We start from the raw sequence: 72,089 nt of genomic DNA, 5'->3' as shown, positions 1-72,089 counted from the left end.
CGCACGGCACAGCGGACACACCAGGAACCGCCGTGTTGGCCGTCGAATGGCGCTAGCTGCGCAGCATTTGTGCACCGCCGCCGTCAGTGTCAGCCAGTTTGCCGTGGCATACGGAGCTCCATTGCAGTCTTTAACACTGGTAGCATGCCGTGACAGCGTGGACGTGAACCGTATGCGCAGTTGACGGACTTTGAGCGAGGGCGTATAGTGGGCATGTGGGAGGCCGGGTGGACGTACCGCCGAATTGCTCAACACGTGGGACGTGAGGTCTCCACAGTACATCGATGTTGTCGCCAGAGGTCGGCGGAAGGTGCACGTGCCCGTCGACCTGTGACTGGACCGCAGCGACGCACGGATGCACGCCAAGACCGTAGGATCCTACGCAGTGCCGTAGGGGACCGCACCGCCACTTCCCAGCAAATTAGGGACACTGTTGCTCCTGGGGTATCGGCGAGGACCATTCGCAACCGTCTCCATGAAGCTGGGCAACGGTCCCGCACACCGTTAGGCCGTCTTCAGCTCACGCCCAAACATCGTGTAGCCCGCCTCCAGTGGTGTCGCGACAGGCGTGAATGGAGGGACGAATGGAGACGTGTCGTCTTCAGCGATGAGAGTCGCTTCTGCCTTAGTGCCAATGATGGTCGTATGCGTGTTTGGCCCCGTGCAGGTGAGCGCCACAATCAGGACTACATACGACCGAGGCACACAGGGCCAACACCCGGCATCATGGTGTGGGGGGCGATCTCCTACACTGGCCGTACACCTCTGGTGATCGTCGAGGGGACACTGAATAGTGCACGTACATCCAAACCGTCATCGAACCCATCGTTCTACCATTCCTAGACCGGCAAGGGAACTTGCTGTTCCAACAGGACAATGCACGTCCGAATGTATCCCGTGCCACCCAACGTGCTCTAGAAGGTGTAAGTCAACTACCCTGGCCAGCAAGATCTCCGGATCTGTCCCTCATTGAGCATGTTTGGGACTGGATGAAGCGTCGTCTCACGCGATCTGCACGTCCAGCACGAACGCTGGTCCAACTGAGGCGCCAGGTGGAAATGGCATGGCAAGCCGTTCCACAGGACTACATCCAGCATCTCTACGATCGTCTCCATGGGAGAATTAGAAGCCTGCATTGCTGCGAAAGGTGGATATACACTGTACTAGTGCCGACATTGTGCATGCTCTGTTGCCTGTGTCTATGTGCCTGTGGTTCTGTCAGTGTGATCATGTGATGTATCTGACCCCAGGAATGTGTCAATAAAGTTTCCCCTTCCTGGGACAATGAATTCACGGTGTTCTTATTTCAATTTCCAGGAGTGTATATTGGTTGCACCCTAGTCGACCGCAAAACTGTAGCTTGGGCAGATGGGTCCCGATTTCAGTTGGTAAGAGCTGACGACTGGGTCGAGTGTGGCGCAGACTCCTCAAAGTCATGAACCCAAGCTGTCAACAAGGCACCGTGCAAGCTGGTGCTGGCTCCCAGTAGTGTAGCTCGTATTCACATGGGATGGACTGGGTCCTCTGGTTCAACCGAACCGATCGTATACTGGGAATCGTGTTCGGCCACGTGTCCGCAAACAATGATGGATGTTTTGTGGACAATGCGCCATGTCAGTGTGCCACTGTTATCCGCAGTATATTTGAAGAACGTTGTTGATAGTTCGGGTGGAGCATTTGGCGACCCATATGGCCCTACACGAATCCCATTCTCCATCTACATCTAAGTAATTACTCTGCTATGCACAATAAAGTGTCTGGCAGAGGGTTCAATGAACCACCTTTATGCTATCTCTCTACCGTTCCACATTCTAACGGTGCGCGGGAAAAAGGAGCACTAAAATTTTTCCGTGCGAGCCCTGATTTCTCTTATTTTATCTTGATGATCATTTCTCCCTTTGTAGGTGGGTGTCGTAAGAATGTTTTCGCAATCGGAGGAGAAAACTGGCGATTGAAATTTCATGAGAAGGTCCCTTGCAACGAAAAACGCCTCTGTTTCAATTATTGCCACTCCAATTCACGTATCATGTCTTTGACACTATCTCATCTATTTCGCGATAGTACAAAACAGGCTGCCCCTCTTCGCACTTTTTCGATGTCATCCGTCAGTCCCACCTGATGCTGATCCCACACCGCACAGCAGTACTCCAGAATAGGGCGGACAAGCGTAGTGTAAGCAGTCTGTTTGGTAGACCTCTTGCACATTCTAAGTGTTCTGCCAATGAATCGCAGTCTTTGGTTTGCTCTACCCAGAATATTATATATGTGAACGTTCCAATTTAGGTTATTTGTAATTGTAATCGCTAAGTATTTAGTTGAAGAATTGATATTGTGATCAAAGACTGGAATAAAAAACATTTAACTAACTAACTAACTAACTAACTCACCCACTCACTCACTCACTCACTCTATGGGTTTGTCATGGAGTGCATGCCATGACTCACCCATGAGGGCTGTAGTTTGTCCTAAACGTTACTAGTTAGGTGTCTGCAAGTTGTCTGCTTGTGAGTATATAGCTTGTATGCCTCCAATTATTCTCAGATTTGTGTGATTTATCGCGTAATATAAATTTAGCTGATTTCTTTTAGTACTCATATGAATAACTTCGCATTCAATTGCCACATTTCGCACCTTTATTTATTCACAGTAAATTGCCACTTTTCGCACCTTTAAGCGTATAAGAAACATGATCGAGAGGTCAATTCGTGCACAAAATCCTGTACCACAACACTCGCAATTTTGGACGGCTATAGAGACAGCAGGGCTCAGTGTTGCTGCAATGGACTTCCAACGACTTACTCACTCCATGATACGCCGAGCTGCTGCAGCACGCCTGGGAAAAGGAGGGCGAAATTATATTAGAAGATATCCCACGAGTGTTGGCACATCTGTGTATTCAGTACCGTTGTAACTTAAGAGCCTCGTTAGTAATGACGGCATTAGTAGTCTTGAAGGTTAACATAGCGGTTTTGGCGTAGATTACCTGTTCTCGGTATAGGGCAGTTGGAACAAAGGATAGAGACAGACGAAGGACAAGAAAGAGGGTAGTAGTGACATGGTGGCAGTAGAGTCTGACGGGGCACTGTGCAAGGTGTATGGAACATTGCACGCTGTATAGAAAAAAGATGAAAAATTAGAATCGAGGAAAAAAGAGGTAGAGAGAGAGAGAGAGGAAGAGCCAGGGACAGACAGCGAAAGAAATAAAACGAGGCCGGCGGCGAAACGAAACAAGAGGCGAGATTTACGGCAGCCGGCAGTAAACACGCTCAATCATTTTTATATGGCGCTTCCGGCGGCGCGGCCGTATTCACGGAGACACTGCCAACCGTGCCGCGCCGCCGGCCCGACGAGAGGGGAATTCGTTCCATTAAAGTTGGCAGCACTCCACTCGAGACGCGGCCACATATTTCACGGCGGCTCCCTCGGGAGCGCGCGCCGGGCTCCGAAGAAGGGGTTGCAGCGGCAGCGGCGGCGGCGACTCCTCTGCTCGGCAAGAGAGATCGCTCTTATTTACATCGGCAGCCAGCGCAGCGCAGCACAGCACAATGCCTGAGCTGGCCGGGGCGCGGCTGCAGCGATCCAGCGGACGCGCTCTTCCCGACGTGTCTGGCGGTTGTCAGCAGTGGAGTAGTCGTTCTAGAATGCTCCAGCAATTCAAGAATAACTGGTGGCGTATAAGTAATATACTCACAAGCAGATGACTTACATACACCTAACTAGTAACGCTTAGGACAAACTGTAGCCCTCATGGGTGAGTTGTGGCATGCACTCCACGAGGCACTAAAAGCCGACAAACCCATAGAGTCAGTGAGTGAGTGACTGAGTTAGGTAGTTAAACGGTTTTTTAATCCAGTCTTTGATCACAATATCAATTTTCTAGACGATGACCGGTTTCAGTCCGTAATGACCATCCTCAGATATTTTCTACATCATGTCCTAAAGTGATAAGACCATAATGACATCGTCAAAACATATAAATATAATCGGCACAGCATCGCCACGTAGATCTCAAACAAGGTGTAGAATAGCCCACATCGTCCACCCCGTAATTATTGCAATAATGAGTGGGTGGACGATGTGGCGTGTTCTACGCCTGATTTGAGATCTACGTGACGATGCTGCGGAATTCTGAGAAGTTTGCATTTTTAATTTTGTTTTGCAAAACCATTGTCTTCCTGGAAAATTATGGGGGAAGTTCCATCGCCATTTTTCCTGTGGTATTTGTGAATGACGTATCTGGCCTTTTTGAATACATAGCTTAAATGAACTTAGATTTCTCTTGATTTTGGTTAGTCATTGCTCCATTCCTGATCTTCTATTCCGCAAGAACCATGTATGGCATGTAATGAACATGTACTCATTTATTTGTACTTTCAGAATGAAACATCCCGCATTTGGATAAGGCATTCCTGTTTTGGATGTTTGTTAAACTATAACGATTTGATGGCATTCTTGTTCATCACCTTGTGTCGTTGTTAAACTATCGAGTATGTGGTTGAATACAGCATAATAGCGTAGGTAGTAGCAGTATCTCCAATAGTCACAAAGCGTCTAAGTACATATTCACATTTCAATGTCATATTAAAATTCCGTTCCCTTTATTCATTCAGAAGGTCAGATGCGTATTAATTTACTATCACTGGTGCATTTCCATTTGTCTCATTTGGCCAAACATTAGTTTACACTCAATTTCCCACTCTCCTCTTACTGCATATTTCGACAGGCGGTTCCCTTCATGACTGCAAATCTGGACGCGACGATCGACATGGTGTAACAAAACAAGTGATTCATCAGTCCATGTGACACGTTTCCATACATCAACGATTCGGTTCCGATGACCCTGTGCCCATTGGAATCGTAATTGACCATGTCGTTTGCTCAACCTGGGAACGCACATACGCTGTCTACTGAAGAGCCCCAGTTTCAACAAAATCCTCTGAAAGATATACTCCGAAATAGTTGTGATTGCACCAGTAATATACTGTGTCATCGCATCTTTCACAGGTCGCTGCCTCCCCTGCTTCAAGACGCGGGCAAACCTCCGACCTCCACGTTCGGCGATGAGGGATGGACGTCCAATACCTCGTCATCTACCCGTGGTTTCCGCCTCCTACCATTTATCATAGATGCAAACTAGCGCGCAAATTGCCGGACAGGTTCACCTGAAAGAAGTAGGAGAAATCAACTTTCGCGACACTATAGTTGAGATTAAGCACTAATAATATGAAAACGTGAGCTATTCACAGGTTACTTTGCCTCAAGATGGATGCGGCGGCGATCTATGGCGATACAGCTTAGCCGTATGATGCGATCGTGGCTCTTGAAGTAACGTGCTTTCAATGTTTCTTCTTGGAGTGGGAAATGCACCTATGAGAGATAGCTGACACGATGCAGCGGCTAACAGGAAATCAGATCCGACACATATTTCATCCATTTTGCCAGAAATCCTTGCCTCAGTGACAGCTCTGGATGTTTGCTCTTCAGAGGTTGGCCGCCTTCCCATGCAAAGACATGGCGCGCTAGCTCAAGCCTGTAGACTTTTATGTTCGCACGTCTTTCCGTTACGGAAAGACTTAGCTCCATCTGTTCTATTGCAGGCAATACTACACTTGCTAGGAGCGAACCAGTTACATACGTTACAGTTTAGAAGATACAGGGTGACAATTATCGGACTATATGAAATCAAGTCGCCATAACTCCTGAACGGTTTGTGTTAGACACTTCAAACTGCACGATTGGCCGCGAGACATGATCGGAATTATATGGCCATGCATGGCTTGGTTTTGCGACGAAGTCCACTTTCATTTGGATGGGTTCATCAATAAGCAAAATCGGATCATTTGGGGGACTGAGAATGCCAAGCTGGCCGCGGTAGCCGTGAGGTTCTAGGCGCTTCAGTCCGGACCCAGGTTCGAATCCTGTCTCGGTCATAGATGTGTGTGATGTCCTTAGGTTAGTTAGGTTTAAGTAGTTCTAGGTCTTGGGGACTGATGACCTCAGATGTTAAGTCCCATAGTGCTCAGCGCCATTTGAACCATATTTTGAGAATCCGCATTTCACGATGTAGAAGTCTCTTCACCCTCAACGGGTGACTGCGTGGTGTGCAATGTCCAAGCACGGAATAATGGGTGAGATATTCCTTGATGGCCAGTGACTACCGAACGGTACGTAAGGGGTTTGGAAGATGATTTCATCCTCATTATCCAAAGTGACCCTGATTTCGACAAGATGTGGGTCACGCAAGACGGAGCTCGACCCCATCGAAGCAGAAGAGTGTTTGATGTCCTGGAGGAGCACTTTAGGGACCTCATTCTGGCTCTGGACTACCCAAAGGCCACTGGCGTGGGCCTCGATTGGCCGCCATATTCTCCGGATCTGAACACATGCGACTATTTTTTGTGAGACTGCATTATAGATAAGGTGTACAGCAATAACACCAAAACCATTGCTGAACTGAAAGTAGCCATTCAGGAACTTATCGATAGTATCGATGTTCTGACAATTCAGAGGGTTATGCAGAATTTTGGCAAATCGTCTGCGCTGCATCATCGCCAATGATGGCAGACATATCGAACATGTCATAATCTAAATCTGAATATCTGTAGTGACGTTTACATGTTAAATAAAGTGTGTGCACGTCGTACTTTATAACTAGCTCACGTCTTTTTTTTCATATACTTCAAATCTCGAGTGTAGTTACGTGTTACACATGTTACAGCATCGATAGTCGAGATAAATATTAGTATTCTTACTACACCAATCTTTCGTCCAAATTTCGTCGAGACCGAATCTCTGGCCCACAATTTTGCTAGCTAATCTGAGTGGGGGATGTGTGGAGAGGAGTCTTTTGATTCGGACATCAGGTATGTATTCATGAAGTAGCAGCTGCAGCTTGTGGCAGATTTTCTATATTCGCTCAGAAAAATAGTCTTTACTTTCAGGTTTGGTCGTGGCTTCTGACTCAGATTTCGTAGTAAGAATAATAGAGTGGGCGTAATTTTTCAGGTAACAATGCTCATTGTTTGATTTAATTGCACATCTAGGAGCTTCGTGTAGCTGTTGTTAATCAAGATTAGGCTGCCCCTGAGTAGACAAGGCCTCATAATTTTGGCAGAATACTATATCTTGACGTCAGTTTAACTGCAGTCTTTGTTAGGTGCTGTTTAAATTTAAATGACAGTGCTCTGTCAAGTGTAACGCCGAGGTACCGTGGATATTTGTTTATAGCCCAGACGATTATCCTCAAAACATACATTCTGTTCACGGTTAGCTGATTTGTTACTTACAGGAAAATATGTAGATTTAGTGTCATTAGAGTTCTTTTGAAGTCCCCATTTACGAAAATTTTGCCCCATTACATTAGGTCTTTTGTTTGTGTTGCGTTGCTATCACCGAGTGATCAGCATAAACTATTTGGACATATTGGATGGCATATCTGCAATATCGAAGTAAACAGTAGCGGAGCTAGAATTGAGACTTAAGGTAGTCAGTTGCTGTGGATCTTCTGGTCAGTACTGGCATTGCCTCTGATTACCTGAAAGGATCCGTCCGTCAATATGTTCTTCAGAAGTTGTCCTATTTTCTACAGAGTATGACACGGAGTAACTGTTAGAAAATACTCTGCCTTCACACTATATTATAAGCTGCAGACAGAGGAATAAATACAGAAGAAATGTTTAGTTATTGGAGGACCTAGTTTCTATATAATCGACTGCAATGACATACAGTACGAAAGTCACCAAACGCACTACCACGCAAGTGCAGCGAAGCCTGCGAGTCGCCTACCGTCTCAAGATAATCCACAAGGACGTTGGCTGAAAATGGTCAATGCACTGTCACAGGTCTGTTTTGCAAGGTAGTATCAACACGTCGACGTCACAGCAGCATGTGGGAGGCAAGAGCTAAACAGAAGAGCCTGCCGACCATGTGCCCTTGTTAACCGAACGTCCAACCAAACTTATGTATTGGCTCAGTCCCATCAAAACTGTGTCGACTCGCTGAGACATTTCTCTCAATTACCACTCAAGGTGCACCACCCCAGCGGACAAATGACTGACCTCAGAGCTCTGAGACAGACAAGTGCCTATCCATAGAGGGCCGCTACACAGTAAGTAGGGCGTCAGACAACAGACGCCTTTCAGTGTTGCGCAACTCCAACAAGGTAAACCAGGGGTGGTAAGACGGGGGGATTCGGTCGGTGGTTCTCCTGAATACGACTGCTATGTCTTCAGCACAGTGCCGAGTAGCTCCATTTGAAAATTGTTACAAACTACTTCGAAGCTTAAGAAACTGTGTAATATGTAGTAAATTTGTCACGTTTGGATAGTGCTGTCCATTTCCCCTCCCCCCCCCTTCCCACACACGTACAAACGCAACCACTTCGATATAACCTGTGAATCTGAGAGCCCTTTGTGCGGACTCCATTAGCGATGTTGATGTACTCCCTTCGCGGCAGTTATTCTTTAGAAGAAAACACTCAAGACAATTGCTATTCTTTCGGTGACAATGAGTAATGCGGGCAATGGATCTCCCGCCGCACATTACCTCCAGTGCAGTATTTCACAAGGTATTGCCCCCCCCCCCCCCCTTCCAGCACCGCTCCAGCAGCCTCCGCTGCTGCGCCCATTTCTCCTGTGCATCCATTCCTCCACCACCCCTCTGCCCTCACCCACGACGGCATACCGTGCGGGCGCCCTCTTCTGCTGCGCACACAATTTACGACTTAATCAGTGAGCGCGATCGGCAAAAACAAGGCAGTTTCCGAAAACGAAACGTAACGAAGGGGAGACATAGCGAGCGAGAGAGTTACATATATATTGGAGACATAGAGTGAGTGAGGATTCCACAAGTCTCTCGGGAATCTAATCCCAGGAGCCAATCAGTCGTGGCGGGAACGAATGACTCCGTAGCGAACTCATCATAGCCTGGATGATGAAATGAGCGGATCGTCAAGTGGAGGAACGAAAGGAGTACCGGCATCTGTGAGGTGGACTTATTATGCTTCAGCTGGGCAGTTTGCTCTTCTTTTTTACTTCCACCTTCCTTTTTTGCTCTCGAGTAGTTGGTAGGACCGGCGGCTAGCTCTCGCGCAGTAAGTCAACGGCGAGTAATTGCGTCGGAGACTCCCAGGACGGCGAGGGCGCAGAATAAAGAATATAAGGAGCGGAGAGCAAGGAGGTGGGTACGTGGGAAGCGAGGCAGCGGTGGCAGAAGAAGCAGTTGCTGGCAGCGGCCAGCCCGAGTGTGAAATTGAAACGGTCCCGGTGACGGCAGCGCCGGCGCGAGACGTCGTCTTCATCCAGCGCCACTGGAGCTGGAGGAGAGCGTTGTCTTAGCCGCCAGGGCCACGCTGAAACTCGTCACCAGAAGAAATTCGTTACTACGGCCGAGTTTGGCAGTACTGGAACACACGTGTGATGGACTCGGAATATAGGCTACGAGCAGTAAGTGGCATAAGATGATAGAGATACAGTTTTACGTAGCAAAAAGAAATAAAGTTAGGGTTTAACGTCTCGTCAACCACGGGATCATTAAAGATGGAAAACTGAAAAATGAAATTTATGGTAAGTTCCTATGGGACCAAGCTTCTGAGGTAATCGGTACCTAGGCTTACACACTACTTAATGTAACTTAAATTAACTTATGCTAAGGACAACACACACACACACACACACACACACACACACACACATACACACACACACACACACACACACACACACACACACACACACGTACGTCCGACGGAGCGACCCGAGCGAACCGTGGCAAGGCGCCCTGGACTGTGTGGCTACCCCGCATGGCATTAGAGGTGGAGCACAATATTAGGTTGGGTAGGAATGGGGGATGAATTTAGCCTTTATCTCTCTTTCCAAAGAAACCATCACAGCATTGTCTCAACCATTCTCTGGAAATCACGGAACCTTAATCTGGAAATGTGGATGGTCCAACGAGGACTTGAATAGCCGTCTCCCGAATACGAGTAAAGTAGTAAAGGGGACGGTCAACGACAGTGTTATGGCGCAGTCAATGGTACGCTTTACATATTGCTGGTTCTCTGGAGCACAAATTTCTCCTTTTCTGGCAGGGGGCTAAAAAAATGGTTCTGAGCACTGTGGGACTTAACTTCTTAGGTCATCAGTCCCCTAGAACTTAGAACTACGTAAACCTAACTAACCTAAGGACATGACACACACCCACGCCCGATGCAGGATTCGAACCTGCGACCGTAGCGGTCGCTCGGTTCCAGACTGTAGCGCCTAGAAACGCACGGCCTCTCCGGCCGGCGCTCAATTAGCACCACCCAGGAGGCACGTTTAGGGCATTTTAAGGTTAAACCTACGGACGTGAGCAACGCTACCCTCCCGCAGTCACAGGCTGGATCAGGCAGCTTCTTCCACTTACAGAGAGCATCCCTGCATCGGCTATGGCCGGCCGGCAGATCGCTTTGTGTAGCAATACACCTGTCTTGGTCACCAATAATTTTTTTTTAAATTTGTCATCTCATTATCTTTTTTAGGATATCTTTTCGTCATATATGTGGTATAAAGCATACAACATAATACATGTGGTGTTATGAAATGTAGTACGAGGCGAAAAGGTATCTTTTATCGATTTTGACAGCTACGTTTTGCAGCTTCAGAGAGTTGCTGCAAGATATCCCTTTCGCTGTCTTGTCTTGTACTGTATGTTTCATGCCACATATGTAACTGTGGTTATCCCGCTACGCGTAATGGGTTGATAAAGAAAAAAGTACATCGGTGGCCAAGAGAAGTGCATTACTATTCAATGCTAAATACGGTCGCAAATCTCTTGAAAGACTTCTCGTATAAAGTGATAAAAATGAGGCGTTTTGTTCAGGTTTCGGAACGGCAACAGTCGTATGCAGTCGAGTCACGCCAATAATATACGTACAGTGTGCAGATGTTGATAAAATACAAGTCTGCAAGTTTTCCATAGAACAGTAAGACAATAGTAAGCTAGCAATCACTTTATTCGCAGCAGGTGCGCGTATTCTTACGTGAAACCAATGAACAAAACAGTATCGTCATTCTTAGTCAGCAACATCCGTGGGGGTGGGGGCGACGGCAATATTATTACTTCAGCAATTATAAAGGTTACTGTCACAGAGTGACAGTATAATTTAAAAAGCAATACACCACTGGCAAATTTCAGTGTAGAATGAAGCCTGACATAACTGCTAGTATGAACATAGTTGGTTCTAACCACTGTAAGTGTGTCAGTTACGGACTCAGTAAACAAAGCATAAGATATCCTCGTTATTTCCAGCTAACCTTTTTCAATTAAAATTGAGGAATTTCAGAAATCATAAAAAGATACACTTTTAATTGTTATTCCATTCTGTGGCTTGATGATAATCCTTAATAGCAAACGCGAATTCATTTGATGTGTTTCGTAACGGCTGTGGTCGCCGGAGTGACTGTTCCTTTGGACATGCATAGATGTCCTAAGGAACTTTGCAACATAGTCGGACAAACGCAGACACTGCAATCTTGTATTTGTGGAATTAATTAGATGGGTTAAGAAGCCTCTTTATTCATAGTCTGCTGTAGTAGGTGTCTATAGACTTCGTCGGAAAGCTTTTTCATGATCTACAGACGCCATGTGTGTCCCTCGGTTAAAGACTTTCCTTTTCTCTAACAACTGTTTTACACTAAAAATGCAATCACAACAGGATCGTCCTTTTAGAAAACTTGTTTGTTCTCCAGAGATACAGCATGGTCCGTTATTTAACGTAGTGCTGTAGACTTTATTGCCTGTTTCAACGGGACTTATTTCTGTACAGCTGTTCAAGTCGCTTTGTTGAGTATGAATAAAGTGTTAATCAAATACCACTCCTCAGGTAACTTACCTGCAGTCCAACATAGGTTAATGAAATGTAGCATACGTTCCTTAACTGGAAGACCTCTATATATGAATAATTCCGCGTGTAATCTGTCTGTCTCTGTTGCCTTCCTGTTCTTCAACTTTTGCAATGCTTCAGCTGATTTATTTAGTTCGATGAGCTCTATGTTTCCATTGATCGGGCAATCTTTACAGTATAATTTACACTCATCGGCCAAAGAAACTGGTATAGGCATACGTAATCAAATAGAGATGTATGTAAACAGACAGAATACGGCACTGTAGTCGGCATCGCCTGTATAGGACAACAAGTGTCTGACGCAGTTGTTAGATCGGTTACTTCTAATACAATGGCAGGTTATCAAGATTTAAGTGAGTTTGAACGTGGTGTTATAGTTGACGCACGAGCAATGGGACACAGCATCTTCGAGGCAGCGATGAAGTGGGGACTCTCCCGTACGACCATTTCACGAGTGTACCGTGAATATCAGGTATCCGGTAAAACCTCAAATCTCTGACATCGCTGCTGCTGGAAAAAGATCCTGCAAGAACGGGACTAACGACGACTGAAGAGAACCGTTCAATGTGACAGAAGTGCAACCCTTCCGCGAATCGCTGCAGATTTCAGTGCTGGGCCATTCAACGAAACGTTATCGATATTGGCTTTCGGAGCCGAAAGCCCACTCGTTTACCCTCGCCGCGCGGGATTAGCCGAGCGGTCTTGGGCGTTGCAGTCATCGATTGTGCGGCTGGTTCCGGCGGAGCTTTGAGTCCTCCCTCGGGCATGGGTGTGTGTGTTTGTCCTTCGGATAAGTTAGGTTAAGTAGTGTGTAAGCTTAGGGACTGATGACCTTAGCGGTTAAGTCCCATAAGATTACACACACATTTGAACATTTTTTTTTTGTTTACCTTCGATGACTGCATGACACAAAGCTTTACGCCTCACCTGGCCCCATCATCACCGACATTCGACTGTTGTTGATGACTGGAAACATGTTGACTGGTGGGACGAGTCTCGTTTGGAACTGTATCGACCGGATGGACGTGTACGGGTATGGAGACACCCTCGTGAATCCATGGACCCTGCATGTCAGCAGGTGACCGATCAAGCTGGTGGAGGCTCTGTAATGGTGTGGGGCGTGTGCAACTGAAGTGAGATGGGTCCTTTGACACGTCGATATACGACTCTCACAGGTGAAACGTATGTAAGTATCCTGTCTGATAACGTGCATCCATTCATGTCCATTGTGCATTCCGATGGACTTGGGCAATTCCGCCCAGACAATGCGACACCACACACGTCCTGAATTGCTACAGAGTGGCTCCGGGAACACTTTTCTGAGTTTAAACCCTTCCGTTGGCCACCAAAGTCTCCATACATGAACGTTATTGATCATATATGGAATGCCTTGCAACGTGCTGTTGAGAAGAGATCTCCACCCACTCGTACTCTTACGGCTTTATGGACTGCACTGCAGTGTTCATAGTGTCAATTCCCTCCAGCACTACTTTAGATATTATTCGTGTCCATGCCACGTCGTGTTGCGGCACTTTTGCGTGCTCGCGGCGGCTCTACACGATATTAGACAGGTGCACCAGTTTCCTTGCAACCTCTGTGTATATTCGTTGTATGTTTCTCTTTCTGATTCATATTTGTATTCGGTAAATATTTAGTGTGTAATCCGTGACCTGTCAGTTTTACACCAACCTAGCTAAGTGGGGAGCAACCAGGGGAAATGCAAATGTGAGAACAAGTGCTAGTGTGCTTCGCCAGCGTCCAAGGACAGAATGTCAGCAAGTCGTCGGGCTGTTACACATCACGTGGTTTTGACGCGCACACAGCGAACACGTGAATCGAAACCAGTGGGTACAAGAGAGTTCTTGAGAGCTGTCAGTGGTCGCCGGACGACGCTGTATTAGTGCCGCACAGAGATACCGCCGTCTCGGCGTCATGGCGGTACCGGAGCGATCAGTCCCGTCTACAATGTTCATTCCATGCTGTAGCACTGCAAAACAGGTGTACGACACACTGGATCGGATGAGGTGACATGTGCACGCGTTGTTTTGCCTAAAAGTGCGGAAAGGACAGCAGTGACAATTAGCGGTCGGAATGGGAGGAAGCTCACACAGAGAAGGTGGGGGGGGGGGGGGGTGAATGGAGTGCGGGGCGGGTTATTGATGACGGTCGCAGCTGGAGAGAGCCAGGTGGCGCCGGCCATATTAATTAGAAACAACCCCCGCCGGACCAGCGGTCTCCTGGCCGGTGTAAGGGGTGGATAACTCCTGCGAAGGGGTGTCGTCCGGGTGCATACTCCCTGTAATACCGAGAGGCGTGCCTGATCGCCCTCTGGCCCCGACCTTCAGTGTCGAGATTCGAGACGCCTGTCAGGGTAGACGTTCTGCTCCGTATGGATCGCAGCACTTCTTAACGCTAAGCAAGGTGAGAGTTCGTTACACTCTGTGCAACACACTGCACTGGAGGCACTGCCAACCATGGATGAAGAACAACAGTCACATATCGTATTTCTACATTTCTGAAACGCATTTGAGACGGTGCACCACTGTGGGCCGTTAATGAAGGTTCGAGCGTATGGAATAGGTTCTCAGATGTATGAGTACATGGAAGACTTGATAAGTAACAGAAACCAGAACACTGTCCTCTATGCCAAGTGTTTATCAGAAACAAGGATATTGATAGTCGTGACCCAGGGAGGTGTGATGACAGCTTTCACTCTCTCTCTCTCTCTCTCTCTCTCTCTCTCTCTCTCTCTCTCTCCCCTGCCCCCTTCTCCCTCCCCCTCCCTCCCTCTCTCTCCTTCTCTCTCCCTCTCTCTCCCTCCCCCTCTCTCCCCCTCTCTCCCTCTCTCTCCCTCCCCCTCCCTCCCCCTCTCCCAGTGCGATCTAATCTTGAGTACTGCTCCAGTGCCTGAGATCCGCATCAGGCCGGATTAAAGAAAGACATCGAAGCAATTCTTAGCCGGGCTGCTATATTTGTTGCCGAAAGGTACAAATAATGCGGAACTGTTACGGGGATGCTTCGGGAACTCATAGGCGATCCCCTGCAGGAAAAGTGACGTTCTTTTCGAGAAACACTATTGAGAAATGACCGTATGGCATTGTTGACGAGGAGGCCCCATTGCAATTCCTTTTTAGTTGACGCCACTTGAAAGTCAATGATGATAAGGCATCCAACGCCCAGTCCCCTGCCGGGAATCGAACCCGCCCCCCCTCCCCCCCCCCCCCCCCCCGCGTGGAAGGAGGTAACGCTACCTCTACGCTACGCTACACCAAATAAAATTGCTTTGCACATTGTTAAAACATCTGAAGGGATAAACTACCTAGAGACAGCAATAAGCATTAAACGTGAACTTAGAAAGCTAAATGCAAAAGCCAGTGTCGACACTAAACATTCATGCGGCATCAATCCCGAAGAGATCTCGGCAGCAAGAGGGGCACAAAACCAGGTAAAACCCCTGGCTCAGATGACATCCTCCCAGAGTTTCTTATCAAGTCTGGCAAATATACGAAAATATGGTTAGCAAAGTTCTTCATATCACTACTGCAGACAGGAAAGATACCCCAAGAACGTAAACGTGCCAAGATAATCGCCCTACTAAAGCCAGGTGAACCGGGAAATCTTCCGCAAAACTACCGGCCCATAGCACCGCTAGCATCGTGTACAAACATCTGGAACGAGTACTACTTAACAGGATCGGTCAGACAATACTCGCGGCCATTCCAGTAGAACTAGCCGGCTTTCGTCCCAACAGAAGCTATGCAGACCAAGTCCTGGCCCTTGCAACACATATTGAAGCGGGATTCGAAAAGAAATTAGAAACATCTGTGGCCTTGATTGACTTGTCAGCAGCCTATGATACGGTCTGGAGACAAGGCCTACTCTGTAAACTGATGGAAACAATTCCCTGTTAAAAAGTGACAAAGCTTATTGGTAACATGATTGGTACCAGAGGATTCCAGGTCGTCATGGGAAACAAAGTCAGTAGCCAGAAATTCCTTCAAAATGGCTTACCTCAAGGCTCGGTATTAGCCCCTCTGCTTCTCAGCCTATACATTGCTGACATGCAGGAAACAGATTGTACGAAATTTGGCTATGCTGATGACTGGCCTATTGCAACAAGGTACACCGATTTTGATACAATGGAAGAAACCTTGTCATCCGATCTGTCTGCCCTGGTAGCATCCTTCCGTAAATAGAGACTTAGGTCTAAGGTCACGAAGACAGAAGTAACTTGCTTCCGCGTTAATAACAGAGAAGCCGAAAGAGCTCTGAAAGTATACCCTGACGATGCGCGTCTCAACCACAACAAGGATCTAAGGTACCTAGGGGTCACGTTAGACACAACCTTGTCATTTAAATCACACCTTACAAAAGCAGCTGGCTAGGTGAAAACAAGAAACCACCTCATCCATAAACTCTGTGGAACTCGACGGCAACAACTCTGAGGACGTCTGCGCTGAGCGTGATATGCTCTGCGACGGAGTACTGTGCACCAGTATGGCTAAACAGTAGCCATGAGAAAAAAATCGATGTCGTGCTTAACAGCACCATGCGCATTATTTCAGGAACCGTTATGTCTTCCCTTGACATATGACTACCTGCCCTGCGTCATATACTACCCCCAAAAATGCGACGAGAAGCAGCCTTGGTCAGGGAATACAACAAGATCGAAGCAAACCCTGAACTACCGGTACACCTCGATATACCTGATCTGAGTACCAAGAGGCTTCGTTCAAGACACCCTCCTGTTGCTCTCGACAGCCTCACTGGGTCTGACATCAACTCTTGGTGAAGAGAATGGATCCAGAACGCCCCAACAACTTGCCACCTAATGCCTTGTATTACTGAAGCAGTTCTTGAGTTTGATCAGCCCCGCAAGATCTGGTCAACTCTGAACCGATTAAGAATAGGGCATGGGAGATGTGCTGACTCGCTCTTCGAATGGGGACTGCTGTCTTCGCCAGCATGTGACTGCAGCGTGCCTAACTAGACCATCCAACACATCAGAGAAGTATGTAGTGCTAGAGCGTTCAGTGGGGACTTTGAAGAATTCCTTGTGGCATCCCAAAGATCCATCGAATGTATACAAGGACTAGATGTTTGAGAATATATGAAATTGTATGTAATGTAGAGTAACGTGATGCAGTACTGAAATGTACTTAAATGCCATACGATAAATAAATAAAAACTATTGAGAAAAATAGGAGAACCTGCATTTGAAGCTGACGGCAGAACGGTTTTACTGCCATCAGCATACATTTCACGTAACGAGTACCATGATAATACTAGAAATCTGGGCTCAGGCGGAGACTCACAGACAGTCGCTGTTCCCTCGCTCTGTCTGCGAGTGGAACCGGAGGGTAAACGATTAGAAGTGCTGGCTTCCGCAGTATGTATCTAATACAGATACAGATAGTGAAAATTTTGACCGTACTAGAAAAGAGCGATCTCCATTCGGTCTTCTTAGGTTTGTATTAGCTAGCTTTCCATTGGTTCTCGGTATTTTAGCGAACTAAGGAAGGAAGTTCGCGTTCTCTTCGCCACGGCGTGTGCAGTATAGAAAGCTACCGTCTTTTATTTTGTCCCATTTTGTTTTTGAATATAACGTTGATGATAGAAGAATATGTTGGAGCTACAATAATATAGATATCATAGGTGCAGTGTAGATATAGTAGATACTTTTAGATTCGGGAGATTCTCAGCAAAAAAGCTAAGGGAAAATAAATATGATTAGTAAAATATTGACGAAGCACTGAAAGATGTAAATGGGTACGTGAGGAAGACGATAATTTCAGTACAAGGGAACGGAGTGAATAAGCATATACCTTGACTTCCTTTTATTGAAAACAAAACGCGCGGTAAATTCCCCTGAAAGTGAAAAAGTTCATATATGTAACGCAGCATGTCATTCTCAATGGAGAGAGGTCTTCCGAAGTGAGAGTGATTTCAGGTGTGCCGCAGGGGAGTGTCGTAGGACCGTCGCTATTCACGATACACATAAATGACCTTGTGGATAACATCAGAAGTTCACTGAGGCTTTTTGCGGATGATGCTGTAGTATATCGAGAGGTTGTAACAATGGAAAATTGTACTGAAATGCAGGAGGATCTGCAGCTAATTGACGCATGGTGCAGGGAATGGCAATTGAATTTCAATGTAGACAAACAAGTGTGATGTGCTGAGACTACATAGAAAGAAAGATCCCTTATCATTTAGCTACAATATAGCAGGTCAACAAGCAGTTAATTTCGTAAATTATGTGGGAGTAGAGATTAGGAGTGATTTAAAATGGAATGATCATATAAAGTTGATCGTCGGTAAAGCAGATGCCAGACTGGGATTCATTGTAAGAATCCTAAGGAAATGCAGTCCGAAAACAAAGGAAGTAGGTTACAGTACACTGGTTCGGCCACTGCTTGAGTACTGCTCACCGGTGTGGGATCCGTGCCAGATAGGGTTGATAGAAGAGATAGAGAAGATCCAACGGAGAGCACCGCGCTTCGTTACAGAATCACTTAGTAGTCGCGAAAGCGTTACAGAGATGATAGACAAACTCCAGTGGAAGACTCTGCAAGAGAGACGCTCATTAGCTCGGTACGGGCTTTTGTTGAAGCTTCGAGAACATACCTTCACCGAGGAATCAAGCAGTATATTGCTCCCTCCTACGTATATCTCACGAAGAGACCAGGAGAGAGATTAGAGCCCACCCTGAGGCATACCAACAATCTTTCTTTCTACTAACAATACGAGACTGGAATAGAAGGGAGAACTGATAGAGGTACTCAATGTACCGTCCACCACTGCTTGCGGAGTATAGATGTAGTTGTAGATGTAGAGAATGTAACTGGTATTACATATATTCCCCATTTTATGAATCATATTTTACTGTCATTGTGTTCCTTACAAGTTCTTGAATAAAAACCTTTAAAGTAGTCCGTGTATGCAACGACAGTCATTGGAAACTATGTGAGATACAGCAGCTAGTTAAATACGTACGCCCAAGGGCTTTCGGCCGACCGCCGTGTCATCATCTAGCATGCGGCGTCCTGCCGATGCGCTTTGGAGCACACGGCTCTACCGGCTGTTTCACGGACCTTCCAGACTACGGAGCGGCTGTTTGTGATTCAGGATATCCTCAGTTGTCATCACAAGGCTGAGGGCAGTCAGTACCAGACGTGCCGCAGCTGAAAAATCCTTGGCAGTAACAGCAACAGAACGTGGTTCTTCGCACTGCAGCCATTAGCGCTCAATACTCTGCTAGCGAGGTTGACGAAGCGATTACTACAGCAACGCAGATGCCTCAGGTTGATAACAACCAAAACGTAAACGCTAGCTTATACTCAGATTATGTTGGGGGTCTGTAATTAGTCTTACGCCATTTAATTTGTTCCTCAGTTGTAGTGAAAAGCTAGCGAAAACCATCAACCGACGTATGTGGCAAGTTTTGGAATAACGCGAAAGAAAGCTGGAGCTGAAGTGCAGTGTTTAATGTACTACATGCATTTTCCGCTCACGTACAAATCCAGACCTCCAAGTCCATCACCGAGCGAGGTGGCGCTGTGGCTACCACACTGGTCTCGCATTCGGGGGAACGACGGCTGAAACCCGCGTCCGGCAATCCTGATTTAGGCTTTCCGCGATTTCAGTAATTCGCTTCTGCCAAATGCCGGGATGTTTTCCTAAACCGATGAGACCCGTGATCTGGCTGTTTGGTCCCATTCCCCAAATCAACTAACCAACCAAATTCATCTTACCTTATGCTTCGTCAAAAGCGGTGCGCTCGCCAATTAAGATAGGTCTCTTTGCACATCAGAGTTTTTTCTATGTTGTATAGTGTGTGCCGATTATTAGTGCCAAAAAACAGTAACGCAGCCGCAAAGACAGTGCTCGTTATCTCGTGACCCCTTCCGTCCTCTCTGGTGCAGACGCTTGTTCACAGATACAGGCGAACGGTAGCGAACACTGCCGAATCGTCAGCGGAGACTCGTTAGTTTGTGCTGCCTCCAATTCGCTTCCATGTAAACCAGGACTTGTACGGTCAAAATCACGCTTGCTATTGCGCTTATATACACTACTGGCCATTAAAATTGTTACACCAAGCATAAATGCAGATTCATTCGAAAAAATGACGTATTGCCATTCGTGCACCCAGGTTCGTTGTTGAGTACAGTATCGCAGGCGCTCCTGTCTGTGATGCAGCGTCAAGGGTAACCGCAGCCATATCTCTGAGCTGATAGTCCGTGCTGTTGGAAACGTCGTCGAACTGTTCGTGCAGATGGTTGTTGCCTTGCAAACGTCCCCATCTGTTGACTCAGGGATCGAGATGTGGCTGCACTATACGTTACAACCATGCGGATAAGATGCCTGTCATCTCGACTGCTAGTGATACGAGGCTGTTGGGATCCAGCACGGCGTTCCGTGTTACCCTCCTGAACCCACCGATTCCATATTCTGCTAACAGTCATTGGATCTCAGCGAGCAGCAATGTCGCGATACGATAGACCGCAATCGCGATAGACTACAATCCGACCTTTATCAAAGTCGGAAACGTGATGGTACACATTTCTCCTCCTTACACGAGGTATCACAACAACGTTTCACCAGGCAACGCCGGTCAACTGCTGTTTGTGTATGAGAAATCATTTGGAAACGTTCCTCATGTCAGCACGTTGTAAGTGTCGCCACCGGCGCCAGCCTTGTGTTAATGATCTGAAAAGCTAATCATTTGCACATCACAGCATCTTCTTCCTGTCGGTTAAAATTTCGCGTCTGTTGGACGTCTTCTTCGTGGTGTAGCAATTGTAATGGCCAGTAGTGTACGTACATACAGGACAGCCCACCGTAAGGCGCTTCACACACACCACTTGAAGACAGTGAACTTGCGGTTGGAGGACATTACATGTCCGTTGTTCATTCCATGGACTGTAACCTCACTGCTAAAGAAACGATACTGCTGGTATTAAAAAGGAACTATTTTGTATGTAGGTCATCCGCAACTTACAGACATGATAATTAATTTTGAGAGATCCACTTCAAATGCACTACTTTCACATTCAAAACAAAGCGCAGCTGAAGCGCATATCTCTAAATTAATTATAAAGGAGCTAGTTACAAGTGCGATGTTGTTTTCATACTATGAACTGTGGTTTTAAAGCTGTGGTGGTTAGGTACAATTACTATCGGCGTAGTCAGGGCACTAAAAGAGCAGTCTTCTCGCCGTCGCAAAGTCACTGAAATCATTAGCATTTAAGTCTAAAGGAGGACAAGCTCCTCTGATGATATCGTGAAACTATGGTCGCCGGATCTCTCCCCAACTGACAACGTTCAGAGTATTATGGGTGCAGGCCGCTGTGGACGAGCGGTTCTAGGTGCTTCAGTCCTGAACCACGATGCTGCTGTGGTCGCAGGTTCGAATCGTGCCTCGGGCATGGGTGTGTGCGATGTCCTTAGGTTAGTTAGGTTTAAATAGTTCTAAGTTCTAGGGGACTGATGACCTCAGATGTTAAGAGCCGTAGTAGTTAGAGTCATTTGAACCCTTTTTAGGATTATGCGTACGGCCCCCAAACAAGAGCGGGATTTTGATGATCTAAAGCGCCAGTTGGGCAGAAGTTGGCACGATACCCCTCAGGAGGACACCATCAACTGTATAAGTCAGTGGTAAGCCTAATAACTGCTTGCATCAGGATCAGAGGAGGACCAACGCGTTATTGACTTACTGAAGTCGTGAAGCACTTTCTCCCGAATAAATCATCCAGTTTCTCTGAAATTGTAATCATTTGTATGTTTGCACATGTACGTTACACCTACCGACTTCTGTCCGAGTCTAGTAATTCTTTTTTTTTATTGTATTTACATAACCTGTCTTCCGCTGGTGTATCCACGGCTGCGAAGCAAGCACACGATGTTCTCCCAAGTTAATAGACCACAGTCCTAGTAGTGGTCGGCTGTAGGGGCTTTGTTGTGTTTCCCCAATCGCAGGTTGCGAGACAACGGAAATAAGGTAGTATATGTTGGAAGGCCTTCACCAGAATGCTACATTTAGTCGCTCCGAAGAGGACCGCATCAGAGACGATCGAAACGTCGTTTTTAGTGTTTCACAACGACGCGGTGTAGTGCCCAAAATGATATTACTCAGATCATCAATATCTTCAGCGCTTCAAAAAGTATCTAAGTGATATAGAAGCTTCCGCCAGTAGGTTATGTGGTATTCGAGGAATCGACCTTACCCAGAGCCCATATGATCGAAAGTTCCTCTCGGCCTGTTCGCCGGCCATTGTGAACGGGCGGTTCTAGGCGCTTCAGTGCGGAACCGCGCTGCTGCTACGGTAGCAGGTTCGAATCGTACCTCGGGCATGGATGTGTGTGATGTCCTTAGGTTAGTTAGGTTTAAGTAGTTCTACGTTCTAGGGGACTGATGACCTCATATGTTAAGTACCATAGTGCTCAGAGCCATTTGAACCATTCCTCTCTACCTGTTCAACCGGAAGAGCTCTGGCGCTCGGATTGAAGCAGAGAGAGAAAGCGTCGCATTCGGAAAAATTACTCTGCGGCCAGTACCAGTCTACGTTTATACCCCGCAATCCGCATTATTTTATACGACAGAAGGCAAGTTTCAACACCTCTGTCACTGCGCCTTTGTTTTTCACACTATCCAAACGTGAATGGTGCGTGGGAAATTTTCATTGTATTCCGTCGTTCCTCTTCTCAATCAAATGTGGGAATCGTGAAGAAAGATGTTCCTTGTAAACGCTCGTTCGAGTGATCTTTACCACAGTACACTTGTCTAGAAGGCAAAACGAAGACACACCGTAATGGAGCGCGCTGTGACTGCGCTATTGAGCTCCCAGCGTTGTCCAGCTCTGTAAGTGCCGGCCTCAAGTGGCGGGCGAGACGGACACTGACCAGGAGAGGTGCCTTATCCTGATCCTGAATGCCTGCCTTGTCCGTGAGACACACGCACCGCCGAGAGCACAGTGCATGCTGCACGAAAGCCGTACATTCCGCCGGTAACCACGTATTAAGATACAGATGCTGCGCGCGAGATGTTCTACGTCATTCCACTCGTCTAAAACCTTCCGGATGTTCTGACGAGTTTCCATCGTCTGCACAATGTTTCGGCTAACGACCCAGTGTCATCAGGTGCCGCGAGTTTTGCTGCGATGCGTACTCGTTGCCTGGGCTTCAGTCCGACTGTGGGCTATAGTTCGATACTCACTACGCCCTTTGATGCTCTTATGTTATTCAGAGCCCGCACTGATATTCCGTGAAACACAAAACAAAATCTCTATATTTCCCAGCTATGGTGGGTATGATGGACGTTAGGATCTTAACAAATCGAGTCCTCGATCCTAACCCTTGTGTAAATTGGAAAGTCCGTTCCTGTTTATAAGGTCTGCGGACATTTCTATTTCGATAAATATATCAGTTATGCAATCCCAGAAACTTAGTGTTTGTACCTCGACAGTGGTTTGATTACATTTTATGATTGTATTCGAGACAGTGCTCTGTGACAGCTGATTTTTCAAAAAATATTGAAATGTGTGTAAAATCTTATGAGACGTAACTGCTAAGGTCATAAGTGCCTAAGCTTACACACTATTTGACCTAAATTATCCTAAGGACAAACACACACGCTCATGCCCGAGGCAGGACTCGAACCCCCGCCCGAACCAGCCTCACAGTCCATGACTGCAGCGCCCAAGACTGCTCGGCTAATCCCGCGCGGCAGCTGGTTTTTCTTCGTTGTTTTAGTCCGAAGTGTCGCTGATGTTCGTGTGCAAATCACCCTCTCGACTGTTCTGGCAGTCTGCCCCGTTAACATGGAATTCCATACTCACCTGGCTTTCGGATATCTATATCGTTTTTAACGTTAAAGTGAAGACTTTGCATCTAGGCCGACGAGAGTGAAATGTACTTGATGCCATGTTATCGTATGAGTCTGGAGATCTTTTCTGATTTTCGTCCGGCATAAGGCATACTCTCGATTCTCTTTCTCTGAGTGTCAGCCTCTCAGAGCTTCTTGATTTTCGCTGCAACGCCCTTTGAATTTGACTATCTGAGAACTCATTCCGTCGCAGCCATTTTCAGAGGCTCTTACCTGATTTTCACATGGCATTACTCCGGTTCGTAATAGGGTATGTAATTTTGTATTTTAATTTGCGTACAACCCTCTGTTTGTACATTAAATTTTCATTATTGTTCTCTTCTGCATTTTATGTTATTGTTCTACTGGCTTTAATGTACATGCCATAGGGGGTATTGTATTTATCATTTTGGGTTTTTCTTTTACTTTAAGTATGTCTGTTTGTATGATGCATATGTTAAGCCCCATAGTGCTCAGAGCCAGATCGTCCTCCCGTACTCCCAAAGTGAGAAATTACACAATTATACAATTGCGTGTTAAAGTAACTTAGTTTTCGGTAAATGGATGTACAGGAGCATGTTAAATGCGAAACAGAGAAATTTCGTTATTTTTAACATTTAGCGAAAGTCCTAATGATAGCCACTGCAAGAACTTGAGGTATGTGTGTGTCATCCACCGGTCGCTGGAGGAAGCACATACCTAAAAGCGAACTTGATACACGCGCTGCCTGTGTGTAGCCACGAGGACTGGACCAACAAACGGGCGAATTAGCGAGACTTTATTACTACCGTTACGCGGTTTGCTTTCGTCTGCACAGGCAGGTTGTGAATGGAGGCAACAGTACACAAACGGCGAATTGTGAATGGTGCAAGCAGCAGTACGTAACCTCCAAAGTCACTACAGCCATCCACCAAAAAGTGATCGATCGATGTTTTTCGACTAGCCAGTGGCTGGATTAACGATGGTTACACGAAGCGGAAAATATTCTTAGAGCCTTCTGGTGATGAGCTCCAAGATACAGCCTACCGAACGACGTTTGTTGCCCACAATTACTGCAGTAGAAGCTCGCACAACGTATACACTGAACAGTCAACTACAGAATGCCGTAGCTCTTCATAAGCTATGCTTAGATAAACCTATAGGCATTGCCGCTTTCATCTTCAATCGATAAAGAAAGATACAGTTAACACTCTTTTAATGTTTGTGAGACAGATCAAGACAACACAATACGACTCTTTACCAACTCGTTTCCTCCTGCTTGTGTACCAATAACGTCGTATGGTGACTTGTACTGCAGGGAGTTTTTTGGGTTGTACCTCACTCAGACGCACTGAAGATCGCTATTTATAACTGAAATATAGATATGGAAGACTAATGAAAACCAATGTGATTGCGTGTGACTGTTATATTCCTAACCTTCCTTATAACAGGACTTGGAACGAGACGACACAACACAACACAACACAACACGACACTGACGCGTAGCTCGGAACTCGTCAAGAGACTGCAAAAGATTCTACTGGTGACTACTACGCTAAGTTGTATAACAACTCAGGAGTCAATCCAAGTGTGCTGTTAGTCAAATTAAGGTTATTCAGAAAATTGACAAAGAAACAGTATTCTCCCATCTCACTCAGTCATATACAGTGTCCACGTTATTTTCGCAATTTTACTATTGCAATTTTAACATAATTGAAAACCTAATCAATGAATAACTAACCAGGTTCCATCTAGTAATTACATGACACAAACAGAATACCACACACAATAATACGCTGAGTTTTTGTTCAGACCGTCCATCTGTTATACAACCAAAAAATATTTTCTGAACTTAAACGCAATGAGATACATATGAAGATGGTATTTGTTCTTTCGGACATGAGGATCTCACGGGAGGCGTGCCAAAATAAGTCCCTGCAGTCGCACTGTCCCGTGTGTCCTCGGTGGCTCAGACGGATAGCCGGCACGGTAGCTCAGCGTGTTCGGTCAGAGAACTGGTTGGCCTCTGTAATAAAAAACTGAGTGGAAGGATCAACCACCGAACTTGAACAGGATGTCTTGCGACGTCCCCAACGACCAAATACAACGATCATTAATGAACAACACGCAAAAAAAAGATGGATAGAACGACTGCCATGTAAGTAGGAGGTCCCGGGTTCGAGTCCCGGTCGGAGCACATATTTTGAACTGTCCCCGTTGACGTATATCAATGCCTGTATGCCGCTAGGGGTATTCATTTCATTGTAATTTCGTAATGAGATACCTCGAACACAAAGAACCGCCAACCAGAATCGATACCAGAGTGAAAAAAACTCGGGTTTTCTAATCACATGATGTGCTGAAAGCCATGGATCGATGTAGTCATTTAGATATAGTATTTCTTTACTCGCGAAAAACATTTGATTCACTACCACACCTACACTAATATCGCATGGTGCACAAAGTGAACCTGGGGATATCTTGAGAGGGTAGTAGCAGCCTGTTATCTTGGACGGATAGTCATCGATAGTAACTTCGGGAGCGCCCCAGGGATGTGAGTTGGGACCCCTACTGCTCATGTTGTACGTTGTCTTTTAAATAATATTAAAAACACCCTCGGACTTTTTGCAGATGATACAGTTATTTATAATTAAATATTGTCCTGAAGAAGCTACAGAAATGGTGAGGCAGGTGTTGACGAGGTTTGAAGGTGGTGCAAATACTGGAAGTTTCCTTTAAATGTCCACAGTGTATCGAACCACAAACTCGAATCGGAAGACTAATACGAATACCTGGCTGTAATAGTTTCTAGGGATATGAAATAGAATGAATAGCTAGACCGCGAATCTGTGGTAAAATTCTAAGTAAATGCAATCAGTCTCCAAACAAGCTAGTTTACAGTACATTAGTGTTAACCATCATAGAATATTCTTTAAGCATTTTGGTTCGCACCAAATAGGATTAATTGGGCACATATACAAATAAGGACGCCACGAGCACTCGCACATTTGTCCAGTCAATGGAGGGTCTTCACGTAAACGCTGAAACAACGGAGCTGGTAGTCCGTAGCAGGTACACACGTACTCTTCTGTTAAAGTCTACTTACAACGTTTTAAGAACCAGCTTTAGGTGATGAAACTAATAGTATACTACAACCCCTATGTATCACTCCCGTAGTCATCGTGAAGACGACATTAGCCTAATTGCAGCGCTCACTGAGACGCTGGCTCTGAGCACTATGGGACTCAACTGCCGTGGTCATCAGTGCCCTAGAACTCAGAACTACTTAATCCTAACTAACCTAAGGACATCACACACACCCAGGCCCGAGGCAGGATTCGAACCTGCGACCGTAGCAGCAGCGCGGCTCCGGACTGGAGCGCCTAGAACCGCGCGACCACCGCGGCCGGCCTGAGACGCTGAAGCAAGAATTTTTATCACACTCTGCACGTCAAAGGAACGGGAAGAAACCCCACTGAAGTACACTCCACCAAGCACTTCACACTGGTTTGCAGAGTGTAGATGTAGCTAATAACAGTTGCGAATGAGAATCATCAGTGTCAAAAACCTCCTCGAGATTTCATTGGGTCTGTTTGAAATTTACTCCTGTTTCCATAGAATTAAAATACTTGCTTTGTAAGTCTGTCCGGATTCATTCTTTTCATGTGTCCATAGAATTTTAAACTGCGTTTTCTAATGTCACAGTGAATATTGGAGTGTTGTTCGATTTTCTGTTTGCCTCTGAGCCGATACTGTTCATTTAATAGTTTTGGCCTAATTTCTTTTCTTGGATTTTCCTTTCTTTTTTCTAAATGTTTCCAATGCCTGTTTTATTGTTTAAAATTAGTGTCTCTTCTCCATATAGGCATTCTGGTTTTATGACGGTATTCTAATGTTGTAGTTTTGTGTGCTTGGAGACATATTTTTCACTGTAGGTATTTTGAGTCGATAAGCAGTGTCCATCTTTTGGCATCTGACTTCGTTGCCTTTCGTTTCCATACCATTTTCCTCAATCGTATCACCGAGATATTTAAATTGTGTGACTCGTTTGATTTTGCCATATTTTTTCTCCACGAATTTTGGTGTTTGTTTATTGCAAGTCATGTATTCTGTCATTTCAAAAGATGCTTGCAGGCCGATTTTTTCCACAGTTTCCTTCAGGAGTTCAATCTGTTTTTTGGCTGTTGAAACATCGAGAGTTAGTATGGCTAGATTGTCTGCAAATGCTAAGCAATCTACTGTAAATTTTCCTCTGCCGAGAGTAATTGGTTGGTCAATCTTGAGGACTGATGTCAGTATGAGCCGTTCTTATATCACCTTTTCAAGGACACAGTGGAGAGAGTCCATCTCCTTGTCTTACTCCTGTTTTTATCTGAAAAGGTTCAGAGATTTCCCCTATAAATTTGACTTTAGATTTTTTGTCTATCAATGTCTGTTGTATGATTGCAAGTGTTTTCAGATCTAAACTCTGTTCATTTAATATTTGAGATAACGATTGACGATCAACTGAATCGTAGGCTTTTTTAGAGTCAATAAATGTGCAAACTACATCTTTGCCACTTTTTCTCTGCTGTCTTAAGGTTAGTTTTAAGTTCAGAATTTGCTCTGAACATGAACGGCCTGGTCTGAATCCTACCTGATATTCTCCAATTTTTGGTTCTAGTTGCTGTTGTGGTCTATCGAGAAAGTATTTGGATAGAATTTTGTAAGCTATATCATTGGGTTTCCACTATAGTTGTCTACATCCGGCTTCAGTTTATTATTATTGTTAGTAGTATTATTATTACTGTTTCTTTCCTTTCTCAGACGTTATGTCTGGTTAAAAATGGAAAGTGACGCGGACCTTGATCAAGCTCGACTTCCTCTTAACTGTAGTGTATATGTTACACTGCATTTAGGAACTTTCGGGTAATTTAACATGTATCAATAATTACAATTTTCTGTAGTTGTATATATACGTTTGGACGTAGCTGTATTGCGTTTATGTACTGGTGGATATTGTGTGGTATGACTCCTGTAGTTATTATTATTATTATTATTATTATTATTATTATTATCGTCAATTCCCTATTAGGAGAGAGTTGATACACAATCAAATTTCATGGCAGTTTTTTTGTCTCTTTTCTCTTCCCACAAACCCACTGTGTTTCTTCTTCCTCTCTTCTGTCCACTTCTTTCCCGGTTCCTTCTCTTTTGGTGCTTCCTCGAATTTCTGTTTCTTGATTTTTTTTTCTCTGTATTTTTCTCTGTTCGTTATTTCTTGTGTGGAGATATTTAGTTTCTTGAGATCTTCCATCGTTTCCTTTGCCCAGTTAGTTTTTATCGTATTACTTATCACTATGTCCAAAAACCTTCTTAATCAACCTATTTTCGTCATCCGATAAATGTGCCCATAGAATTTAGCCCTTCTTTTCCTGATGTGGTATGTAATTGTCTCTGTCTGTTTGTACAGTTCTTTTGCCGGTCTTTTTATCCACATCCCCTGTCTCTGAACTGGCCCATAGATTTTTCTCAGAATTTTCGTCTCTTGCTTTTCCATTACCTTGATTTTCGCTCTTCCCCTGATTACTGTTGTTTCTGAGGCATACAAGGCTTCTAGTGTTCTGTAAAGTCTTAAATTGGCATTAACGGAAATACTTCCTTTGCTGTAATGGTTCCATGTGAGTCTGTAAGTTTTTTGCGGCTTTGCAACTCTTTCTTCATTGGCTGTCGAGTTTTGTCCTGTTTTCTGTATTACCTCTCCCAGGTATTTGAAACTTTCTACTTGTGCTCTCTTTCCATACTTTGTTACCAATGAGTTTCTGTCTGTGGATTTTGTGTCCATGTACTGGTTTTTTTCATATGAAATTTGTAATCCTGTTATGGCTGCGATTTCATGTAGTGTCTCTAGGGCTTCTTTTCTGTTATTTCGTAAAGTCCAGACATTTCATGCTGATAGTTCTATTTTTGTGTCTCACCATCTTTACCCCAGTGACTCCTTTGTCCCATGTCCTGAACGTTTTCTCTAAAACTGCGTTAAATAAAGTTGGTTACAGGCCATCTCCTTGCCTCCCCTCTTAATTTCGAACGGTTCCGAGATCTCTCAGATGAACTTCACTTTGGATTTTTGTTAATGTTTCCTGGATTAGTTTTCTGGTCTTGTTGTCTACCTTCATTTCTTCCAGTGTATTGAAAAGTGTTTCTTTGTACATGGAATCGTAGACCTTCTTTAAATCAACAATTGTTATTCTGGTGTTTCTGGACTTTTTCGAGGTCAGTTTATTTATTTATTTATTTTCTTTTATATACCCGCACACACTCTGAAACACCGTCTTGGAGAGTTGATCAAAGGCGCAAAGTCAGTAATGCGAAAACTAACCACTATAAACTACTCGTATGTTCAAAATATAATTCAGTCAGGTTGGGCTCCATTGGGAACTGTTGTGTCCAGCGTCTCTGAAACTGTGTAATCAGGGATGGACACAACAGTCAGTTGCACATAAATCTGTATTTCATTAAAGACCTAGCTAGATTTCAGCTACAGTATACCCATCATCAGTCCGCTTAGTAGCCAGTTATGTAGACCCAGAAAGCTAGTACCTGCACATGATGTTAAAAAGACTGTAACATGTCAATGCTATGGCGCGGTCAAAACGTCAGTCACAGCGCAGAGAAATTATGTGGAGCAAGGTCGGAAAAGACAAGTACACTAGTGTTGCTCTTGCAGTGGTTGACGTCACAACAGTGGAAGTTGTCCCTCGGGTAACGAACACAGGATCACCGGTGGAGGAGTCCCACGCAGCAGCATAGCTGCCTTTGTCAACATCGCTAAACAAAGCAATTTATCTCCAGCGAGGCAGCACGACAGAGGCGCGCCGAATAATGATTTACAAATGTTCTGCTCGGGGGGGGGGGGGGGGGGGGGATATTTAGCGCCGTAGATCAAAATGTGTCCAACTCTGCCCTGAAACGGGAACGCAAGTGCAGCGGCCTACACACACATACACACACATACACACACATACACACACACACACACACACACAGAGAGAGAGAGAGAGAGAGAGAGAGAGAGAGAGAGAGAGAGAGAGATTAGAAACTGAACAATACTCACCCTTTGGAGCAAAGTATCCCGTACAGCCTGTCACTAAGTTACCCTGTCGTTGTCAATCAACAGACGGGGAAAAGGATTAAAGGAAGAGTACAAAATTAAAGAGTTTACCAGATTCGAAGATACTGTAGCTCCTGCCACACAACAAGGTGACCCACGAAAGAGGAAAGGTATTCCTGTCCTAGCTGTCAAGATTTACATTTTGTGTACCTTATAGCAGCCGATCTTGGTGATGCTGGGATAGACCGAATCGTGGCCTAATACTTCCAAGTTATGCACTTTCCAAATTTCTCTAAGATTTTCTTTACTGTCTGCCCAATGTACAGTTTGAACAACATGGAGTTTTGGCTACAAGCCTGTTCCACTCACTACTCAGTCATTACCTTCCATGTACTTCCAGTCTTACACTTACAGTCTGGTTTGTCTACAAGTCGTAGATAACCTTTCACTCCCTGTTTTATATGCCTATTACTTTCAGAATTTCCGATAGTGTCTTCCAGTCAGTACCGTCAAAAGCTTTCTTTAAATGCATTAATGTATATCCTCATTCTGTCATTGTAAATAATAGCCTGAATACTGGAGAGGAATTCCGCCTTGTGAAAGACACCTTTGTAATTTTGTTTTCACCCAGACATATTTCAGCATATTTTCTGCTATCTAGAGTGTGATTATTTCTCTATTTTCCGTCTCACATGATGCTTTTGCGGGTTTATGCCAGTAGCTTTAGTTCTAGTATGCAGTCTATAGCGTGTCATAGTGTTTCATATTATGGCGTTTTTACTTTGTTTTGTGTCGAGGTAACACGCTTATTCTTTTCTCTTTTGTCTTTACACAAACATTTTCTGCGATTTGTTCACCAGGCAGAGTTTTCGCCGCCATTATGAATCGTTGTAAGCAACAGACTCTGTGCTTGGCGAACAAATCGTAGGAAATGCACGTATAATGACAAAAACGAAATAAGTAAGCATGTTGCCTCGACACAAACAAAGTAAAAACGCCATAACATAAAAAACTATGAAAATCTGTTGCGTAGTCGATCTAAACCTACTAGCATAAACATCCAATACCTTCATGTGAGACGTAAAATAAACCAATAAAACCAATGAAGATAGACCAAAAAGTGCTGAAACATGTCTGAGGGAAAACAAAACTACAAAGATATGTTGCATAAGGCGGAATTCTTCTCCATTTTTTCATAGCAAGCACTTAGAAAAGAAGAACTAAAACATTCACAAGATGATTATATTATCAGTATTGTTTCTCGGGTTCTTACACTGCGGGTCCAAAACGAGTCGCGAGACTGGTTTTATTTCTGGCGTATAAGCAACGTCAGCATAGTATCTATCGTGACAGTTTGAAGTGACTGACACCTGTAAGGCCAGGCACTGTGACCGAGCGGTTCTAGGCGCTTCAGTCTGGAACCGCGTGACCGCTACGGTCGCAGGTTCGAATGTGTGTGATGTCCTTAGGTTAGTTAGGTTTAAGTAGTTCTAAGTCCTAGGGGGCTGAAGATCTCAGAAGTTAAGTCCCAACAAAAAATACTTAGAATCGCGCTCCCATGTTTCGTTCTCAGATTGTTACTATCGATATCTGAGTGCTTACACAATGCAAATAATACCGTTAAGTTGGATATATTGTTTTATTTAATGGAGAGTTCTGACACTTTCCTTGCAATGTTCTGTCCAGGGAGTCCCGAACGTGTGCTGTGGTGCACCATCCTACTGTGAGATCACATTTGACCGAAGGGAAAGAAGATGAAAAACAGCAAATTGTTCAACATGACCACATAAACGATTCCTGTTTGCGTGACGAAAAAAAAAGGTCATGCTGTTCTATCTTTCATGAGTGCACATCACATATTCACCTTTTTCTCTGACATGTTTCAGCAAACTGTGGGATCTGCGAACTCAAGATGTGAGTTTTGTGCTGAGTACCTTTCCCGCATTGATGGAAGGTTTTCCAACATCGCAGTAGCTAGTTCGTGGCGAAACTGTGAGTCGTTTCGCTTCAGTGCTTGCACAAACTGAGCTCTGTACGAGTGCATGCGAAATATTTCATGTACCTCTTTGTGAACAGCTGAGCGAGAGATGTTTACCTCTAGTTATGCTCGGCGAACTGACGTTGAGAGGCTTCTTTGGGAGGTTTCTGACAGATCCTGGACACTTCCTGTCCCAGTGCATAAAAACTTTTCATATGAAGCCTGAATTGCGATACTAGCCCCCTTCGACATTCACTTCGGAAATTTCTTTGGGCAGCAGCAATGTGTTGTTTCTTTTCCATATAGCACACCACGCACTGGGCTGTCTTTGACGGTGCAGTCATGTCTGTCGAGTAATTGTCTCCTGAAACAAAAGAAAAGAAACCGTTTAGAAGCATCAACACAAATATTTTGAGTTCCTATACATGGCGCCGCGGTCCGCAAATATCTATGTGATATAGTTTTTTTTTTTTTTTTTTTTTTGTCTGGAAATCAAGGAGATTTCTTGCGGATACCTGTAGACTTGAAAAGCTTTGTTGTACTACCATGTCCTGTTTATATCACGTGTAAATCACATCTGGTACTGCAACTGTCATGAAGGATATTGTAAAATTTTCGTGTGCCCCCGTTGGTTGTGTAAAATTTGCGGCCCGTTTACACTGAGATACTTTGATTTACCTTCCATAAACATAAGGAGAAGAGACGAAACAAAACTGCGTTCGTTAAAACAATTTCGCGGGCAAACTATATGCTACTAACGAATTTAAAGCATTTATCAACGAATATGTCAACAGTTGCAGTACTTATATATGGCGAACAGTTTTAAATCTTAAAGTTTAGCCGGCCGGTGTGGCCGAGCGGTTCTAGGCACTTCAGTACGGAACCGCCCTGCTGCTACGGTCGCAGGTTCGAATCCTGCCTCGGGCATGGATGTGTGTGATATCCTTAGGTTAGTTAGGTTTAAGTAGTTCTAAGTTCTAGGGGACTGATGACCTCAGAAGTTAAGTCCCATAGTGCTCAGAGCCATTTGAACCATTTCTTACAGTTTAATTTTCAAGCATGGTCTATAGAATCTGCACTGAAAGTGCCTGATCTTAATTATTAACAAGAAGCAGCAACACATACTTCGTAAAATGTTTGCAGAATGAATGTAGCAATCATCACGTATCTCTTAGTACATTTTACTTGCTACGACTCATGTGTCGATTGTGACATACATTCTACAAACATTTCGTAAAGCGTATTTTGCCACTTCATGTTCATTATTAAGATCAGGTGTTTTCAGGGTAGCAGTCGTAGGCCAGAGTTGAAAATAATCGGTAAGGTTCGAAACTGGTCACCAACTGTAAGTACTGCAACTGTTGACAGACTCATTAATAAAATCTTTAGAAACTGAATAATGTTGCTGGTTGTTGTCTGTCAAAAAATAATGAAACTGAAAAAAAGTTGTAGTTAAACTTTCCTTGAGACATTTGAGTCTCATCTGCAATGGGACCTCAAGAAATTGAAATTTATGTTGGAGAGGGCACTGGACTTCAATAGTCCATGCAGCAATGTTAGCCATAGTGCTGCAGTTGTATAATAGCTGGCATTCCTACCTAGTAGGCAAGGAGACCTGGGTGCAGGTCCTGTCTGTGGCACAAATTTTCTGCATCTACATGGATACTCTGCATATTACATTTAAGTGCGTGGCAGAGGGTTCATCGAACCATCTTCACAATTCTCTATTATTCCAATCTCGTATAGCGCGCGGTAAGAATGAACACCTATATCTTTCCGTACGAGCTCTGATTTCCCTTATTTGATCGTGGTGATCGTCCATCCCTATGTAAGTCTGTGTCAACAAAATATTTTCGCATTCGGAGGAGAAAGTTGGTGATTGGAATATCGTGAGAAGATTCCGTCGCAACGTCCAGCCCAAATCCTGTATCATTTCTGCGACACTCTTTCCCATATTTCGCGATAATACAAAACGTGCTGCCCTTCTTTGAACTTTATCGGGGTACTCCGTCAGTCCTATCTGGTAAGGATCCCACACCGCTCAACGGCATTCTAAAAGAGGACGGAAAAGCGTAGTGTAGGCAGTCTCCTTAGTAGGTCTGTTACATTTTCTAAGTGGCCTGCCAATAAAACGCAGTCTTTGGTTAGCCTTCCGCAGAGCAAAATTTCAATTTAACTCTTCAGATTGTATCATTATCGCTGTTATAAATCATTCTGATACTGTAGTGAACCCATTTGGGGACGCGTCAAATGGCCTGAAAGTGATTATGGTCCGAAAGAGTGTATGGTTACGTTCCCTGTCGATGGTCATTAAGCCGGCCGGAGTGCCCGTGCGGTTCTAGGCGCTACAGTCTGGAGCCGAGGGACTACTACTGTCGCAGGTTCGAATTCTGCCTCGGGCATGGATGTGTGTGATGTCCTTAGGTTAGTTAGGTTTAATTAGTTCTAAGTTCTAGGCGACTGAGACCTCAGAAGTTAAGTCGCATAGTGCTCAGAGCCATTTGAACCATTTGATGGTCATTAAAAGGAATTAGAGCACAAATAGTGTATTATCGATAGTCGTTCTACCCACGCAGCATTCGTCAATGGAACACGGAATCTGGAGGCTTAGATGTAGATCTAAAGATTAAGAAATTCTTGGTCCTGCGTTAAACAGTTTTGTGACCATCATATAAGGTAATTACTCATTGAGTGTCGACTACATTCATACCTAGTCTGCAAACCGTATCTCCCCCCATAAATCGGTCATTTCCCCAGTACGCGCCGTCAGAGGCAGAAGATACATGTGTAGCGACAGCCTGAGATCAGTGCCTAGTGTGTGTGTGTGTGTGTGTGTGTGTGTGTGTGTGTGTGTGTGTGTGTAGCTGTTGCCTGTGCCTTATTGATACGAATGGCCCCTGTTAGTCCCGTACGCTGTTTTTGACAAATGTGCTAAACACACACACACACACACACACTCGAGTTTCGGCACATAGGGCGCCTTCAGAGCCGCAACGAGTGCCTATATGCGGCAAATACAGCCAACCACGGCTGATGGTATAGGAAGGGGTTCCTGCGTGTTGTGTGTGGTGGTCGCAGCGGCAACGGAGCACACATGTACGTACCCATATAAAGTGGACAGCGGACAGCGGCAGGCTGTGCGTCAAAATTAAGGCTCGGCTATATTCGCCAAGTTCAGATTTTGCCGCGTTTGTTTTCTTTTCGCTGAGGTTTTTGTTCTATTTGGCGCGTGACGCATAACGCGAGCGTGGACGGATTTAGGTGCAGATATGATGAAGGATGGAGCGTCGAAATTACGGTGGCTTGATGCATTGCACTGGCTGGGGGTGGCCGATGCTCAGTAATAAACTGACGCGGATATACCGTACTCTACTGCGTGGTAGGACTGCGCTAATTCACACTCACGTCAGTAACGGCGCCGAAACAAAGGCGCGTACTTGTCAGCCTTGTCCTTCTAGAAAATATTCAACCCTTTTTTATTTCCTGTTACTTCCTTCATTTTCGACGTCATAGGAATGCATAACGCATCTTTAGTGGGCACGGCGTACATTTGCCGGCACTTCTAATTCGGAGCGTACTGCAATGAACGCCCCTCTGTCGGCTAGAGTGTTAACTCACTGCTTATTTAAGCAACTGCTCTCTCGTTCTGACGGCCAATGGACCTCATTGCAGCTGGCTCAATCACTAAAAATCTAAACCGGTTACTGGAAATCGAAGTCGGGACCTCGGCTCCAGTAGCTAGCAAACGCTAGTAGGCAGATCACGGACGCTGTTCTCTGAGGAATCATTAAAACATCTGCTATTTCACTCATTATGTTTTAGTGTTCGAGTAATCGAATGAAATAGGGGAAGAAAGAAACTTATTGCATAACTTATCTAAAAGAAGCGATTGACTGGCAAGGTACATCGGTAGGCAACGAGGAGTAATCACTTTGGTCATGGAGAAACTTGTGGAAGCAGCTTTGTATTAGCTTATACCACTAGAAAAACTTTGTTTCATTCCTAGAAGCCTCATTAAAAGCAATATTTCAAGTTTCTAAAGCTTTCTACATTTTACTCCATCCTGTTAACAAAATTTAAAGCAAATTCTGATCTGTTTACATTAAAAATAGACAATCGGTGATACTACGAAGACACATGTAAACACTTTGACAGCAGATTGGTTGGTTTGTTTGGGGGAGGGGACCAGACATCGAGGTCATCGGTCTCATCGGATTAGCGAAGGACGGGGAAGGAAGTCGGCCATACCCTTTCAAAGGAATCATCCCGGCATTTGCCTGCTGCGATTTAGGGAAATCACGGGATACCTAAATCAGGAAGGCCGGACGCGGGATTGAACCGTCGTCCTCCAGAATGCGAGTCCAGTGTGCTAGCCACTGCACCACCTCGCTCGGTTTTGACAGCTGACAACAGACTAAATTTCTGGTAGGACTAGTACTGTACAGATACTTTTTCGCCCTGTTTACCAACACAAAAACGAAATAATGACGTGAATCGGGCTACTACAAAACGCGAAATTGAAAAATGTCTCTTACGTTTTGATCACAGCTCGTAAACACTTAGCCGCTAAGTATTGTCAGCGGGTTGTGCTGTAAATATTTGTCTGTACAACCTACGAATAATAAAAATGAAATATAAATAATTTCCTTGTGTGTTAGAATTCAAATTATTTTTGAAAAACTCGCAGGAAGATGTAGGATCATAAATATAACTACACGAAAAATCAATGAATGAGCGTTCAGAGTATCGATTGGTTTCAGGGCCAGATACATACACAATATTGTGCTATACTAGCACACTTCGAAAGGTGACTGGCAAACAGGAAACTGAATATACACTGATCAACCGGGACATTATGACCACCGACCTGCTATCGATATAAACCCGACCAGGGGATACCGGCGTCACTTGAGGAGGAATGACTGCCAGTCAGACACACGCTCGGTGCATTTGGTATCAGTGAGCGTGCTGTCCGTCTTTAGAGTGGGGACGGAGCTATCTATTTGAGTTTGACTGGAGCACATTGTGATGACCCGGAGGCTCGGCACGAGCATTTCGGCTACTGCATGATTTGTTGGGTATTCGAGGAGTGCTCTGGTGAACTGTCTTCAACACGTGGAAAAAACAAGGTGATACCACGTCCAGACGTCAAAGGGTCGGTGGCCACCCTCATTACAGATGCCGGACGCCGTGGTCTGAGCAGATTGCTAAAACCGGACAGGCGGTGAACCGTGGCGGAACTTTCGTCAGACTCTAATGCTGAGCAGAGCAAAAGTGCGTCTGAACACACAGTGCACTGAACACTCCTAACAGTGGGTCTCCGAAACCGACGACCCGTGCATTTGCCAGTGTTAACACCACGACATCGGCAACTGCGACTGAAATGGACACGTAGTCAGCGGCACTGGACGTTGGCGCAGCGGCAGAGCGTTGAATGGTCTGATGAGTCCGATACTTTCCTCATCATGCCGATGGGAGGCCGCAAATCCGACTTCTTCCGGGGGGACAGCTCCTTGACACGGGACGGAGACAACCTGGTGGAGGCTCCAAAATGGTTCAAATGGCTCTGAGCACTATGGGACTCAACTTCTGAGGTCATTAGTCCCTTAGAACTTAGAACTAGTTAAACCTAACTAACCCAAGGACATCACACACATCCATGCCTGAAGCAGGATTCGAACCTGCGACCGGAGCGGTTCCAGACTGCAGCGCCTAGAATCGCACGTCCACTACGGCCGGCCAGTGGAGCCTCCATGGAAAACTTTCAGGTTGGCATCCACGGTTCCAGCGGAGACACCATGACGGCCAAGGTGTATCGTACGCAGGATACATACAACGTACACTCCTTCATGACGCTTTTGTTTACCGACGGAAGTGGCACTTTTCAGGAAGATAATGAGCCATGCCACGACGCTCTGAGAGCGATGAAGTGGTTCGAGAAAGACAGTGGCGAGTTCTAATTCATGTGCTGCTCCCCAGCTCGCTATATCTGTACCCGATAGAACGCAGTTGGGAAGTGATTGAACAATATGGAATCAGGGCATTAAGTGATGTGTGTGGGTAGATGTGGTACCAAGTACATCCACTGACGTACCAAGGTCCCATTGCTGCCATGCCGTGCCACGACGCGTCGCCGCTGCTATTAATGCCAAAAATGCACATATTGGCTATTAGGTCGGGGGTCATAATGTTCTAGCTGGTGTATATATACACTACTGGCCATTAAAATTGATACACCACGAAGATGACGTGCTACAGATGCGAAATTTAACCGACAGCAGGAAGATGCTGTGATATTCAAATGATTAGGTTTTCAGAGCATTCTGACAACGTTGGCGCCGGTGGCGACACCTACAACGTGCTGACATGAGGAAAGTCTCCAACCGATTTCTTATACACAAACATCTGCTGACTGGCGTTGCCTCGTGAAACGTTGTTGTGATGCCTCGTGTAAGGAGGAGAAATGCGTACCATCACGTTTCCGACTTTGATAAAGGTCTGATTGTAGCATATCGTGATTGCGGTTTATCGTATCGCGACATTGCTGCTCGCGTTGGTCGAGATCCAATGACTGTTAGCAGAATATGGACTTGATGGGTTCAGGAGGGCAATACGGAACGCCGTGCTGGATCCCAACGGCCTCGTATCACTAGCAGTCGAGATGACAGGCATCTTATTCGCATGGCTGTAAGGCATCGTGCAGCCACGTCTCCATCCCGGAGTCAACAGATGGGGACGTTTTCAAGACAACCACCATCTGCACGAACATTTCGACGACGTTTGCAGCAGCATGGACTATCAGCTCGGGCACCGTGGCTGCGGTTACCCTTGACGCTGCATCACAGACAGGAGCGCCTGCGATGGTGAACTCAACGACGAACCTGGGTGTACAAATGGCAAAACGTCATTTCTTCGGACGAATCCAGGTTCTGTTTACAGCATCATGATGGTCGCATCAGTGTTTGGCGACATATAGGAATCGTGTATTCGTCATTGCCATACTGGCGTATCACCCGGCGTGATGGTATGGGGAGCCATTGGTTACACGTCTCGGACACCTCATGTTCGCATTGACGGCAATCTGAACGGTGGACGTTACATTTCAGATGTGTTATGTATGACCCGTGGCTCTACCCTTCATTCGATGCCTGCGGAACCATACGTTTCAGCAGAAAAGTGCACGACCGCATGTTGCAGGTCCTGTACGGGCCTTTCTGGATACAGAGAATGTTCGACTGCTGCCCTGGCCAGCACATTCTCCAGATCGCTCACCAATTGAAAACGTCTGGTCAATGGTGCCCGAGCAACCGGCTCGTCACAATACGCCAGTCACTACTCTCGATGAACAAAGGTATCGTGTTGAAGCTGCATGGGCAGCTGTACCTGAACACGCCGTCGAAGTTCTGTTTGACTCAATGCCCAGGCGTATCAAGGCCGTTATTACGGCCAGAGGTGGTTGTTGTGGGTACTGATTTCTCAGGATGCATGCGTCCAAATTGCGTGAAAATGTAATCACGTGCCAGTTCTAGTACAATATAGTTGTCCAATGAATACCCGTTTATTATCTGCATTTCTTCTTGGTGTCGCTATTTTAATGGCCAGTAGTGTACATTAATATACATGTGATGTCCGTTCTTCCGGACATAATATGGTTAAGGCGAAGACAGCGAACGATCCCTTCAGTGCAGATGCACACTAAGCTCCAGCTCCTACGGGAGTCGGTGAGGTCTCGCGAGTAATGTGTGGTATACGCTGAGAGTGTGTGTCTGACTGGAGGTGAGAGGGGTGCGGTTCTCGTGACCGCTGTGTCCAGATGGCGTAGTGCTCAGCAAATCTGCCTAGTAAGCAGGAGACCTGGGTTCGAATCCCCACTCGTATAAATCAATATTCACTCACAGCGATTCTCTTTAATTCCTTTGTGTCTTCATATACATTAATATTGGCTGAATTGCGTCAGTGGAATAATTATCTAGCAAACCGACCAAGACGAGTAATTTACTGCTGCAACGCACCAATCGCATAAATATCTATTTTCTTTCAACCTCGAAGAAAAAATGGTGGTTTTTCTCAGATAAGCTTGCTTTTCTATTTTTCGTAAGGGAGCCAGGATTAAGAGAAGACTGACGAAAATTCAAATCATGCGTGCATAGCGTATTTCGATTATTACGGTCGTTGCAGCAGGAATTATTACTGTCGCAAGTCTTCGAGATTGACCGTTAGTGGTATTTCAGGGTGCTACGGCATTTTCCGATGGGCCACAGAATAGAAAGGAGGAAGCTTATTTTCCTGGCATACGATGCAAAACTTATGATATCCTTTGGTGAATCCGCATTTTGATAATATCCGATCTCATAATGCCCAAACTCTGCGTGGGTCTCATCGCTATCGAGACGCGGGAAGACGTAATGGATCCCTTTTAAGGACGACGGGCTCATAACCACCGATGGCTGGAGAGTGGATGTGTCCTCAACAGTGGCCGAGAAGTTTCTTGCAGCGGTTAAGAGGCCACTCTCGCGAGTGCTTCGTCCACAACACATCTCTCGGCCGCTAGCAAGCCGGGGGACTCGTGTGTAAACACGCAAGACGTATCGCCGCCACGGTGTCTGCCACCGAGCGGTGACCGACGATGCTGTTGTCTGGAAAGGAAGATCCGCACAAGGACGCGAAAATAAACAAATGTACATGAAGGTATGCAGGCGGGCGAAGAGGGCTGAAGCGGTGAGGAATAAAGAATGAGACAAAGTGAGGAAGCGAGGACAGTATGCACGGGAGGTGAGACACGTCACGAGTGAGAGTGACATAAATCCGGGCGGCAACTGGCGCTGAAAATGTTTGACATATTTTTCTGCTCTGTCTCTCTCTCTTTCCTGCGCGTCCGGCGAGCTCGAGGCGCGAAGAGACGCGCCATATTTCACGAATTTTATGTAGCATAACGAAAATCTCCTACATAAAGCTACTACCTACAATTTGTCAGCTCGGGCCGCCTGACCTGATGAATAATACCCCACACCTCCCCTTCCCCCTACCACCACTTATATTTCACATTTTATCCGCCGGGCCAGCCGGTTTAAAAACTCAGATCTGTCGCCTCCCCCCCCCCCCCCTTGCTCTGTTTCCCGCTCCCTCCCCCCTCCCACCCCGTTCGCACCCTCTGACACCTCTTTCTTTTTTTTTTTAATCTATATGTTTATATAAAAAGTGTCACTTTTCCCCTCGTCCCTCGTGTCGATCCACGGGCTCGCATTATCCCTCCTGTCGACTACTGAATCGATTGAAGCTCGCACCGGCTCTGTGTCGCGAACCCTTTGTTACCGTTTCTCAACAACGGCCGCTGGCTGTAACTTATACAGTCCCCAAATTTATATTTCTGGAATGGACGTCGCAAAAGCTGTTCATATAACTCAACCGTCAGTTCTGTATTTAGATGGCGCTGGAATTATTATGTTGATAAAAATGTATTATGTTTGACGCATTTGATTGTCGTGTCGCATAAAGAAAAATGAAATACGAGCAGTTTCAAGTACTGCGAAATATTTTAACTGATGGAAGCTGCGAATGCCCCTTCCGTGAGGATAAATTTTACGGCGGAAATACATTATCAGTTGGTCGTGGTTGATTGAGGACCTCTCTACACACAAACTGAGCATGAGTCGAGTGGCTAATAACAATAACAAGAAATATAGAATAATATTAACCAGTAAGTTCGACTCAGCGACTCATCTAAACTATTTGTAAACTGCAATATGGCAATAAAAAAAGGGCTGTGAAAAATATTTACACATCCACAATCAGCAGACTCCGACAGGCCCCAGTAAAATACATAGTTACTATCATTATGTTCGTTTTTACAATGTATTTACATTTTCTGGTAAGCAGAGATCATACATCAAATTTAATAGTCGTTATCCACTTGTGCCTCTCTCTCTCTAAATTTTCGTCAACATTCCCTATCACCATTAATGTTTATATACCTTGTATTTATGTATAGCGCGGGATTAGCCGAGCGGTCTCAGGCGCTGCAGTCATGGACTGCGCGGCTGGTCCCGGCGGAGGTTCGAGTCCTCCCTTGCGCAAGGATGTGTGTGTTTGTCCTTAGGATACTTCAGGTTAAGAAGTGTGTAAGCTTAGGGACTGCTGACCTTAGCCTGATTGGCGACTCCATGGAGTGTCCTGCGCACCACGACCCGATAATGGATATACTTAGAAGGAGAGACAGCATTGGTCGTATTTTTTTGTTTTATTAAGCGCAAAATCGATTTTCGGTCACTTAGTGACCATCCTCAGTGCTCTAAGATACAATTTAAATTGGTAGGCATTGGTGTCAACAAGCGATCACGGGGTTTATGTGATCGCTCTAAGCTTGTTGACACCAGTGCCTACCAATTTAAATTGTATCTTAGAGCACTGAGGATGGTCACTAAGTGAATGAAAATCGATTTTGCGCTAAATAAAACAAAAAAAAAAATACGACCAGTGCTGTCTCTCCTTCTAAGTATAACCTAAGGACATCACACACATCAATGCCCGATGCAGGATTCGAACATGCGACCGTAGCGGTCTCGTGGTTCCAGACTGTAGCGCCTAGAACCGCTCGGCCACAATGGCCGGCCATTTCACACACATTTGAACTTTTTATCTACCCATATGGCTTGCGCTCTCCCTTTTCTCTTCCTTCCCAGTGGTTCTCATTCCATAATAAAGTGTGGCAATCCTTCACACGTCGCAGCTTTGCAAAAGTTTTCAGAATAGATTTTGCGATGTTAAGATTAAGAAAAGGCTGATAGTTTCAGTAATCTTCATGGCATATTTGTCGCTTCTTGCTGCACTTGCATGTCAAACACATTAAAGTTTCAACACGTGCGCTAACATTACGCAACACTTTAACACATGTAGGAACAACAAAACACGTCTTTCTCAAACGTACCTGATAAGCGACTACTTTCTAAGAATTTTTAGCATATTGCAGCCCTGTCAGCAGCTGTGATAGACTAATATTTTGAAGAATCGGCCTCCGTTGCACAAATTTTCTAGTCTTTACAGGTTTCGGCTAAATTAATCTAGCCTTCTTTAGAAGCATAAAACGTACTTGCCGCTGCCAATGCACCGCGTCGTGAAGAGATGCCGGGGCTGGACTTCTGTTAAGTAATTTTCATTCGACGTGGTACGACGGTACTATATGTTTTAATTTTAATGTTGACTGTGTCTTACTCAGGCATATTATAGTAATTCTATCCTTCTGAAGAAGGATAGATTAATTTAGCCGAAACCTGGTAAAAACCAGAATATTTGTGCAACTGAGGCGAATTCTTCACAATATTCCACGCCAAACATCACCCACCTCTCCAAAGTTAATACAATTTTTTCGTACTCATTTCTTTATGCACGACACTGATAAACGAAAAATATGTAATTTTTCAACGTTTATTTTTGTGAACTGAAACTAGAATGAACTGACGGCTGTACTTCAGAACTCGCTGTACGTGTGTTATTAACCTGAACACTGCAAGTAGTATCATCAGGAAAACACTACTTGGTAAAATGAGTCGCCCGAACTTAAACTGTATTGCGGTATTTTTTAAGGACTTCGTCAAAGTGACAAGTTATCCTCTGAAACTGTGCGTTGTGCGGTACAGTGAACAGTGCTACGGTACGTGAAGTCACAACAAGTGATTTGTAATTCCAACATAGAAAGCTAACAAAATAAAAAATGCTACATAAATTTACCACACTTATACTGAAAGAATAAATAACCAAAACGTTTCTTCTAAAATAGCCTGTGATCTAACGTATGGAATCTGATTGACAAAATTCTATATACTCGGTATTACATACGGGAATGTAACACTTCACTGTGAAAAAATAAAACAGTCGGCATATGAAATCTGAACTGAATTTCACCTGACCGTGAATGATCTAACTGTAACCTGACTGTAATGTAAAACTGGCCCATAAATTCTTCTTCACGAAATGGAAACCACTGTGAAAATCCGATGAAGCTTTGCACATATGTGTTGGGCAGTGTATCTAGTATGCCCATCGTTCGCGGTACGTTGCTCTTCTCGGTTCTGAGCGAACAGTGAGGACGTAGAGATGCCCAGAAAATAGCGCCTCTCGCCAAGTATGAAGGCCTGGTGAGAGATTTCCCCTGACGGCATGCAGCCCACATAACTTGACTGTCACGTGTTTCGTTCTTCACGACAATTCTCGGCCGCGCACTGCAGGGGCAGTGGAGATGCTCATGCAGCGTTTACGACGAGATGCGTTCAGTCGCTCATGACAATGCCCGTAATTGACTCGTCCTGAGTGTTGTCTCTGCTCACATTAACTGATGGCTATGGAGACAACATTTTGGCACAGACAATGAGCTGTAGACCAGCATAGAGAAGCGACGGAAAGCACAGGCGGCTGCCTTCTGGAAAGTTGGTACAACGCCACGACAAGCGTCTAATTCGGAGTGGCGACTATGTAGAGAAGTAGCTGTAAGATGAAGCTAACTAATGCAAATAAAACAGTTCTGATTTTCACAGTAGTTTCCATTACGTGGCGGATTGGAACTTACTTTCTGAATAGCCATCGTATGACATATTTTATTAAAATATGTTCACATCACTTTCTTTAAATACCAGAAATAAACTAGAAACCTTACAAATGTCATAATGCCTTGAGCTGCCGGTAAAATGCTTTATTTACACAACCAGTTTCTGTCGTGTGACCATCATCAGCTTCATGAACGTATTTATATTGAGCGAAATATGAAATCGCTATCGTCATGTCATACAACCATGTATTGTACATTTTTATTGTATCTTTATATAAATTAAATCGTCAATCTATTAAAACTGTGCTTCATAGAGTACTTAGTTTTTATAGACTGACGGTGTAATTTACTGTACGATGTGATAACAACGTATATTTCATGTTAGTATCACCTAACGATACTGATTTTATATTTCACATCACAAGATGCTGTAACTATTTTTGATGAAACTACACTACTGGCCATTAAAATTGCTGCACCACGTAGATGACGTGCTACAGACGGGAAATTCAACCAACAGGAAGAAGATGCTGTGATATGCAAATCAGTAGCTCTTCAGAGCATTCACACAAGGTTGGCGCCGGTGGCGACACCTACAACGTGCTGACATGAGGAAAGATTCCAACCGATTTCTCATACACAAATACCAATTGACCAGCGTTGCCTGGTGAAACGTTGTTGTGATATCTCGTGTAAGGAGGAGAAATGCGTACCATCACGTTTCCGACTTTGATGGAGGTCGGATTGTAGCCTATCGCGATTGCGGTTTATCGTATCGCGACATTGCTGCTCGCGTTGATAGGGATCCAATGACTCTTAGCAGAATATGGAATGGGTGGGTTCAGGAGGCTAATACGGAACGCCGTCCTGGATCCCAACGACCTCGTATCACTAGCAGTCAAGATGACAGGCATCTTATCCGCATGTCTGTAACGGATCGTGCAGACAGGTTTCGATCCCTGAGTTAACAGATGGGGACGTTTGCAAGACAACAACCATCTGCACGAATAGTTCGACGACGTGTACAGCAGCATGGACTATCAGCTCGGCGACCGTGGCTGCGGTTACCCTTAACGGTGCATCACAGACAGGACCGCCTGCGATGGTGTACTCAACGACGAACCTGGGTGCACGGATGGCAAAACGTCATTTTTTCGGATGAATCCAGGTTCTGTTTATAACATCATGATGGTCGCATCCGTGTTGGGCGACATCGCAGTGACCGCACATTGGAAACGTGTATTCGTCATCGCCATACTGGCGTACCACCCGGTGTGATGGTATGGGGTGCCAATGGTTACACGTCTCGGTCACCTCTTGTTCGCATTGACGGCACTTTGAACAGAGGACGTTACATTTCAGATGTGTTACACCTGTGGCTCTACCCCTCATTCGATCCCTGCGAAACCCTCCATTTCAGCAGGATAATGCACGACCGCAATAGCAGGTCCTGTACGGGCCTTTCTGGATATAGAAAATGTTGGACTGCTGCCCTGGACAGCACATTCTCCAGATCTCTCATGAATTGAAAACGTCTGGCCAATGGTGGCCGAGCAACTGGCTCGTCCCAATACGTCAGTCACTACTCTTGATGAACTGTGGTATCGTGTTGAAGCTGGACGGGCAGCTGTACCTGTACACGCCATCCAAGCTCTGTTTGACTCAATGCCCAGGCGTATCAAGGCCGTTATTACGGCCAGAGGTGGTTGTTCTGGGTACTGACTTCTCAGGATCTATGCACCCAAATTGCGTGAAAATGTAATCACATGTCAGTTCTAGTATAAAAATTTGTCCAATGAATATCCGTTTATCATCTGCATTTCACGTTGGTGTAGCAATTTCAACGGCCAGTAGTGTAATTTGACTGGCAACTCGAGGCAGTAATATGATATTTTTGAAGTATATAATTGTTGTGGGGCATCACCTAATGGAAACACTCATAAATGTGCCAGTACAAGTTTAATATTAAAAAAGTTGATAACTTGTACTTTTATCTCCAGTTCTTCGTGATGATCACATTCTACGTAAATACACTTTAGCGTTTCTATTTGCTACAGTCCAAGCAACTTTATCATAGTGGTTGTTGTGGATATCGTCGATTACAAAATTACGCTTTAATGATGCATTTTTTCTGAACTTAATTTCGAAGCTTTACAAATTGTTTTAGTCTTACAAAATTCAGATATAACGTTAATACAAGTATTTGCGTGAATTAAGCTTGTTTCGGAATTACGACCTGAAAGGTAATTCACTAATTTAGTACTTGAATAACCCCAGCTATTGAATTATGACATAATTAAAAATGCAAATTTTTACCTCAGCGAAAAGTATAATCGTTTTCAAAAAGATCTTGGTATTTTGAAGTGACAATTTTTCAGATAATGTATCAGTTTGTATTTCTTAATACTTCTGTTGACTTTAATGCTTCTCACACAAGACGTGGTCATTCACGGACTGAATCAAGTATTACACTCTATTAAATTGCTTTTGAGGTTATTATGTTTATATACGTAAACAGACCAAAACTGATGTAATTACTATTGCCTACGTCATTCTTTCCTTTATCAGTACACAAGAAAATAAACTGTACATTATAAAATTGTATAAGCTTAAGTATCAAAGATAGTAGTACAATGTGTATTTCTTCATGGATTTTGCTTGCTGACATATGAGCATGCAGACCAGTTTTGTAGACCTGATACGTGGAAAGACAGTATTGTAGTGTCCGGTACATAGCCTAAACCGTTACACAGTGTTCATTAATTAATATGGTGTCCTCTACAAAATAGTAGACAAGAATTTTTTGTAGGCAGCAATTATAAGGTAGGAGGAAAACAGTGTCACAAAACACGTTGTTGGTGAAGAAATCCTCTGTGACAGTCTCGTAGTGTAGTATGGCTACAGGCGGTTCTATGCTGCCAATAGCTATTGTTCATGCCTGAGTGTAAGGATACCCGTTAGTTGTGGGCAGGGTACTGTGGTTACTCGGCTCTTGCGGTGCCTCCTGGACTAACAGAGGCGACCTCGTGGGTGTAACACACCGATGTCGTCATCAGAAAGTGGAATTTGGTCATAAAATCAGCCGCTCCGTAGCGAGCACTCGATCCCGATCCACTGATGTACCTTCACGAAGTTCATCTCTGACGGAAGCACGTCCACAACGAAATTTTGCGAACCAATTGCAAACAATCTCTTCTAAATCTGACTACCAAATGTTGAACGAATCGGTTCTAAGTATTGTTATTGAGTTCCACCTTTACGGAGATCATAAAAGGAAAACATCGAACAAAAACTTTTACATCGAAATTGCTATGTTTTCACAAGAAAATTTCTGTGATTGGTTACAATTACTGCTCGCGCAATTTCTGAGCGGCCATTTTTTAAGAATAGGAATGATAAATTTTAAAACAATAGTAAATTCGCATGTCAGCAGCACTATTCAGTTGTCGCTTGGTAGTACTTAGAAGGCGTGTCCGAGTCGTCCATGCGTGCCACTGAACTACTGAGAGAGTAACGGGGGAGCAGGGAGGGGGCAAGAAGTAGTTTCTCGCCATGCTACACTACTTCTCCTAGTAAGAATTATTTATGTAGTGGAGATGAGGCTAAAGATTCCCTCCTCGCTATATTAAGACTGTCGGCACACAAAGATACCCTAATTCTGTGAATAAGCGTCGTTTAAAGAGGTGCGATTTATAACGAAGCCAATTCATTTGGCGATTTTTTGTGGGACGCCACCGTTGAACATTTGTGAGAAATGTTATTGTCCCCCATGCGTAAGAATACCAGGTCTAACAAGGCGCTGACGCTGTGGAACCAGGGAAGCGTCTGTTACACGTCGCGCGCTGAAATATTTCTTGTTCCCCGCGGCGAGAGATTTTGACAATAGCCCATTAGGACAAGCAGCTGTTAACAAAGCTCTCTGGTGAGAGGAAAGTTAGAACTCCCCCCCCCCCCCCCCCCCCCCCATGCATTCCCCCGCCCAGAACTCCTCCCAGACATCTTCCTGGGTACTTGGGTCGTGACGCGGAGCTAATGAGGAGACAACGCATCTCCTGAATATTTGGGCCTACCAACCGATGGGACTAACAGAACTAGTCCGGAAGGACGTCAGTTGGAATGTAGGAAAAGCAGATGGTAGGCTGAGATTGTTTCGGAGCGTGTTAAGGAAATGTAATTCATCCGCGCTAGGCCTGTCATGTACAATACTTGTTGGAACGGTAATTGAGTATTGCTCATTAGGGACCCTTATCGAGTTGGATTAACAGAAGAGGTAGAGAAGATCCGACGACGAGTGGCACGTATCGTTATGCGATCGTTTAGTCGGTGCGAGAGATGGTCGGCAAACCGCAGTGGCAGATACTACAAGAGAGATATTGTGCACCAACGGGAGATTAGCCATTGAAATTGCCTGAACGTATGTCCCAAGAATAGTCGGATAACACATTACTTCATCCCACACACGTCTGGCGACATAACCACGACGAGGAAATCACAAAAGTTCGATCTAAGACAGAGATTTACCGACAATCACTCTTCTTAAGCGACGTTAGCGAATGAAAAGGAAGGGGGTGTCATGTAGCTGTACCAGAGGTACCCTCCGCCACACACCGTAGGGTCGCTTGCTAAGCAAAGATGAGGATTTAGCTGTAGATGTACATCTCTTTAACCATGATACCAGTTAAAATAGGCATATATTGTTTAATTTGCTACCTCGTATTTTACATAATGTACAGAATTAGGCTGTGACGTAGCCTTGAAAGTAGCTTCTGCTCCAATTTCCTGTGATTATTAACGGCAAAGGAAATACATGGAAGCGGTGGCTTTTTAAGGGCATATCTGACGTGCAGCAATAAGTATGACCAGTAATGTCCCCCCACTCCCCCAGTGGTTCTTAAGAAATCGAACTCCTATGTATAATACATCATCATGTCTCCTTACTTACATGTTTTACAATGATACCATTTTGCAGGTACACTGAGCGGGATATGTGAATACTTTCTGTACGGTGCGTTGCGAGTAGAGAGCCTAATAAAGAAGTAATAAATTAAACTGCTTACACCAATAAGCTGGAATACTGTGTTGGTAAAATGGAAAAGGAGTAGATATGGAAGCATTTTAATGGCGGAATATTACGGCAGGGAACGCTATTGTTTGTAACTAATTAACTTTGGTAACCGACTGAAAAGAAGAGTCAATGTTCCGTGCAACTTGCTTCCTCTGTATTCCCGACTCTGTGTTGTTGTTGTTCAGTTTTTCGGTCCAGAGACTGGTTTGATGCAGCTCTCCGTGCTACTCTATCCTGTGCAAGCTTCTTGACCTCCGAGTAACTACTGCAAGCTATATCCTTCTGAATCTGCGTAGTGTATTCATCTCTTCGTCTCCCTTTACGATTTTTATACGCCACGCGTCAAATCAATTTCAAAACTGGTGATTCCTTGATGCCTCAGAACGTGCCCTACCAACCAATCACTCCTTTTAGGCAGGTTTTGCCACTAATTTCTCTTCTCTTCTCTTCTCTTCTCTTCTCTTCTCTTCTCTTCTCTTCTCTTCTCTTCTCTTCTCTTCTCTTCTCTTCTCTTCTCTTCTCTTCTCTTCTCTTCTCTTCTCTTCTCTTCTCTTCTCTTCTCTTCTCTTCTCTTCTCTTCTCTTCAGTTCTGTTCAGTACCTCCCCATTAGTTAGCTGCATGTCCTCCTTGTTTCAGCCGTTCGCAGTACCAGCATGTCAAGGACGTTTTTATTGATGCTACATGGCCATAACAATCAGAATGTTGCCTCCGAAACTACTGAAAAGGCTGCTACCTGTCTTCAGGAACAACACCGTTTTTCTCAACAGATACCCCTCCGTTATGGTTGCATCTATGGCTATCTGTATCGCTGAGGCACGCAAGCCTCTCCACCAACGGCAAGGTCCATAGTTCATGGTGTTCCGTGTTACTACAGAAAGCATGCCCCTGTCCGCATCTACGCCACGCATGCAGAGCATGTGAGTGACATGGATGTACTCCGCCACATCAAGGTAGAACAGAGAGGTTCTAACTGCCCACACACTTGGTTTCTTGCATACATTCATCTGTACAGAAGCAGTTTCCGTAGGTAGTGGACCCCTGTTTTTTTTATACAAGGCAGTAATAAACTGCCTAAAGAGTGGGCTAGGGCTCGCAAAGCTGGTAAATGAAAAGGTCAGATCCAGAGAGGGATGTCAACGGCTTTTATTTAACTAACGAGCTAGGATTCAAAGCGGTAAGCTCCTAACATAACGAGAAAATAATGTGACCCGTACAGTGTCTCACGTTGCTCAATTCCTGTAATTAGCAATGACAGCCTGTCTTCATAAAACACTTTACATAAATTACAGTCGAATATGAAAATAAACTTCCTATTTATACTCTCTCCTCTCCATTGATCGCAGAGATGCGATTCAAATGGTTCAAATAGCTATAAGCACTATGGGACTTAACATATGAGGCCATCATTAGTCCCCTAGACTTAGAACTACTTAAACCTAACTAACCTAAGGACAAAAACGCATCCATGCCCGAGGCAGGATTCGAACCTGCGACCGTAGCAGTAGCGTGGTTCCGGACTGAAGTGCCGAGAACCGCTCGGCCATAGCGGCCGGCAGACGCGATTCATTGAGGTGCCTACATACATGGCGCGCAACTAAGATGTTGAAGGGCGGTCACTCGACACGACTCTCTAATTCCGTCCCCTACAGTCAGAAAGAAACTCTTCACTCGGGGCGCATTACTGGCACGCCGAAGGTGCAATAAGTGCTCCGTCTGCGTTACATAATATTAAAGTTTTTAAATAACATAGATAATGAAATGAAATCTGGATATGGTGTGAATGGCATCTTAATACTGAGAGATCATGGATACCACAGTCAGTGAAAGGAGAATCGTTAATATAAGAAACATTAATAAATACAGTTCTTCAATGGTTTCATTGACTTAATTCGCATTTCGACACTGAATTGTATGTAAAGCAGTAAATGGATAATTTTAACACGGGTGTGTTACCGATTGGCTATGACCAAGCTATCAGAAACGGAACAAATTAATCTGGACGCGTTGCGGAAAGCTGAAAAGAAATCCAAGAAAAAAAGCAAGCCATAAGATAGTTTAACTATGAATGTAGTTTTCCCGATACAAGCAAAGTCCATTTATAGAGATTTGGCAAATCCTGGGTTGCTGAAAAGATGTCTGATAGTAAAAAATTCTCAAAATGCAGGTGAGTCCTTCAGCAAAGTCATTTTACCAGGACGGACAAGTGTGAAGTAAATTATTCTGTCATCAAATGAGGGTGCAACAATCAGGAAGAAATTAGTAGTGAGGGATCGCTGGTATTCAGTGGCACTTGTTGAAAATCAAATACCAAGAGCAGACATACGAACTAAAAATATAGCCCATGAGGTAGGTCTCTGGATAAAGGAAGAATAGAATAGTGACTACAGTGTTGGTGAGTCTTTCGACGCATCTATGTCTTGGCCATTGTTTTAGTTTCTGCTTCTGAAACCTATATATTTTTGTGACAAATGACATTTCTTCAGGCAAATTATTTGAGCAAGTCATTTCAATTTTTTGCCTTATATGCATAATACTATTATCGAATAACAAATACTTTTCATGCAGTTGCACTGTAAGATGCCAAAACTTAAAAGGTCTGTAAAAAAATATATTTATTTCGGAAGTTGGCATCTCATTTTTTAGAATGTAGCTCTTCACAAAAGTAGACTAGTAAGAAAATATAAGCTTTGTTGTGCACAATAGGTACAAGTTTCATCGCTCTTCCTTAAGTTGTTCTACCTTAAGTACTGGGTGATCAAAAAGTCAGTATAAATTTGAAAACTGAATAAATCACGGAATAATGTAGATAGAGAGGTACAAATTGACACACATGCTTGGAATGACATGGGGTTTTATCAGAACATATATATATATATATCTATGTGTCCAACAGATGGCGCTTCATCTGATCAGAATAGCAATAATCAGCATAACAAAGTAAGAAAAAGCAAAGATGATGTTCTTTACAGGAAATGTCCACCATCATTCCTCAACAACAGCTGTAGTCGAGGAATAATGTTGTTAACAGCACTCTAAAGCATGTCCGGAGTTATGGTGAGGCATTGGCATCCCTAGACATGTCGGTCGATCACGATAAACTTGCGACTTCAGGTAGCCCCAAAGCCAGTAATCACACGGACTAAGGTGTGGGGACCTCTGAGCACACGGTCATCACCAAACGACGCGCGCAAGAGATCTTTCAGGCGTCTAGCAACATGAATGGGGTGGAGCGCCATCCTGCATAAACATCGTGCGTTCCAGCAGGTGTTTATCAGCCAGGCTAGGGATGATGAGATTCTGTAACATATCGGCGTACCTCTCACCCGTCACGGTAGCAGTTACTGACGTTTTGCTGTCTAGCGCCATGTGTCGGACATTTTATGAACTTTTTTCGTTCTGATAATAGCCCATATCATTCCAAGCATGTGTGTAATTTTTACCTCTCTATCTACATTATTCCGTGGTTTATTAAGTTTTCAAATTTATACTGACTTTTTTATCACGTGGTAGTTCTACCTTCAGTAGTTGGCGGATGGCATCGAAAAAGTACAAAGAAGGGCAGCGAAATAGTGGAGATAGTGTCACAGACATGATACGTGAATTGGAATAGCAGTCATTAAAACAAAAGCGTTTTTTGTTGCGACGGTATCTTCTCATGAAATTTCAATCACCAGTTTTCTACTCCGATTGCGAAAACATTCTGTTGGCACCCACCTACATAGGGAGAAATTATCATCACGATGAAACAAGAGAAGTCATGGCTCGCAGACAAAAATTTAAGTGCTCGTTTTTCCTGCGTGCCGTTCGAGAGTGGAACGGTAGAGAGACAGCTTGAAGGTGCTTCATTGGACCCACTGTGAGGCACTTTATTGTGAATAGCAAAGTAATGACGTAGAAGGAGTTCCTTAAATTCTCAGTCACAAATGTTCCTTTTTCAGATTGTTCGCATGGGCCATTTATACCTCATTTCTGACGGATGCCACCATGAGTCATTGAGGAAGGACATGCCAAATTTCCCGCTCTGTAATTGCCCACTTCAGGCTTAAGATCTGTTTCTAAATGAACTCGTCAGCCACTCTACTTTAAACCCTAATCTATTTTCCTTCCATACACACAAACTAGTTGAACTAAGCCAGTCGTCGATGTACAGTACGCAGAAGTAGAAGCTTCATTTCTTCTAGACTCTCCGCAACATACCACCAGTTTATAATCACTAGACATTTGAAGATTGCAGGTACTGCATTACTCACAGCACAAAGCCTAGTTGCTAGACGGACCTCCTGAAACAGAATGTAGTCATGGTGGTACCAGGGGTTTTGCACACACCTGAAAATCGTTAAGTTTCTTCCACCCGGCAGCAGTGCTGCCAACCACCCCGTGTTTCCGACCTCCCCCGGTAGCCCCTCCTCTCCCCCCCCCCCCCCCCCCCGCCGCCCCGTGTTACCTCTGGCACAGTGGTGGGCTGGCTGTGCAACCCTTCCCTTCCCTCCCCAGGGCCGGCCCTGGGTCGTGATAAATCATGGCTTACCGCAGGCGTCCGCCGGTAAATCATGCGCGGGGGTTGGCAACCCTGCAGGGGTCGCTGGGGCACACGGTTGCAGGGCGGGGGGTGTTGCCAGGCCGCACCGCGCCCAAATGAAACGGATCCATCTCTGTCAGGCCGGGCTGAGCCAAGCCGCAGGTCCCAGCCGGGGCTCGAATCGGAGACTGCGCTCGGCGCTGCCCAGGTGCCAGGGGTGCTCCGAAATCGCAAAATGTCTGCAGCAGTTACAGAAATATTGCTTACATTGTCTATACAAAGCGGAATATACTTCATGGACATCTAAGTGAAACTCTGGACAGCAAGTGATTGGTACAGTCCAAAACTAATAAGTGAGCTAAATATTAAAATAAATTACCACATAACCAATCACAAAGACAAACCAAAGCCAATTAACCCATCACAGCTAATTGAAAAATTTATGGAAAGCAGCAAACGTTTGTGGCCGAGAGGTTCTAGGCGGTTCAGTCTGCAACCGCGTTGACCGCTACGGTCGCAGGTTCGAATCCTGCCTCGGGCATGGATGTGTGTGCTGTCATTAGGTTAGTTAGCTTTTAGTAATTCTAAGTCTAGGGGACTGATGACCTCAGATGTCAAGTCGCATAGTGCTTAGAGCCATTTGAACCAACCAGCAAACTTTTTGCAAGGAACATGTATCAGTATTAGCTTTCAAGCGGATAACAAAATAATGGAGAAAGTCATATACAATATCAAAAGTAAAAGCAATCAGTACAGTAGACCAGGAATATATGGATTCCACGGCAGTTTGTATTCCAAAATATACAGTGGACAAACCGGAAGAAATTTCAATATACCATTCCGTGAACGCATGGATGTTCATCACATCAATGTTCATCTTTTAATTGCCCTATGCCGCCAATGTTAAATTATGGAATTTTGTGATCCATTATCTTGGAAACTTCCTAAGACACCAACTTACAAAAAATTTTCAAATGTGTGTGAAATCTTATGGGAGTCAACTGCTAAGGTCATCAACCTTCACCGACTTACAATTTTACATAATTGTTGAATGCACCTTTGTAGATACACTGAACATGCATTATTACAAAAATTGTATTGTGGAGCGTTTATCTGTTTTTTTTTCAGACACTCAATATTTTTAGCAGAATTTTGTAAACAAATGAACATACAAACAAAACAACTCAGGATATTTTAATTATTCTAGTTCCATATATGTTGAATCTCACATTTGTATGCTGTGAAAATTTCAGGTCTCTACAATCAGTATTTTTGCAGAAAACTGTTCATTTCTTGCAAAAAATTTAGTTCAGGGATACTGAAGTTTAAAACTTTATTACAAATTCTTATAAAGACTTCATTTCTGTGTCTTTTATGCACTAGAATTGCCCTGGCCCATACTCTGTGTCTTCTTCAGTGTCACTACAGCCCAGTGCTTGCCTCCTCCTCTTCTTTCTTACTCCTTTTGTCATTTGCTGAGCAGCTAACTCTGCTTCGCGTACATCCAGTTCCTGCAGTCCTTTAGCTGTGCTCTGTCCAAATCTTACCCCTAACTTCTCCAGAACCTTAAGTCTTTCATAGTTCCCACCATTAAGAGTTATTACAGCATCAGACACTCCTAATTTTAGAGTCATAAGGCCAACAACTACACTTTTAGGCACATGGCACCACATAACATTATTGAAGGATTCATTCACATTCTGGGTCTTCCCATGTAAGCACTTCTTTACTAGCTCAGGATTTGGCAGATCTCTGTAAATAGGTTAAATTGCCTCCATTACGGATAAAGGAAGAGAATGTTTATGTGTAAATTCATGCAGGGTGCCAGAAAATTCAGCTTGCCTAAATTTACACCAAGTGTTCGGTGGAAGTGGACACAAAGCATGATATGGCTTTTCATCGGTTCATATTCGATGAAAGAAAGTGCTCCACACAGCTCCTTTCATCTTCTCTAAATTGTCACTGTTATCTCTAATGGCCTTCCCATAATATTCCTGTAATTTATCGGTCATTTTGTCCGTTAGTCTCCCAGCACATTTTAAGGTCTTGCCATCAGAGAGTTTTGTGTTAAACAGCTTGATTTTTAGGTTATGCAGACGTGTTCCCATCCTTTTGTTGACACGTCCTAAATACTCAAGTTTTTATATAGGAACATCATATGGCTTACCGTTTTATACTGAAATGAAAGCCTTGCTGTTTCCATCACCAAAGTAAGTCAAATATCTGACACGTCTCTCCTGTGAACGCTGTAAAATGCTGACTGCTACTTTTTCCTCCATTCCTCCACTTGTGTCATAATAATTTTTATACAGTGCTGCTTATGAAGTAATCTGTTCTGGTTCACTGTACAACCTCGGCAATACTTACTAAGAACTTCAAAATTCGAAACTTTTCCAGTGTCAATACTTATAGCAGATGTAAAACCATTTTTAGAACTAAACCCACGCTTTTGCCAGGATCCATCCACAGCAATGCTGATGTTTGTGTCAGCCTCAGTTTCTTCAACAGCTTCTGATTTGGCAGCAACCATTGAATTTTGAACCATAGCATTTACAGAGTTCCCAATTGCTGTTATGTATTTCGTACACCTAGAAGGTGGTTTTGGCAAATTCAACACAGTGCAGAGAACATTACCAGCCCTTGCACCTTTACCAATGCATCTAAGGACATAGAACAGTCTCACACTAGTTTCATACAATTCATTACTTGAACACTTTGATGAAGTATGAAATGCTTTTTCATTTTTGCGCTTCTCACATTTAATGATTAATAATTCACCGGCCTGTGCGGTCGAGCGGTTCTAGGCGCTTCAGTCTGGAACCGCGAGACCGCTACGGTCGCAGATTCGAATCCTGCCTCGGACATGGATGTGTGTGATGTCCTTAGGTTAGTTATGTTTAAGTAGTTCTAAGTTCTAGGGTACTGATGGCCTCTGATGTTACGTCCCATAGTGCTCAGAGCCATTTGAAGCATTTAATAATTAATTTAGACATAACACCTATTCTAGCTCCAATATCCTCATAAAATTTAACTTCACCACCACAAAGACAGCAAGAGACAGTTTCAGAAGGAACTTGAGCAAGGACTGGCAGATCAGAAATGACGTTGTCCATAGTATCATTAAATTTACCACGTCACCCGTTTATAGATATACTACCCTTTTCGATGCACTAGGGGGTGTGGTCACTTCAGAAACATTATCGTGGTTTCCTTCACAGCTATCATACTTGTTTTCAAATACTTCAGAAGAAAATGTAGGTCTCAAATATCTGTTACCGGCAAATTTGCGTTTCTTGAAGTTACTTTTACACTTAGTCATTTTATTTACATATAAAAAGCAACGGAAGTTAACTTACTACAAAAATAGACGATAATCGCACTACTTTCAACGAAAACTAGTATCAGAAACCAAGGGCTGATTTGTATTTGTAATACCAACTTGTGAGACGTAGCAGTAGGCACCAAATAAAGCAATTCACAGTCTTCTAGATTGTGTAGTTCCCAATATAAGACTGCTCAATTGTGGCAGTATATGCGTAGCCGCGAAATTTGGCAGTAACATGTCAACATTCAAAATATAATTTGAAGGTCTCACAATCGTCTAATTTTAATGTATTATATACCAAAATGTTCATGAAATTTGAAAGTACATTATGGAGCAGAAAACAGAAAACGCCAATTTCAACGAATTTCACGTAGAATGTACCCTCAATGAACTCATGGATATCCACTTTAACCTTAGATATCTTGAAGATGAACATCAAACTACAGACATTACGCACAACCTGCCAATACACCTGCACATATTTCGCTTTCCAACACAGACAAAAGACTAAACCAACCTGAAAAAAATGAAATTTATTCTCACACATGTGCAACCTTAAATGACCTTCTAAATGACCAAACAGAGTTACCAACCAAAGTGTTTCTAAAAGACTTACATAATTTATGTATGCAACGAAACACCAAGCACAGACGTCAAGAAAACATAATATTAGTAATAAATAAACGACATGTACTGGTTGGTGTTTACATATATAATGTCAAGAAAACATAATATTAGTAATAAATAAACGACATGTACTGGTGTTCACATATCTAATGTGAACATATGTAGTGCATAAACTATCCTGCATCACCTAAGTTAGTTGTTCTGCTTTTAATCATTCTAAATATCACTCCATTATGTAGTATTCATGAACTGTACGAAAAATGTGTTTTTCACATTTTTGTTGTTGTCGATGTGGTCTTCAGTCTAGAGACTGGTTTTTTGCATTTCTCCATGCTAGTCTATCCTGTGCAAGCACTATCATCTCCAAATAACTATTATAACATACTTCTTTCCGAATCCGCTTACTGCGTTCATACCTTGGCCTTCCACTAAGATTTTTACCCTCCACTCTTCCTTCAAATACTAAACTTGTTATCCCTTGATGTCTCAGATTGTGTCCTAACAACCGACCCTTCTTTTGGCCAAGTTGTGCCACAAACTTCTTCAGTACTTCCTAACCTGATCCTCCTAGCGTCATCTGATTTAATTCGACTACATTACGTTATCGTCGTTTTGGTTTTGCCGATGTTGATCTTATATCCTCCTTTCATAGCACCGTCCATTCCGTTCAACTGCTCTTCCAAGCCCTTTGCTGTCTCTAACTGAATTGAAATGTCGTCGGCTAACCTCAGCGTGTTCATTTCTTCTCTCCGGACTTAAATTCCCATTCCAATTGTTTCTTTGGTTTTCTTTACTGCTGGCTCAATGTACAAAATGGATAACACCGGGGATAGGTTAGAACTCTGTCTCACTCTCTTCTCAGCCACAACTTCCCTTTCATGCCCCTCGGCTCTTACAGGTGCCGTCTGATTTCTGTACAAGTTGTAAATAGCCTCCCATATCCTGTATTTTAGCCCTGCTACCTTCAGAATTTCAAAGGGACTATTACAGTCAACGTTGTCAAAAGGTACCTCTAAGTCTACAAATCCAATATATGTAAGTTTGCCTTTCCTTAACTTATCTTCTAAGATAATTCATAAGGGCAGTATTGCCTCGCTTGTTCCAATATTTCTACGGAATCCAAACTTCCCCAAGGTCGGCTTCATCCAATTTTTCCGTTCTCTTTTAGTGGATTCGGGGGAAATAGATGACATTAATTCTTTTACATACAGTGTACTGCAATATTTTTTAAATATTCAGTACAGTTAAGTTAACCAGTCACTACTACACAACCTGAAAGCAAACTGTAAATGGACTGCAGACATAATTTTCAGATATAAACAAGCATGTCAGTCAGAAACATGGCGGATGTTGAGCTGTTTTTGTGTAGCACACAAAGAAAAAGAGTTGTGCCACCCTTATAGATGCGGAAAATAGCGGTAACAGCTAGCAGCATAGAAAGTAAGTGTATCTAATGAGCAATATCTTGGAAACTCGCGAAGTGTAGCTGATAAACGAAAGTATTATTTTGCACAGCTGCAGCATCCAGACAGCAGCGATGCTGTATTCCTTAAACCAGTAGCGGAAAAAGCATGAAGTAAAGTGTTTATTTCAAAACTAAAAACGGCTACACAGGACAGTGGCTTCCCTCAAGAAATTTGCAGCGGCTGTAGTTACATAGACTACTGGCCATTAAAATTGTTACACCAAGAAGAAATGCAGACGATAAACGGGTATTCATTGCACACATATATTATACTAGAACTGGCATGTGATTACATTTTCACGCGATTTGGGTGCATAGATCCTGAGAAATCAGTACCCAGAACAACCACCTCTGGCCGTAATAACGGCCTTGATACGCCTGGACATTGAGTCAGAACTTGGATGGCGTGTACAGGTACAGCTACCCATGCAGCTTCAACACGATACCACAATTCATCAAGAGTAGTGACTGGCGTATTGTGACGAGCCAGTTGCTCGGCCACCATTGAAGAGACGTTTTCAATTGGTCAGAGATCTGGAGAATGTGCTGGCCAGGGCAGCAATCGAACATTTTCTGTATCCAGAAAGGCCCGTACAGGACCTGCAACATGCAGTCGTGCATTATCCTGCTGAACTGTAGGGTTTGGCAGGGATCGAATGCAGGGTAGAGCCAGGGGCCGTAACACATCTGAAATGTAACGTCCACTGTTCAAAGTCCCGTCAATGCGAACAAGAGGTGACGGATTCGTGTAACCAATGGCATCCCACACCATCACGCCGGGTGATACGCCAGTATGGCGATGACGAATACATGCTTCCAATGTGCGTTGACCGCAGTGTCACCAAACACGGATGCGACCATCATGATGCTGTGAAGAGAACCTGCACTCATCGGAAAAAATGACGTTTTGCCATTCGTGAACCCAGGTTCGTCGTTGAGTACACCATCGAAGGCGCTCCTGTCAGCAATGCAGCGTCAAGGGCAACAGCAGCCACGGTCTCCGAGCTGATAGTCCATGCTACTCCAAACGTCGTCGAACTGTTCGTGCAGACGGTTGTTGCCTTGCGTATGTCCCCATCTGTTGACTCAGCGATCGAGAGGTTGCTGTACGATCCGTTACAGCCATGCGGATAAGATGCCTGTTATCTCGACTGCTAGTGATACGAGGCCGTTAGGATCCAGCACGGCGTTCCGCATTACCGTCCTGAACCCACCGAGTCCATATTCTGCTAACAGTCATTGTATCTCGACCAACGCGAGCAGCAATGTCGTGATACGATAAACTGCAATCACGATAGGCCCCAATCCGACCATTATCAAAGTCGGTAACGTCATGGTACGCCTTTCTCCTCCTTACACGAGGCATCACAACTACGATTCACCAGACAACGCCGATCAACTGCTGTTTGTGTATGAGAAATCGGTTGGACACTTTCCTCATGTCAGCACATTGTAGGCGTCGCCATCGGCGCAAACCTTGTGTGAATGCTCTGAAAAGCTAATTAGTGTACATCACAGCATCTTCTTCCTGTCGGTTAAATTTCGCGTCTGTAGCGCTTCATGTTCGTGGTATAGCAATTTTAATGGCCAGTAGTGTATATACAAGTGACTGTAGGAGCTACATCCTTGAAAAAATAATCAGATGCAAGTAGCTGCCAAAACCTTGATATAAATTTCTGTAGAGCTGTTTTGTGTGTGTGTGTGTGTGTGTGTGTGTGTGTGTGTGTGTGTTTTGGGTAGGTGGTTGGGATGGGCGGGGGTGACGGGAGTGAAGGGAGCGGGAGAGAAAGTGTCCAAGGTCCGGCAATAAATAAACGGGGATAGTTTCTTAGAAACGGAATTTCATGTTGTACTGCCGGGTGTAGGGGCAGAGAGAGAAGATGGAGTTTCCAGTCGAATTGCTCGCACTTCCTGTGCGCAGAGAGATAATAAAAACCTGCTACTCTCAACTGTCGCGATGTATGGGGCACTTTGCGCGATTTAAGAGACCATATAGGGGGTGGATTTGGGGATGTCCGTCCGGAGGGGGTGAGGGCAGAAACAAGCAGACCAAACGCCGAGACGATGACACTTGGCATTCTCTCCCGCGGAGACACAGGACCGGCGTTTAATACACTGTGCTGCGGAAGCGATGAAGTGGCAACAGCTCCGTAGCTACTCACGCAGTTGGCGTGATTTCTGATAGATGGTACAGTGAATACTCTGCGCTGTTAGGCGCGATTCCAAATTCGTTGACACCCTCTCGCGGACTCTACTGTACCTTGTGTCTGGAAGAAGATTGCGTCCGTCACTCCAGTTTATGTAAAATAGGACACTTCCATTTTTAATTTTGGATTGGGACAGTAGTCAAATTCGTCCTTGAATTAAATTTCAGTAGTTCTAACCCTACGGTTCCGACCAAGGTTTTCAGAAGATTTCCCGTGGCAGAAGTGGAAGTTACCTCCCAGATATTCCCAGTTGGGAATTCTTTTCCCCTACTCCCTACTTGCTGCTGAGATATTTGGCTGGAAAGAACAAACTTGTGCGACGTCCATTCTGCTCTCATGAGTGTGCTATGAAAGACGTAAATATAAATAAGTTAATTATAAAGAACGTCTAATATAAACTGCAGAATGCCAGATGTTGATGTTGTGGTCTTCAATCCTGAGACTAGTTTGATGCTAGTCTATCCTGTGCAGGCTTCTTCATCTCCCATTACTTACTGCAACATACATCCTTCTGAATCTACTTAGTGTATTCATCTCTTGGTCTCCCTCTACGATTTTCACCCTCCACGCTGCCCTCCAAAGCTAAATTTGTGATCTCTTGATACCTCAGAACATGACCTACCAACCGGTCCCTTCTTCTTGGCAAGTTGTGCCACAAATTCCTCTTCTCCCCAATTCTATTCAATACCTCATCATTAGTTATGTGATCATTCTTCTGTAGGACCACATTTCAAAAGCTTCTATTCACTTCTTGTCCAAATTATTTATCGTCCACGTTTCACTTCCATACATGGCTACACTCCATACAAATACTTTCAGAAACGACTTCCTGACACTTAAATCTATACTCGATATTACATTTCTCTTCTTCAGAAACGCTTTCCTTGCCATTGCCAGTCTACATTTTATATCCTCTCATATTACATTTGTCTTCTTCAGAAACGCTTTCCTTGCCATTGCCAGTCTACATTTTATATCGTCTCTACTTTGATCATCATCAGTTATTTTGCTCCCCAAATAGCAAAACTCCTTTACTACTTTAAGTGTCTCATTACCTAATCTAATTCCCTCAGCATCACGCGACTTAATTTGAATACATTCCATTATCCTCGTTTTGCTTATGTTGATTTTCATTTTATATCCTCCTTTCAAGACGCTGTCCATTCCGTTCAACTGCTCTTGCAACTCCTTTGCTGTCTCTGACAGAATTACAATGTCATCGGCGAACCTAAAAGTTTTTATTTCTTGTCCATGGATATTAATTCCTACCCCGAATTTTTCTTTTGTTTCCTTTACTGCCTGCTCAATATACAGATTGAATAGAATCGGAGAGAGGCTACAGCCCTGTCTCACTCCCTTCCCGACCACTGCTCGACTTTCATGCCCCTCGAGTCTCACAACTGCCATCTGGTTTTTGTACAAAGTGTAAATAGCCTTTCGCTCCGTGTATTTTACCCCTGCCACCTTTAGAATTTGAAAAAGAGTATTCCAATCAACAACGTCAAAAGCTTTCCCTAAGTCTACATATGCTAGAAACGTAGGTTTGCCCTTCCTTAATCTAGCTTCTAAGATAAGTCGTAGGGTCAGTATTGCCTCACGTGTTCTAATATTTCTACGGAATCCAAACTGATCTTCCCCGAGGTCTGCTTCTACTAGTTTTTCCATTCGTCTGTAAAGAATTCGCGTTAGTATTTTGCAGCTGTGACTTATTAAACTGATAGTTCGGTAATTTTCACATCTGCTAACACCTGCTTTCTTTGGGATTCGAATTATTATTTTCTTCTTGAAGTCTGAGGGTATTTCGCCTGTCTCATACATCTTGCTCATCAGATGGTAGAGTTTTGTGAGGACTGGCTCTCTCAAGACGGTCAGTAGTTTTATTGGAATGTTGTCTACTCCAGGGGCCTTGTTTCGACTCAGGTCTTTCAGTGCCAGATACGTAAAATTATAAACCAATATCCCCAGCGTCCATCAGTAGCAGCATCTTATGACATAACACGAGTGTTGACATTATGTCGACACTGGACGAAAACAACCTTGTCTCACAGCACGTTCTCAGAAAATCCAGTCATGTGAAACACAGCTCATTTTTATATACATACATTAAAAAATCTTGCGAACAATAGCTGCAGATAAACCGGTAGATACTGACATTCTCTGTTTCCGAAAGGCATTCGGCACGGTAGCAGATCGTCGTCAGCTACTAACAAAGCTACAATAATACGGAGTACCATACTAGACTGGCTGAAATACATCTCCTGGTAAAGAAGAGTGGAGAATCCTGAAGGGAAGGGGGAAATGAAATGAAACATCAAAGGTTGAGAGGGTATGTGATGTTATGTCAGTGATTAGAAACATCGAGCCAAATTTACAACGTACAGCGCAGTATGAGCCCACTTAGCACTATGACGTAGCACCCCGTCTGGCCTTAATGTGTGCACTGCTTCTGTTGGGAGGGCTCTCCTATAGCCGTCGTATCCTTCCCCGAGTTCCACTGGCCACAGCTGTCGTCACTGGTGCTCCATATCCTAGATACTGGTTCTGGGACGGAGTTGACGTCCGCGGAGCTTCTCCCACAGGAGTTCTAGCGTGGATAAATCGGGGATGTTGGTGGTCACAAGGATACCTCGGTATCAGATAGACAGTTTCTTGAGACACGTGAAATACGCGGACGAGCATTGTGTTTTGAAAACTAGTTTCACGATTATCTCGCATAATAACTAACACGTGAGGACACACGGTAATCTCGATGTACCGTTATTCCGTCAGATTTCCTTCAATGACTACTGTGCTGGATGGTCATCAAAAAAAAATATCAAATGTATGTGCAATCTTATGGGACTTAACTGCAAAGGTCATCAGTCCCTATGCTTACACACTACTTAACGTAAATTATCCTGAGGACAAACACACACACCCATGCCCGAGGAAGGACTCGAACCTCCGCCGGGACTAGCAGCACAGTCCAAGACTACAGCGCCCCAGACCGCTCGGCTAATCCCGCGCGGCCGGATGTTCATCGTTTGAATTCGCGCACTCGTCGGCCCGACGGCGAACTTGCGTGGCGCTGGCCTGTAAGTCGCTTCTTCGTTGTCGGCGGATGCCGGGGTCAAGCAAATAGCGGCAGTTGGCTCTGGGAATTACTTAGCGTAACATCTGCTGTTTGTTAGCCGCCGATGTGGTGAACGGTAGTACCACAGCGCAGCATGGAGCGTTAAATGCATTTATTTTGGGAACACAGCATTGACCGGAGGTAGACACCGCATAAACAATAATTTTTTTGAAGGTGTGTGGATTTTTATGAACCGCGCTTGATGAGTTCAGTATTAAAATCAGTAGATGCAGTATCCGTATTTAATAAGAAGTGGGTCGGACTCTACATAGTTCTTTGAACTGTCCGTTAAAAGGAAATGTTCTAGTATGCCTGTGGTATCGATAATGCAAGAGCGGACGTTATTGGTTGAAATAAGATGAAACGTCTCCTTAGAAAAATTATGAATTACTGTGCTGGTAAACCTCTTACGTTGTTTGACTTTCAAGCAGCTGAGCAAAACTGAACGTGCTCAGACATTTCTGCCTTTACTTATTCTGATCAACACTACACTGACACACAATATTTTTAGCGCAACGAAATCTGACTTTCAATAATCCCCGCAAATGAATAGCCGTGACTAACAATAACCTATACCTTTCGTGAATCACTTACCTCACAAAAATCTTCGTTACCCGAACTACTGCAATACAGTGAGCGCCACTACTGCCAGCTAAGTAAAGGATTCTAACTACTGAAGGCACTAACAACTGATAGGCATAATTAGCAAATGTAACATTTTGATAGAGAACAAACATTGTATTTACCTTAATAACGTTCAATATCAATTCCTGACCTCCATCTTCACAAATTTCCTTTTTCTGGCGGACGCACGTCGATATCGTCCGCTTATAGTAACCTCTCAAAACGCTGCCATCTCTCTCCCACTTCCACCACTGCTGGCGGCTCACCTCCAACTGCACAACGCTACGCGCTGTTCACATTCAACTGCCCAACACTACACAAGCGAACAAGCCAACAATGAGTCCAACCAGCCACAGACTACACAAAGCAGAGTCAGTGATTTTCACACAGAGCGCTACGTGACGTTACCAACATGAAAACCTAACACCCTCCTTACAAACGTTTTTTTTTTTTAATGTTCCTGTTGACTTTTGATTTATACAGTTTATCTGTCGGAGTTCTTAACGTCGTCGTAACAGTCTGTAGGGACTGTCCAGGCACGCCTTCTGAGGTGATACTGCGTGATGCATATAGATGCATTTACTGCACTGTGATTCGTTACTGAAACCTTCAATTTCACCATGTTTCCGAGAGTCCACTTTTGATGTAGAATTGGGATCGGTCAGACGGTATAACAGACAGCCAAAATTGTGAACTGTGTAAACTGCTGGACAGTCGCCATTACAGAAAGTACAGTGCTGAGTGCTACTGCTTTTCTCAGCATCGACCGGCGTGGAACAAGGGTAGCGTTGATTCAGTCTGGTGCAAGGTGGCATCGCGAAGTGTGGCGCCTTCAGCTGTTCCATCGTTTTCGTGTCACTTTTTTCTATTTAGCTCACTGCGGTAAGGACCGACAGTGGTACTTTACACCCTTACTTGAGAATGTGGCTACTCACATGTTCCCAATGTGTCTTGTCTGTGCAAAGGGGTATCCAATTTTACTAAATTATTGAAGCGTTTGCGTCTGGCCCCACGTGGGCAATGCAGTGAAAATCTTCCCTGTAATCATAACATTGGTTAATATGTTATATGCCGTCAGGGTTATAGGGATCAAACATCAAGGGTAATAGTGGTGTCCCGCGTGATTTTAGGTAAAAGCGAGGTGTTAAGGCGCGGTATACCAGTGTGCCGTTTCACAGCTGATCAGTGTGAATTAAGATTCTTAAAGAAGAATTAGAATCACAGTGTCACGTCTTTATACTTAGAAGTGGTGCATCACGGTACTGTAAGTTCCTGTCTTCACGTTTTTGGCTCAAAAATGGTTCAAATGGCTCTGACTATTATGGGACTTAACATTCGAGGTCATCAGTCCCCTGGAAGTTAGAACTACTTAAACCTAACTAACCTAAGGACGTCACACACATCGATGCCCGAGGCAGGATTCGAAATTGCGACCCTAGCGGTCGCACGATTCCAGACTGAACCGCCTAGAACCGCTCGACCACACCGGCCGGCTCACTTTTTTGGTTTAAGGCTTTTTAATTCAGAAGGAAGGCTGTTAAAAAAGAATTCTTTGGCATAACTTCATCTTAAGCTGCGAACAGCTATCAAATACCGCTGACCGATTTGTTTGGGTTGTGATGTTTGGGGAGTAACGAGATAAAGCGCAGTGCTGCATGATAAACCGGTGCAGTGGGCATGAGTAACTGTGTTGTACGTGTGTGTTTGGTAGTGTTTGATGTCCAAGGTGTACGAATGTCTGTTGTATTTGTTTTATGTGCAATGGGAATGATTCCTGTCTACGGGAAAGAAGTAATGAAACTCAGATTTTATTTGACATAAGTTTTATTAATTAATGATTTCCGAGTAAAATTTTTATGAATGATTGGATATAGTTTAAGATAGTAATTTTAATCAGTCTGTAAGGAAGGATGTTTTAAATAATTTTTATCGAAGTTGTTGAGAGATTACGAGAAATGAAATTGCTTTTGATATCTGAATTCAGTTTTAAGTATCCGCAGTACTTTTATAGTGTCTGACCCCGGTAGCTGAGGGCTTCCGGCATAGTAGCTCAGCGTGTTCGGTCAGGGGGGTAGCTGCCCTCTGTAATTAAAAAAACTGAGTTAATGGATCAACGAAGAACTGAAACGGGTGTCTTGCGGCATCCGCCCCGAGTAGATGCAACGAAAAAAAAAATCATCATCATTTCATCCCCATCGACGCGCAATTCGCCGAAGTGGCGTCAAGTCGAAAGACTTGGATTCGGCGAACGGTCAACCCGGCGAGAGGCCCTAGTCACGCGACATTTTTTTTTTTTTAAGTTTTATAGCCTGTCTGTATCGCTGTTGCATTAACTACTGTTCAGTGTGGGTAAAGCTCTAGGAACATTGTAAGTATGCCGCTGCCTTATACGTGTCGTATTTGCAGGTTGAGATCCGTGCTTACGACTGGAGAAACCGTGGTGCTTAGCGTGTCCCCCTGAGCTGATGATGATCTTGCAACCGCGAAGCCGGCAGCCCCGTAGCCAGGCCAGAGCGCTACTGTATCTGCATCTAAGGGACGCTTCTGTTAATAAATCGTTCTCAGCTCAGTCTCGTCAGTTAATCACCCCAGCCCGCCACTACCAACGGCCAGCCGAGACGTGAAGTCACACACTGGAAGAATAGGATCTGTGTGATCTGAGGTTTCCCCAGCGTACAGAAATCTTGAAAATTTCTCGGGTATTCTGCCGGGTAGCGTCGTCCAAAAGGCGCGATATTTCGGCAACACGACTTGTTGGCGTCTGACACCAAGATCTCCTGAAGATGGCAAGAAGTCGTCTTGCCGAAATATCGCGCCTTTTGAACGACGCTACCCGGCTGAATACCCGAGAGATTTTCAACACTAGGATCTGTCCCCACGTCGCTACCACACTCCCCGCCAGTGGTCATCCAGTGTGGTACAGAACAACCATACCCATCCGAATGCACTGCAACGCCATTCATCATTATTCCATACTTCCTGGCCCCAACAGCGCTCCAAACGCTGTCATTTGCGACGGGGTGTTAATGGCGGCCTACCCGTGGAACGCTAATTCAATAGCCTCTGTAATCCATCAAGTGGGACTGCAGTCGGACATGTAACACTTGAATCATGATGAAAAAACCAGTGGCTATATTTGAACCTAACGTCGTCTGTTCTTTTTAAAACTTGCTTCCAGTTTCGCGGCCAGATGGTGTCATTCTTAGGCCCCGAACGTAGCCTACCATCCACAACCGTCTTCATGTGCAATGAACAGAATCGTAGCCGGCCGGTGTGGCCGAGCGGCTCTAGGCACTTCAGTCCGGGACCATGCCGCTGCTACGGTCGCAGGTTCGAATCCTGCCTCGTGCATGGATGTGTGTGATGTCCTTAGGTTGGCTAGATTTAAGTAGTTCTAAGTTCTATCGGACTGATGACCTCAGAAGTTACGTCGCCTAGTGCTCAGAGCCATTTTTGAACAAATATATGCACAAAAATTAACTGGATTCCGAGCCTTTCGTGGCAATAACAAGCTTAGGACGGTCAGAAGGAAAGTGATTTGTCGTCTCACCATGCTGGGTTTGTTATTGCCACGGAAGGTGCAGAATCCACTCAGTTTTGGTGCATACGATTCTGTTCATTGCACATGAAAAAGGTTGTGTATTGCAGGTTACGTTCGGGGCTTGAAGAAGGCACCATGTGGTGCCGAAACTGGAAGCATGTTTTAAAGAGAACTGACGACTTGGATTCAAATACAGCCGCTGGTTTTGTCTCCATTATTCAGGTAATTCAATAGTCTGTCGGCTACCTGTCCCCGGCCAACAGTGCGGAATGACACAGAATGTTGGATAGAGTCCAGATGTGAAGGGTTCACGATGTGCTTGGTTCACCGTACGGCGGTTATCCCTAGTGTTGGTAAGACATGGTCGATCGGAACCTGCCCTTGATCCCAGGCAGTCCGACATCTCGCTGCTGTCGCATCCGAATATCCTACAGATCTGGATATTGCACTATTCGATCCTCCGGTCAAATGAAGAAACACAATGAGACCACTTTCGAAGTCTGACATGCTGATAACGATGCCTCACACGAGTACGTGGCACTTCCTTGACCTTCAGAGTCATCACTCAATGTGTGATGCTGTTCATTCTCCTTATACTCGTATAACCGATCAGGTCTGGTAACAACACCAAAAAAGATAACAGTAAAGCGGTCTGGTGGCCGTTCTCCTGGTCGCTTAGAATTGTGGACGGAATTAGTGTTTTGCGTCCTGTCGACAACAATGTCATTAGAGACTGAGCACAAGATCGTATTAGGCGGCCATCCCTTTCGAAGGGACGTCCCGGCATTTGCCTGAAGCGATTTTAGGGAAATCACGGAAAACCTAGATCAGGATGTCCAGACGCGGGATTGAACCGCTGTCCTCCCGAATGTGAGTCCAGGTTGCTAACCACTGCAACATCGCGCTCGTTCGTCACTTCTGATCATTTACACATCCGAAGTCACATTGACGTCGGCCATTTTTCTGGCTACTTCCATACAATTTTTTTCCTTTTTTTTTCAACGTATAATGAACCTTCGTTTTTAATTGTCGCATTCTGTGTCATTTTAAAGGTGTAAAATAACTATTACTGGCTCTAATGAATTCGTTTTGTTTTCCATTACAGGTGAGTTTCCTCGGAGATTAGCCATCATCACCCGCGTCACATCCTCTACGCCACACGTCACGAGAGAAACAGCTGCTGCACGGATAGAAGGCTAGTGTGAACTTCATCTTTTCTTTCTTTTTTTTTTTTTTTAATTCAGTGTTCCAAGCAACTATAGTGATTGTTTTCCAGACGAAATTGGTGCGGAATGGCTGCTTAACGATAGGGCAGTGATGAAAATAATACAGAAAGTTTTGTGTACAGTTCCGTGTGGAAGTGAGTGCTTTATTTTCAAGTAGCGGTTATCTGTTTCCGTGTATTAACGTAAAAGGAGAACGTGCTACGTGTAACGGAAAATTTGTAAAAATGTACAAATACTACGCCTCCTCATTGTTGAATGTGCAGTAGATAGTTCGCAATGCACGTAGAATTGTCCAATTTGGAAATGTTGTCTGTCTTTTTATCCCTTAAAGAAACTCTGATTCATTTCTACGTAATTTTTGGAACGTGTTACTGTGCCAGGTGCCAAATGCAGTCTTTTTATCGATTTCATATGGAAAAAAAACGTAAAATTTCTTACTTTGACATGACCTTACGTCGTCCATGTTACATTGTGGCTTGGAAACTGTGATTGTTTATGATATAAAAGACAAACTCAAGCAGTTGTGGGAAAAACGACATTCTAGAAGGCTAGACACGCACAGTGAGTGATAGTCATTAAAATAGAATGAGATTTTCAGTCTGCAACGGAGTGTGCGCTGGTATGAAACTTCCTGGCAGATAAAAACTGAGACTCGAATTCGGGACGAGGTACTGGAAGAAGTAAAGCTGTGAGGACGAGGCGTGAGTCGTGCTTGGGTAGCTCAGCTGGTAGAGCACTTGCCGGCGAAAGGCAAAGGTCCCGAGTTCGAGTCTCGGTCCGGCACACAGTTTTAATCTGCCAGGAAGTTTCAGTCATCAAAATAATTTTCCGTCGGCCACAGTCACTCCACTTTAAAATGACCGAGATCCCTTTCATTCTTTGGTTGCATATCAAGAATATGGTATAGATCGCACGAATTGCAACCAGAGTCGAGTAGATTGTCCGAATCAGTGATGCTTTGATGATACTAAATGGAAACATGTCCTTCTCAACAAAGTGATGCGGTTATGATTGCCGTGGAACCATTATGCATAAATTGAGGCGC

Source organism: Schistocerca gregaria, chromosome 10 (assembly GCF_023897955.1).
Source record: "Schistocerca gregaria isolate iqSchGreg1 chromosome 10, iqSchGreg1.2, whole genome shotgun sequence".
In the NCBI taxonomy this organism is placed as follows: Eukaryota; Metazoa; Arthropoda; class Insecta; order Orthoptera; family Acrididae; genus Schistocerca; species Schistocerca gregaria.
Note: the sequence above shows the minus strand (reverse complement) of the source record.